The 72,089-nt window shown below is 37.0% G+C and overlaps 2 protein-coding genes across 2 annotated transcripts; both read left to right on the top strand.

Annotated features, from left to right (window-relative positions):
- The first annotated feature begins 12,147 nt into the window (after positions 1 to 12,147).
- ESP (separase) lies at positions 12,148 to 64,567 on the top strand. Its single transcript, XM_089981437.1, has 33 exons — positions 12,148 to 12,818; positions 17,148 to 17,225; positions 20,010 to 20,187; positions 20,312 to 20,419; positions 24,580 to 24,691; positions 24,779 to 24,874; positions 24,935 to 25,055; positions 25,211 to 25,310; positions 25,394 to 25,519; positions 37,069 to 37,126; positions 38,245 to 38,400; positions 38,764 to 38,841; positions 39,882 to 40,660; positions 44,464 to 44,748; positions 44,856 to 44,975; positions 45,096 to 45,317; positions 45,437 to 45,550; positions 46,086 to 46,232; positions 46,393 to 46,767; positions 46,848 to 46,937; positions 47,084 to 47,164; positions 47,611 to 47,874; positions 47,977 to 48,100; positions 48,683 to 49,562; positions 49,943 to 50,045; positions 50,279 to 50,479; positions 59,327 to 59,382; positions 59,495 to 59,727; positions 59,837 to 60,080; positions 60,935 to 61,337; positions 61,433 to 61,684; positions 62,181 to 62,265; positions 64,068 to 64,567. The coding sequence occupies exons 1-33, from the start codon at positions 12,148 to 12,150 to the stop codon at positions 64,565 to 64,567; spliced, it is 7,440 nt and encodes a 2,479-aa protein (XP_089837563.1).
- A 2,623-nt stretch (positions 64,568 to 67,190) lies between these two features.
- On the top strand, positions 67,191 to 71,633 carry LOC149821788 (uncharacterized). Its single transcript, XM_089981436.1, has 2 exons — positions 67,191 to 70,378; positions 71,248 to 71,633. The coding sequence occupies exons 1-2, from the start codon at positions 67,738 to 67,740 to the stop codon at positions 71,631 to 71,633; spliced, it is 3,027 nt and encodes a 1,008-aa protein (XP_089837562.1). The 5' UTR covers positions 67,191 to 67,737.
- Positions 71,634 to 72,089: the final 456 nt, after the last annotated feature.

Here is a 72,089-nt window from a genome sequence, read left to right as displayed (position 1 = left end):
ACGGGGATCTGAATGAAGAGGTATACATGGAACAACCTCTTGGTTTCTCTGAAAATGATTGTTTGGTTTGTAAGCTTAACAAATCAATATATGGACTTAAACAGGCCTCCCGACAATGGTATATTAAATTTTCTCAAGTCATTGTGACTTTCGGGTTTACAGAAAATATTATTGATCAATGTATATACCTTAAGGAAAGTGGGAGTAAGTTCATTATATTGATGTTGTATATGGATGACATCTTACTTGCAACCAACGATATTAAGTTACTTTCAGAGACAAAACAGTTTCTTGCATCACATTTTGATATGAAAGATATGGGTGAGGCTGCTTATGTTCTTGGCATTGAGATTCGTCGAGACCGAGCAAAAGGGTTACTAGGCCTCTCCCAAAGATCCTATATAGAAAAGGTGTTAAAGAGATATGGGATGGAGAATTGTTCTCCTACTTCTACACCCATATCAAAAGGTGACAAGCTGAGCCTAAAGGATTGTCCACAGAACGATATTGACAAAGCACAGATGAGTGCTTATCCATATGCATCAGTTGTTGGCAGCTTGCAGTACGCGCAGACATGTTCTCGACCAGATATTTCTTTTGCAGTAGGGGTACTTGGCAGATTTCAGTCTAATCCAGGTTTACCCCATTGGAAGGCTGCCAAGAAAGTCTTGCGGTACTTGCAAGGGACAAAAGACTATATGTTAACATATCATAAAGTTGACCACCTCGAGGTCATTGGCTACTCAGATGCGGATTTAGGAGGATGCCTTGATAGTAGAAAGTCTACTACTGGGTACGTCTTCTTACTTGTTGGGGGAGCAATCTCTTGGAGGAGTGGAAAGCAGACGACCACTGCTGCCCACACCATGGAGGCAGAATTCATTGCATTGTACGAGACTACTTCGCAGGCTATATGGTTAAAGAACTTCATATCACAGTTAATGGTGGTCGATTTCATTGGGAAGCCACTGAAGGTCTACTGTGATAATGAAGCTGCAGTGTCCTTTTTCGAACAACAACAAAAGTACTACGTCATGCAAGCATATGGAATTGAAGTATTTTGTTGTTAAAGAAAGGACGGAGAATCATTTAGTGCATACTATCAATATTGGTACAAAAGAGATGATCGCTGATCCTCTTACTAAAGGGCTAGCACCGGGATTATATTCCGAACATGTAATGAGGATGGGATTGTTAAACTCTTTTTGACATATGCATATAAATAAAGTGATCACTTTCAGTTTTTTTATTCTCATTTTGGTTGTTGTTAATCTCATAAGGATTAGAGATTCAACTAAGGACCTTAAGAATAGAATATAAAGGCCATTCTATTCATCAAGTTATTCCCATAAGGTTTTCTGGTTAAAAGGTTTATCGTCGGAACAAGTGGGAGAATGTTGGGTTAAACCACTACGTTGGTGGTGGTTACCCACGATGTGGGTAACGCTTCCCACATAAACTGTTCCTTCCGTTAAACCTGAAAAACAGAGGGAACGGTTACTCAACCGTTCCCATCTCGTGGCTTATAAAAGGGTCTCATAAGCAACCCTTTCAGTAAGCAAAAGCAAAAATACAGAAATTTGAGAGGGGAAAAGGTCGACTCACCGTCTGCATAAGGAGGCATGCGCTTGTGGTGGCTGCGGACAGGCTGAGTTGAAGATTCCTTTTCTCCGGCGACCTCCAACCTCCGTAAATGGCAGCATCAGGTACGCTGTCTTTTTCATGTGTTTCTGTTTTTGTTTTGCAGGGCCACTGTCATACAGTGACACCGTCGGTTTTGCCGCCTCGTCGGAATATCCTTGCCGGAACCCGACAAGTCTTTCTGACTTTGGTTAACATGCTTTTTTTTTTAGTCTGGATAGGGTGCAATCACATGGCACAAATTTTGTGCATTAAGCACTTGATTGCCCTCCATCGGGCCATGGGCCCCACAGGCCATCTCTCCAAGATGGAGGGTGATCAGGTGCTTATTGCACAAATATTTGTGAAATCATATTGCACCTGATCTTTTCACCTTTTTTTTAGTTCCTTTGTATTAATAGCTTTGATCATTTGTCTATTATCTCCTGCACCATGCACCTGGTTTGACTCGGGTACTATATCAATTATCAAGTTATATCAACTAGGATGGTCTAACCTGGTTTCAGCCAAAGGCAAAAAGAGAAAATGTTTTTTTTTTGTGAAATAGTCTCTGGCTGCCGGCAAAGATTTTGCAAATTGGTCCCCGTCTTTTGCACCGTTAGTGCAAAATAGTCCTTCCATTGTGTTGGCGTCAAGCTAACCACGGTTAGGAATTGATCACGGTTACATATTAACAAAAATGACCATTATACCCTCTCAAATGTGTTCTTTTATTGTGCAAATTAGTCCTTGTTATTTTTCTGCAAAATGGTCCTTGATGAGGGTAGAACAATATTTTTACTCACTTCTTGCAAATTAATTTTTGTCTTATTCGGTTTTTGCAAAATGGTCCTCGCATGAGAGCAGAACCATCAATTTGCTTGCCCTTAAATGGCTGTTAACCTCAAGAACTAATTTGCAAGGGTTAATGAAAAGGAGGGGACCAATTTGTAAAATCTCATTAAGTAGGGACTATTTGCAAATATCGTAAGATTTTGAACAATAACTTTTTTTCTAGGAAAAAAAAACAAGGAAATCTTGCTACATAAAATGAAGAACAAATAAATACATATTCACCAAAGATGAGAATCAATAAATTTCAAGTTTAGAGAGAGAGAGAGGAAATCGTTGAAGTATATATTGTTTATTTTAATGATTGAATACATCTATTTGGTTTGGTTTAGTCCAGAGAAGGAGAGGCCCACCCAACGCTAGAAATGGGTATTCCCTCTCACACTATCCTAAAGCCTCTTACATACGTTTAATAAAAAAAAAATCTGTAAAATTACAGTTTTAATAATTATGAGAAAGGGCATAAATCTTATGTTACTATTTTCTGAATTTTATCATGTCTGTTCGAAAAAATCCTTTGAGATCGCCATAAAGTCTCTCTTTAATGATATTTTTTAATGTCTTGATTTAATGCTTATACTTCGGTTAATGGTTTTATATATATATATATATACCCAAAAAATAGACTCATAGGCAGGCTATTTTAGCTCAATTTTCTGATGGTAAAGTTTGTTGTGCTCTTTATCTTTGAAGGTTCTGCATTTTCGGAACCGGGGGGCGCTCAGAGGCCGTTCCGAAGATGAACTGATATCAGATTCAAGCAAACCAAGCTTCAAATATGATGTTGGTCGTTCTGCTTCATCTGCATGTTCTCCCCTTTCAACCAGGAGTGATCGTCTGATCACAAGACACTCATCCCTTGCCTCAGCCAAAGTTTCAATCTCTGCATGCAGTGTCAACGAGTACTGCATGAAGAGAGAGAACTGGATCACAACAGATTCTGACTGTAAGCTTTTCCTAATCCAACTAATTCATCTCATGTTTCAACCTTGAAAAAATGCTCAGCATAACAAGTTTGCTACTCTCTTTTTAATGGGCAGTCGTGGTGCTAGAATTGTGAAAAAAAAGTAAAAGGGTTCCATTACTTCAAACAACCTACAAGATAGTGAATGAAGCACCAAATGCTGGACAGGTTACGTTACAAAGATTCTACCCCTTGGCTTCAAAGCGAAAGTTGAACATACAAGTATTAGAAATCATGTCATCTGCTTTCAGGCAATGAACATTAGTGTTTCACATTATAACAAGTTGGCCGTGATTATATATATATATATATATATATATATATATATATATATATATATATATATGCACGTCTAATACTGTAGCATAGTGAATGCTGCTTTCATCTTTCAGCTTTTACTATTTTATTTTTTTATGTCAGGTGTTTTTGAGTTAAAATGAGTCAAGTGAACAAACTCTGCTGGAAACGGCAAACTTTGGGGAGATTTGTACCAAAACTTTATGAATTGTACAGTTTATTTGCGATAAAAAACTATTGCAATTTTCCTATCATAAAACTTCTTTAATAGCAAAGCACAACTGTGACTAAAACATTTCAGATATCAAAGACATGATGCAAACGAGAGAATGAATCTCATTGACACAGCAAGAAAACATCAGAAAATAAGTGGCGAGAAACTGACTCTCATTTAGTTTTCTTATTTATATGAGAATCAGAATCACAAGGGGCCTCCTGCAACTCCTATTCATATGAATCCAGATTTGATTTGGAGTCACATGTGGTGCAGCAAACCAAATGTGCACTTAGCGTGTAATGTTGACATTTCTGATCTTGTCAGCGCCATGTATACGGGAAAATGCAACATCTCGCATTAGTCCATGTTTGTGAGTGGTAAAACGGACTGAAATATGGAATTGGCAGTTACATTCAGTATGGTGGTTGGTCTGGCTAGAGAGAAATAGTAAAATTTTCAAAGAATCTGCCTTTCAGTTTTGCTGTTATTCATAAAAGAATTCTTCATCTTTGTGCACACGGCTTGGGCAGACTCAGACTTGTCTTCAATTTGAATGGCTAGAATAGGAATTCTCTGATGTAAATGCAATTTTCTGGCTTTGCTTCTTTATTTACCTTGTGACTACCCTACTGCAAATGAAATTCATAATTTTCTCCTTGAAAATTCTTGATATTCATATGGGTGTACGGCTATGAAATTTTCACCACTATTTCTCACCTCTCACGGTAGAGAAAACTTCCCAACCGCCAACATTACACTTGTAAGCAAATGCAGATACGACCCAAACATTCATACTCAGATTTCCCTTTGAAACAGAAAACAGTTTTATTTGCAGCTCCTATGGGAGTGGAATAAAGGGTTACAGGAAAACAACGTCTAGTTTTCAATTTTTATTTTTTTATTTTTTATAGATTGTCCCTCAAAAGTCTTGCAAAATTCACCCAAAAGTTAGATGACAATACCAAACCTTTCTTTTCTCTTATAGGTGTGCTTGGATAAATTGGAAAGATGTAACACCTGGATTTGGGACCTCGAGAGTCCAAGTTCGGTTGATATTATTTCTCAAAAGAAAAACATATAAAGTTGACACATAGAAAACATGTCTTTTTTTTTCTAATAAACTCGATTTCTTTAACAAAGTTCATCATTCATAACATATGAAAATAATAACTACGTGAGTGTGAGTGTTCAATGACAAGAAAATAAAACTAACAAATACTTTGTTGCATAGTTAGAATAGTTGATCACGTCATGCCTGGAACCTACAGTTGTAATTATACAGTAGGTGAGTATACAACTCAGTAAAAATTATTTATAAGCAATGAATGACTTTACTTATAATTATAGTAAGCTCTAAGTCCCTAATCTGAGTTTAGTTTTTGATACGCCACACATGATTTGTATGTTTTAAATTTTCTCTTTAATTTTTACAATGAAACACTCACTCACAATAGGCTATAACACTAGATCGGCTATACTGATCATAATCGTCCGTAGGCGTAGCAACCTGCGTAGAACACCCTTATTATACATTGCTGGTTAAACTATGAACCATACACTTCCAGTGATCCCCTAATCACCAGGCACTACAGTTAAACAACAAGTGGGACCCCACCGGTAGCTAACCAGAAGGTCAGGCTCAAACTTGATATAGTGCATGCTACATCTTAACTATAATAGCTTTTGTGAGAATATTGTGAGAATATAAACCTATATTATATTTTAAGTTCATTATATTAAGCCTTACTCTCAAGCATGTGTTTCACTCATTCTCCTACGAGTGTTATTGTAAAATAATAACGACGGATCTTACTCTCAATCTCAAAATGATATTAGGGTTCACATTTTGTATCATATTAATCATACAATGAGGTAAAGTCTCTATATCATTAAGTCACTGGCGACCCACTCTCTATGGTGGTTGCACATTAGTCACAAACCAGGTAACCATTTCCATAGGTTGCCACCTCTGAGATTTAAGGGGTTAAGCATGTTAATCTCAATATAACATTTAAATGACACAACCAGATTCAAGAGACTCCAGGATAATTAGAATCTCATCACAATATTCGCATATTATAACATAGATATGTTATCATAAAATAATCTCTTTTTAATATGCATGATATATCATGACTGGCGTATGCATATAATCATCTCATTATAATAAACTCATGCATGATCATTCTATACATATCAAGTTCACATTCAAGAGCTACATTTCTAAACATGCTAATATACAACAACAATAATAACATGCAACACAATATGATTTATTCACAACTCAGATTACTTATAATATCTCTTACATCGAATATGAATGTTGTACTCTAGTCGCAATCGAGTCTCAAGTGGATCTAACAATAGAATTTGATTATCACACAAATATTTTCATATTAATACACATACCTATTTTATATTTTGACAAAATTACTAAAATATCTCTCTCAAATTGACTCGTTAGACCTTGATTTTTATATCCCTAATTTAACCAAAACCATAGAACAAAAAGATTCTCTTCTACGAAACAAGTCCAACACATCAAATCTCACTCAATTTTGAGTTTGAAGTGTAAAGTTATGCATGTTTTACTTAATTAGATATTGGGTATACCTAATGGTAATTTGGTCATTTCAACTCTTATGATTTGACCTAACTCATCCAAGGTCAAAACAAGTTTCGGTCTGAGTTTAGAGTATTAGGTTTACTGAACCTACTCTCGACCCATCTCAGTTTGGTTCAAAAACTAATTGGATTCTCAAAATTCAAAATTCATAATAAACTTTATCCATATCCAGTTTTGATTAGGATCTAAAACTATCAGACTGGATCCAAAACCAGTTCTAATCTGAATTCATAACTGATCCATTCAACTATAAGTTGGATCAAAATCCAACTCTGATATGGATTCAGAACTGTCAGACTGTATCTAGACCCAATAAAAAAAGTCTTAAATTTGATCCATATCCAGTATTGTTCCATCTACTCCACACCAGATCCCTACCCAATTTTTGTCTGAATCTGGTTCAACTTGGATCGGTCCAGACTGTCTGGATCAAACTGGACCCAAATTTGGTTTGGTCAAAATCAAATTAGATCTAAACAAGAAGCTGAGACCCTTTCAAACTTGTCTCGGTCTGATTTGGTAAGAACTGGATTGGTCATTCGAGTCTAGTACTAAACCGTTGACCACACTTAGTCTGGACTGAATCGGAATGAGTCAGTCTTGGTCAGACCCGACCCGATCTGGGTTCACACCTAGATTGGTTCGATCTAATTCAGTACGATCGAGTTAGACTGGTTCAGTCCAGACCAGTTCGATCGACTTTTTTTTTTACTTAGCTTTGTCAGGGTCGCACCCAAACCGACTTAGGGTTCGGCAGTTGGGTATAAGGTAGAAGGGGCATAGCTCCTTCCCGACCTTTCCCTGTCTTTGCTACAGAGGTTGCTGGCAAGCTTTGGTAGTCGACCCTCTGCCTCTCTCTCTCTTGACAACAAGGTCGGCCGACAACCATAGTTGTCGATTTTGTTGAGTGTGTTTTTTTTTTCTGCAACATGCCGACAGTCATGTCTGCAGGCCTTCTAAACGAACCAAAAGGGGAGGGAATGAATAGGAAAAAAAATGTACCTGTGGTGGTCGCCAGTGTCGTGCTCTTGTAATTAACCCTCTTCCACTTCCTTTGCAACTCACTTTCTCATACTCTATCTTTCTTATTTTTTTCTTCTTAAACTCTCTCTCTCTCTCTCAGTATCTGTATATCGAGGGGGTGGGTAGGCAGAAGGGCACACCGTGTAGAGGACCCCCCTCCCCCATTCACGACGATTAAGGGAGATGGTTGGGGAACCATCTTCCTCTTTCGCAGGCCACCTTTTTTTTTACCTTCTCCATCAGACAAATTTGTTGGATGGTTTTACAAAAGAATTATCGAAATTGAGATATTTAATACTCCTTGGATTTTCTTAGCTTTCTATAATTGCATTTCACGATCACAACACTTTTTAAAGTTCAATGGAACATGAGAAAGTTGTGATTCTCACTGAAGAATATTTCTCTCTTGAATCTTATAAAAAATAGTTACAGTACAGACCTTACCGTGAATCACTAGGAAATCCATGACCATCATCCAAGGTTCCGACCCTTTTAGGAGGACACTATAAAAAAAAATCATTACACGGTTTGGTCTCTTTTACCATTCTTAATCAATTTAGGGTTTTTTACAAAATAGCTGTTATGCAAATCCTCATGCAATAACAATTTTGGGTCCTTGCTCTGTCGCATCAATAGTGTAATTATATAAAAAAAAACAAATTTTCAACAAATCATTTTGCAATGCAAATCACAGTTTAACATTTCATGAGCAACATATGCTCATGGCCTCAAAAGGCTCATCAATGGTTACTACATTACCACAATAAGATACATTGTAAAAGTCTCAATGAACATGAAGCACACATAGATATTCAGATTTTCATGTTCACAGTACAACTCATGGTACAATCACAGAAATTTGTTGTATGCATATGAAATCATGTACATGAGTCTTACTGTACTGATAGAGAAGTCAAAACATTTAAAAATCCTCGAATTCATTAACTGACCGCAACAAAACTTCTTTCTTTTCAAGAACACAAACATATATATATTTCTGCTGCAAACATTGTCTAGATTGCTGACATATATATTTTTGTTGTAAACACTATCAAGATCGCAGGCAACTATATATATTTCTACTGTGAGCACTATGAAGACCACAAACAGCTATATATATTTCTGATGTGAACATTGTCAAGATTGCAAACAACTATATATACTTTTGTTGTGAACATTATCAAGATCACAAACATATATATAATCTATGTTGCAAACATTGTTCAGATCACAAACAAATATATATGTTTTTGCTGTGAACATTATCAAGATCACAGACATATATATATATATATATATATGTGTGTGTGTGTGTTGTGAACATTATCAAGATTGCAGACAAATGTATGCATCTATGTTGCGATCACTAACAAGATCACATACTGCAAAATATAATCAAGGTTTTATATATATATATATATATATAAAGCTACAAACCAAGTCAAGATCACAGAAAATCACAGATTTATGTATGCAAAAAATCACAGACAAACATCAGAAAATCACAAGCTTACATGCAGAAAATCACATATATGCATATAGAAAATCGTAGGTATGTTCATGATCAAGAACGCTGAAAATAACAGGTTTATACAGGCAGAAAATCACAGTCATGAACGCAAAAAATTACAAGTTTATACATGCAAAAAAATACAGACATGCATACAAAAAATCACAGATATGTTCATAATCAAGAACACATAAAACAACAGGTTTATGCATACATAAAATCAAAGACATGATCAAGAACGCACAAAATCACAGGTTTATGCATGCAAATAATCACAGACATGCATAAAGAAAATCATAGGCATGTTCATGGTCAAGAACACAAAAAATTGCAGAAAGACTACGAAGGTTATATATATATATATGCCTGCTGTATTTTCTGTTCAAGAACATAAAAATGCAGATTTGAGTTTCTCTTACCCCCATGTGATTTAGCTCATGCTACACCCTCATTCTATTGGAAGAAGAGAAGAAGCTGTACCTTTTTTATGCAAATACGCAAAAAATAGAAAGAAAGAAAAAGAAGATGGATGAGACATCGGAGAGGCCTTTTACTCTCTCTCTATATTTTTTTTCCACTCTCCCTCTTTCTCTTCCTTTCTTTCCCTGGCTCTTTCTTTCCTCTTGTCCAGCCCTCTCCTTTCTTTTAAAAATCTGATTTTGAGAGAGGGGTTGATGAGATTATATAACACACAGGTACTCCCATGGGGGGAAACTTCCCTTATGTGTTTTAGAAGTAAAGAAATTATTTTGAAATAGAAATTTGTCTAATTCTAATCTCTTTATACATATATATTGTAATATATCTTGATCTTAGTATATAATTTTAAAATCGTTATTTATTTTAAACACTTATTTATCCACATCCATATGGATTATGGATTTCAACAATGGATCATAGATCCATATATGTGTCCCCACACAACGTAGCCTCTATATATGTATATATATAGGCCTCGTTCAATGGATCTTGGACCATGTCCAAATACATTTGACATCAGCCCCTATATATATATATATATATATATATATATATATATATATATATATATATATATATATATATAGGTCTCAGTCAATGGATCCTAGACCATGTCTAGATTCAATTTACATCAGCACATATATATGTATATTATACCGATTTCAATAAAAATACCTTCATTTTATAAATTTTACATTTATTAAAATTTTAAAATTGAGAAAAATTTGCACGATATTACATGTGTCCCCATGTAGACACGTCATCACCTCGACATGCCATTTTACCCTCTATAGATACATGTTTGTAATTAATTTATAATTATATTTTCAATTTATAACTTTATATTTTCAATATATAATATATATTTTAGGTATCTTATATATATTTAGATTATATTAAATTTATTTTGAATTTATTTTATATTTATGTGATATTTAATATATATAATTGTGCCCCCGTACTCACTTTTTTGGAATTATCGTGTCGTACCCTCCGTACCCATACCCATGTGAGATAGTTTGTTAACAAAGCAGACGTTATTTGAGTTTTTCTCTACGAGATGTCGGTTTGTTTGTTACACCTTTGCTTGTCACTGTAGGCGCCGCTGAAACACATCAATGGGCATGCATTTTTGTGGAAAGCCTTAGCTTTTCGTGACAAGCAAACGCCCCCTCCAAGAGATTCCCATAAGGAAAAGTGATTCCCCATGAAAAAGGAAGTGTAACCGCATTTTGATAGGAAAGACAACTTTTTGTATTTACTATGCGTTATTTCTTATGAATAAGTTTGTTTTACTCTACTTTGGAAAGATGCCCTCTTTCATATAAGAAAGGCTTCTTTTGTAGAAAAGGGCCCCTTGGCCTTTTGAAAAAGGTCAGACATGGCTTTCTCCCATTGTAGTTCAAAACCATGATTTCTTAAAACATTTGGCCCATGATAAGAAAAGGTCATTGGGTGTGAGCCTATGATTTTTGAAAAGATTTTCAAAGGATTTTTATTTCTGTCTTTTTAGTGAAAAAATATGGCAAAAATAATTTAAATGCAGTAAATGTACATGGAAGCAAAATAAAATGTCACCACAGCCCCTAGGCATAAAATAAGAACCAACGAAAATTCGATAAAAATTCATCCTAAAAAAGGAAAAGTATATAAAAATTCCACTTCAAATCAAAACTGCCGATGTAAATGTGATCCAAGTCGGGACCAACGGGTGCTCTGAGTGGTTGGTAGGAGCTGTCAGTGCAGGTCTCCTTGTGGTTGGTACGTTGCAGGTTCAAACCCCAGCTTGCCTTTCAAAAAACATTTATGCATCTCTAAATAGTTGACCATTGTCACAAAGACACGGACATGAGAATGTGGTTTGATACGGAATTACGGATTTGCAAATCATTTGAAAAAAAACAAGGACAGGGAGATTATTTTTTTTCTCGTTATTCAATCGATTATTTTTTTCATAATTTAATTTTTTTTTATTATTGAATCTTATTAAGAAATATGAAAAAGTAACAAAATATTCTCCAGTGTCATGGGCTGTGTCCTCGCGTTGTGTCGTGTCCCTGAACACAGGGCCGAAAATAGCGTTTGCTTGTAAGATAACAATTTGCCAGTCATACCGATATCTCGAACCTCACTGTAATGAAAACCTTGTTGAGCAAAATCTCACGATAAATTAAAATTTCACCCTGTAGGTAAAACCCCCAAGAAAACGTTTGGCATATATCAAAAGGTAAAACATCGACAATAAGAACGTTCATTTTTCACTTTAGCATCACGATAAAAACGCAATATGTTGACAGAAGGGGCATTTTTAAATATCTTGCTTTGGCATTATATCGGCATTTTTAAATATCTTGCTTTTGGCATTATATCGGCATTTTTAAATATAGCTTTATATGTGTGTTTCTAAAACGCACATCGTCAAATTCGGTCCGAAACAAATTCCCGCCCAAACCTCCCTTTCTTCCCCTGCAAGCTTCTCTCTCTCTCTCTCTCTGGTTCTCATTCCGATCGTCGATTCAATCTATCGTTCTTGCCCTAATTCGCGTCTCCGATCAACGATGGACGCCGCTTCCTTGCTCTCCCGCTTGGAAAATCTCGAAATCAAAGGCCTCCGTCGGGACTTCACGGCCTTCTTTCAGCCTCTCCTGCAACACCAGAAGGAGAAGCAGAAGAAGAAGAAGACGAAGGGGAAGGTGACCGGTTCTGAGACCGAGGATATGCAACTCCGCGCGTTCGCGAAGCAATTCCTCCTTGTCATCTCCCGCCTCCTGAAGATTTGCCCTAACCTCCTCTTGAACCCTTCATCAGACGGAGATGATCGTCGCCGTGCCCTAGAACTCTTTGAGATCTTCAAGATGGCGCTCGACTGCTTCGGTTGTATCTCCCCCTGCCTTAATGCGAAATCTTTTGAGGCTGAGCTGCAGAGGTATCGTCTCGTCCGCCGGTTGGAAGCATGGAAGCTCCACGATGATGCGTGGGAGCAGTGCTACGTGATCCTTGCAAATCTACGGTCTAACGTTTTCGGCGTGGAGGCCGGGCCTGGTGACGCTGAAGAAGGTGGCCCTTGTCTTTTTCCGGATAGGGCTGTGAACTGCGATCCGGAGCTTGCTTTGCTTGTGGTGGAGACAGTTAGTAACATCGTGAAATGTGCGTACAACAGAAAGTGTATGGAAATCAGCGAATATCGCAAAATTCTGGTGATGATGGAGCAAGTCGGGCCATGGTTGAGGTATGAAAGGTTTTAGAAATCACTTTAGTCCGTCTTTGCCTGCTAAGAAACTCGTGAATTGTTCTTTGTTCTCTGGGTTCTGTTTCTTGGTGCTTCGCGTATGTTGCTCTATTTCTAAACTCATAATTGCACGATTGATGAATTTGGATATGAATTTGTCCAGAATCTCTTGCTTGTATTTATTTGTTTTTTCAGATATTTTGTGAAGTTTTACCCTACTGTCGTATTGTTGGCAAACAATGTTCGTTTCTGTTAGTCTCGTTTCATGGGGGAACAATTTTTATTGCTGCATAGGAGTGACACATTATTATCAATTTCCACCATTTGATCATTTCTCCACTTTCTTTTCAATCTTATGATTGAGAACATTTTATTCTCTTTCTATTGTTTATGAGTTCCAAGAGCTGAACTGCCAGTAGTTTCTTTTTCCTTCTTCATTGACTTATTTTGGTATCTATGTTTCCTTTGTTTTCTTGCGAATCCAGAGAAAAATGGTCTCTATTGTCATTTATGTGATAATATGTTCAACATCTTGGGATCAATGGTGAGCCAATTGGATATAACCATTCTGCTACCTGCTGATGTGCTTTTGTCTCCCTCTTTTTATGCATATTCTGTGAAGGCATTGATGCTTGTTTGATGTAGGATGTTATTGCAAGGAGGTTAGGAAATGCAGGGAATTGTATATTTCCTGCATTGTGGATTTTTCAAATGCATTGTTATATTTGAGATAGTGCAACTTATATCAACTGTGAAGGAAAGAATGTAAATGAAAAGAAACAGGTCAGGGCATTATATCTTCTATTAGAAACCCATGACTGACACAATGGATGGGTTGGATTTAGAAATTGGAAGATTCCAACACGTTCAAAAGGAGTTTCATAATCATCTCTCAGTTTCTGATATCTGCAGCAATATAATGGGTTCTTGATGCACACGATATATAGTTCTAGTCAGGTCTATAAAATGTTTTGTTTTTCAATTATCTGCACAAATACCTTGGTTGAATGTTATCACATTGATATCCATAAGGTCTTTGTTCTTCTCCAGAACACCCATTTTCTGGCAACATAATCCATGTATTTTTTATATGAGCCTATGTTTTTTTATTGGCACCACGTTATGTAAAACAGAAAGTTTTGAGTCATTATACAGAATGAATAACCCTTGGAGGCACATCTTACCCATAATGTGTTGTACTGGGGCATGCATCATAGTTCATAGTGTCAATAAATTTGAAATATCCTTTCATCAAATATCAAGTTCCTGAGCCCAAAGATTCAATGAAAATACTAATTTTCGAAGTACTTTAACCTACGCAAGGCTTGCTTAAAATTTTTATACAACTATCTTTTTTAAAATTTCAAACAAAAATGAATTAGATAACGTCAATTATTGAGTATCATCAACATCAACATCATATTCTTTTTTTTTCTTTTTTGGAAAAAATCTCTCTAAATCACTCTTAAGCTCTTTAGGGATGAATATGAACTAGCCCCAAGGGGCCTTTTATGTTTTCGGGAAAAAGTTTGAAATAAGTGCATTTGTAGCATAGACACGCCCCATATCGGAGTGTATTGTAAGATATAATACGGGGGCGTATCGTAAGATCTTAGTTGTCAAAGGTGTTAGATGGTGAGCCCCTAAAACGACTAGGCGGACTAGACGGTACCCCCCAAAAAAATTTAAAACACACACAAAATATGTAAACAAACTGCTAAAATTAATAACAAACATGTATACAACATGTATATGCGGCAAGCCCATTTATAAGCTCGATCTCATGCTCTTTGGTCCACCTTCGGTGAGCACCTTTCTTTTGATAGTCGCCTTGAGAGGTGGAGGTATTCTTCTCGGCAGCCTCCACCACACCATTCTCCCATCCTCCCTCTTTTTCTTCCACTGCCAATCATTATTTCACAAGCGAGAGAGAGGGCTTTAGGGAAAGAATGGGAGAGAGATGAAGGGTTTTTGGGTGGAGAGGAGAACGATGCATCTAAGGCATTAGGAAATGAGAGAGGACCCCACCGTCTTTTGAGGTTTCAGAATTAAAAAAACATTTTTTTAAAACTTTTGAAGTTAATGGCGGCGACGTTTCTTTGTTAATGCTTTTGGGTGGGACACACAACACACATAGGGACATTCATACCAATGGTCACGGTGCTTGGATGGCTTATCTCCTCATTTTCGAAATGACCTGATATGCTTATGGCAATCCATGCTCGTCGTGTTGTGATAGAGTTAGAACCCTACAATATCTGAATTAAGGGGGCGTTTGAATGTCGTGGATTTCTATGACAAACTGATGTAAGTCTGATATGATTTACAAGAATTTTTTACCAAACTATAGTTATCTAAGAAAAACCAAAAATAACAAAGAATGCAAAAAATAACAAAAAAATGCAATAAATAAGAAAAACTAAAAATTAAATGACATAAAATAACTGAATTTCATATCCCATTCAACTGAACTGCTTAGCTACAAAGATAATTCATCTATAAATAGATGAAATTTTTCGTAATTCAAAATCAAGCCAACTATCTATTTTGATAACTTTCTAAAAAGATAAAACATATCCTAAATATATGGGTCAAGCACAATGATCTAGTATCCAAACACAAAATATCAAAATACAAATATCCGAATAATAAAAAATGCAAAATCTAAGATGGATCCGAATGAACCCTAATAGACTTAGACCTCATTGTTGCGCTCCTGCATCATTCTCTTCGGATTGGAGAAGACTCGCCCTCAAATTTGGATATCGTTTGCACTTCTTTCAGTTTCGCTTTGCTTTTCGGGTCACATACTCACAATATGCAATTTGAACATGACCATGCTTATTAAACTCGAGATATTGAGCATGACCCATTCTGAGAAGTGTAAAAAAATCAGGTACCATCCATAGTCTTCTATTATACCTCTATGTAGTATATATCAAATGGATCAATCAAATCCAATACAAGTATGCTCTAATCTGAAGTTGTCATGAACATGGATTGAATCTATTGCACCAAAATATCTATCTCTCCATGCTCCACATGTTGTCGTTAGTCCCTAATGAAATCCACCTCTCATATTAGGTCTGGATTGGGGAAAACATGTATGAGAGGATTTTGGATCCAAACACAAGGTTTAGTTTGGGATGATTCACCAAAAGGTATATCCAATTGGTTTTGTGTATTGGAAAGGTTTGGAATAGGTTCTAGCGAAGGTTCATTTGGGCTAGGTTCTTACAAGATATTATCTAACCGAGTTTGTGTATGTTTTAGATCAAATGTAAATGGTGGTTTCTCCGCAAATCGGACTTGCATCATTTGCTTCATCTCATTCCAAGTATGCACTTGCTCCATCCCTTGGTTCTCATGATTTTTTTGTACATCAGACCACCATGTTGTCCAATGAACTTAGGAAGCTCTATCTTGATTGACTTGGGCTCGAGAACTTGTACTGGTTTTAAGTGTTTGGGCAAGGTCCGGGTCTAGTTATGGCATGGATTGGATGGAGTTAGGTTGAGTTTAGATCAAGAGTTGGTTTAGGTTTATTGGTTTCTGGGTTGTATCCAGGTGTAAGGGATTGGGTTTGGATGAAGAAGATATTACCTTATCTTTGTTGATAGCTATTCACGTTATACTTGGATATTCTTCATGAAGCATAAATCAGAAGTCTTTGGATTATTTCGAAAGTTCTATTCCTTTATCAAAAACCTTTTCTCTGAAAACATTCTACATTTTCAATGTGATGGAGGGGGAGAGTTCTTCTCTAGTGATTTTATTGAATTTCTCCAGCATAATGGAATAAGGAGGAGAGTGTCTTGCCCACACACACCTCAACAAAATGAGATTGTTGAGAGGAAGCATCGACATATTGTTGAGAATGCAATGAGCATGATGCATGATAGTAATCTCCCTATCACTTTATGGACAAAGGTTTTTCACTCTACAGTGCATGCGATAAACCGCCTGCCTACTGTTGGAAAACAGATCACCATACTTTGCACTTTTTGGCATTCATCCTGATTACCATGAATTACGTGTTTTTGGATATGTTTGTTATGTGCACATTGATAGCTCATTGAGGCATAAGTTTTAATACAAAGCCTTGAAGTGTATATTTGTGGGGTATGCAGATGAATATAAGGGGTACATGTGTTATGATCCTTCGAGTAAACACATCAAAGTGTCGAGAAACGTTATTTTTGATGAGATGAACTTTGATAATCAACCAACTAACTCCTCCAGCTCAGGATCCAATGTTGAGGTATATTATCCATGGCTAAGCTCCGAACTCTTTTCCCACATTAATAATGAATGCCCTCCGGACTGCAGTCAGAAGGAAGCATATGAGGAGTCAGAAGATGCATCACAATCAGAAGAGGTTGCTGGACAACCCTTGGAAACAGGAAGGTATAAGGGCATCGTCTACACTCGACGTGAAAAGGAACTTCCACCTGTCTCTACTTCCTATCTGGACCTTAATATGCCTTCTACTTCCTCATAGATGTTGGCTGTCAGGAGGTCTACTCGGGCTCGACACCCACTTGACAAATGGGTCAGCTACAAAATTTTTTCACTGGATTTTCAATTGTTTTTGACAGCCATAAACAAAGAAGATGAACCTCTCACTTTTTATCAAGCTGCCAACTCAAAGAAGTGGATTGAAGCGATGAATGAAGAAATGGAAGCCCTACATGAATGTGGTACTTGGGAGGTTGTTCCCAGACCACCCAATAGAAATGTAGTTGGATCGAAATGGGTGTACAAGATTAAATATAAATCTGATGGGAGTATTGAAAGGTACAAAGCTCGACTTGTTGCCAAAGGATTCACACAAGAACAAGGGCAGGATTTTGATGAAACTTTTAGTCTTGTGGTGAAAATGGGGACTATTCAAATTGTGTTGGGTTTAGTTGTTGAACATGGATGAATATTAAGTCATCTAGATGCTAAAAATGCGTTTCTGCATGGAGATCTAAAAGCGGAAGTTTATATGGAGCAATCTGCAGGATATACAGAACAAGATACTAAATGTGTAAATTTAAATGAGCAATATATGGTTTGAAACAAGCATCTTCTTCTTGGTTTGCGAGTTTTTTGCTTGAAATACAAAGACATGACTTCTCTGGGTTTCTCCTTGATCATTCATTATTCATCTACAAGAAGCAGAGTGTGACCACACTCCTATTGATATATGTAGATGACATCATCATTACAGGTAACTGCGAAACTCATATTGAGGAAGTAAAGAAATCGTTGAATACGAGATTTAAAATGAAGGATCTGGGAGATCTACGATATTTCCTTAGGGTGGAAGTTGACAAGACATGCAATACTCTTACTCTCACTCAACACCTATATCACATGGGTGCGGGTGCAGGTGCGGGGATGTGGCACTTCCAAAAAACCCGAGTGCAGGGGTACGACAAAAATATAAAAACTTATATATATATATATAGTCCAAAAGTTGGACATAAATGACCCTGAGTGCATTGATTGCACCCAGGGTCAGGTTGACCGCATCGGGTGCGGGTGCGACACCTAGTTGGAGAATCCCTGTGACATATAGGGCAAAAAAAAATTCTTGGCAATTTTTTTTAAGTTCAAAAAATTGGACCAAAATGACCCTGGGTGCGTTGACCACACCCAGGGTTGGGTTAACCACACCCGGTGTCACACCCGCACCACACCCTACTAGTCGAATCCTTGTGACATAGCTCAACACAAGTACACAGTGGATATTCTCAGTAGAGCGGGTATGATGAATTGCAAACCCTTGGCAACCCCAAGTGTCATACATCAGAAACTGAGCTCTAAAGATAGAGACTTATATGAAGATCCTACTAGATACCGCAGCATAATAGGTATGTTACAATACCTAACATTTATTCAACCCGACATAGTGTATTCTGTCAATCAGGTATCTCAATTTATGCATGAACCTCGTACATCACATATGAAGGCAGTTAAGAGAATATACTAAGATATCTCAAAGGCACTGTCGGCAATGGACTTGTGTACAAAAAAGTGGGCTGAATCAAGGCACACATGAGATCATTGTTTATGTTAATGCTGATTGGGCAGGGGATCCAGATGAACGCCGATCAGTATCTGATTATTGCAGTTTTCTTGGGTCAAACCTAGTTTCTTGGAACAGTAAAAAGCAGAAAGCTATGGTTAGATCGAGCACAAAGGCCGAATACAGATCGATGGCTTCCGCGACTGCAAAGGCTACATAGATAAGACATCTCCTCACATAGATAGGAGAATTGATTGCTCGATCACTCTTACTATGTGATAACCAAAGTGCCATCAATATGTCCTTCAATCCTATTTATCATAGTCGAGCAAAATACATTGAGATAGATCAACACTTTGTAAGGCAAAAGGTCGAAGGAAAAGAAATTGAGCCCAATTTTGTCTGAACAGAAGAACAAGTTGCATATATATTCACAAAAGGATTAACAAAGGACATGTTTTGGATGTTAAAAGGCAAGTTGTTCATGATCCAAGATCATGTACAACTTGAGGGACGGTGAAAAGAATTGTTTATGGATCCGGATCCAATCCAAACCCGTATCCATATAAGAGCTGTGTTATGTTGTAATTATAAATATTCATTAAAGGGTATTTCTGTACCCTAATTTTTGTAATATCTTATATACGTATTACTGAATAGATCAGTCACGTATGCTCGATTCAGCCGTGACCTTCTGCAGCCCTCTTTCTCTTTCACTTGTTTTCCTCCTTGCGCAGGTAAAACTGGAGTTCACCTCTTAACAAACACCCCATAGCTACAATACATATCATAGCGTATCATACGATACACTACGATACTTACAACATTGGTTAATACCACTTCCAGTTGTTTGTAGCGCCTTGGAAGTTGGTTATGATGCATAAGATCTCATCACATAATAGCAATTGTCATTTATCACTCTTGTATTGTAATCTTGTCTCTAAACATTAAAAAGAAGATAATTTTCAAGGTCCGTGGAATTGCTTTATTATTGTATTTGTCTTTTTAGTTTTTATGGATGAACAAAATTGATTCATAATCATGAGTATTATATGAATAAAAATTTGGGTTGAATGTTGAGATGCAATTTTTTAGCTCAGTCTACTAACATGTTTCTTTCTTAATACTTCTTTATTATTTATGTTGTTGATAAGATGCTTCTTTTTGAATTTCAGTGCTATTGATCCCAAAACCTTTGAAAAGTTTCATGGCATTCTTGTAGATGCTGTCTATAATTGTACGAAATACATTGTTGGAGAATCTTTGTTTTTTCAAGGAGATATAGTAAGCCATTTTTGCACACTAACAATTGCCATGTGCCTGAGATTGCATTCCAAGGATGCGTTCACCACGGTTAGATTTTATTATGCCCTTCTTTTAAGAAATTGTTCATTCTTTTAAATTTGAGCTGAAATTTATGTGATCATATTTATTTTATGATGAAGATATGCTGATGCCCAATCATTGTCATTTGCAGATAGTGCGTGGACTTTCATTTGCCTTGGATTCACATTGTGTTTGCATGCCATCAGTCTTTTTTGACATAATTAAATATGCTTTGGAAGCCATTGTTTGCAAATGCAAGGTTTGTGATCATGAACTAACATATGGTTATTATTGCTATAATCCATTTAGTATTTTATTTAGCAATTGTTAGTGAACACATCCCCAAAAATTGTTTTCATCTTTTAAAAAAAAAAAATAATTTATTGCTATTTTTGGTAATTGTTCTTATCAAATGGGCTGAATTCTGACCATGAATAGAGGAGTCTAAGGTTGCAATTATAATGAAACCAAATGTGCACAAATATATGTCACACGGACTCGGCTAGGGGTGGCAATTTCTGACCCGACCCGCCAACCCGCCTCTTAGGCGGGTTCGGGTTGGGCTTAAGCCAACCCGTTTAATAAACGGATCGACCTGCGTAACCCGTTTATTAAACAGGTCGGGTTCGGGTTGGGGGTATGCCAACCCGCCAACCCGGCTGACCCGTTTAATAAACGGGTTAGGCGGGTGGGTCAACCCGCCAACCCCTCTGCCCGACCCATCAACCCGACCCGCCAACCCGACCCGCCAACCTGACCCGCGTACCTGAAAACCCGTTTACCCGACCCAACCCATTTATTAAATGGGTTGGCGGGTCGTGTCGGGTTACCCGTTTATTAAACGGGTCGGGTTCGTGTTTGCCACAGCCGACCCGTTTAATAAACGGGTCGGGTTCGGGTTGAGGTATGCTGACACGCCAACCCGACCCGCCAACCCGACCCGATTGCCACCCCTAGACTCGGCTAGGGGGTCGACGCACCCGCGTCGACACGCCTCGACATGGGTGCGGTTTCGGACACGGGCCGCACTCGGTCAACGAAGAGTCAGACTTGGTCAACGCACCGGGGCCGAGTCCGTCCATGTTTTGGACTTGGTCAATGTTGATCGAGTCTATTTTTGTCCATTTTTTTGCAAAAAAAAATGATATTTTTATCAGTGTTTTAAAACTCGCCGAGTCAACTCGTTGACTCGGCTCGGCTCGCCCCTCCAGCGAGTCAACCCGGCAAGGCAAACTCGGTTTGCCAAAACTCGGGCTGACTCGGCTTGACTCGGCCTGACTCGGGCGAGTTTTGTGATGTTTGAAATTTGTTTTTTGAGTTTCAAATTACAGTTTTTTAAGTTTTGGATGCCTATGGGAAGTCACATTTAGGTTTCATCATCCATTTGTTATGTGAACAAGCATTGTACATATTCAAATATTAGTAGTCTTTTTATAGTTGTGCCATTAATATATTTTCTGCATAGTTTTATACATGAGAAAGTTGCTTATTTATGTTGATATTGGGCATTCTGTAAACTTTCAATATGCACATATATCCCTGTTTTACATTTATGGATTTGTTAGAGAGGGAATTAAAACTTTTAAAACAAGCTAGCATATATGATTGGCCATTTTAGGAACCTTAGGTAGTAGCAGACTGAACTCATGGTGACCAAATCCTCTAATTCAAGTCATGAATTAGTCAAAGTGCTTGTATAGATATCAAATTCAATTATTCAAGCAAACCTCTATAGCTCTTTGCAGTTGTTTTTATATTCTTATAGACATTTGGAGACTATGTTTACTCAAAAACATAGTTTCAGACAAATTATATATTGTTTTTCTTTTAAAATCAAAAGTTAACAAAACCCGGTCCGAGCCACCGAGTTGACCCGCCGAGTCACGAGTCAATAAAGAACGAGTCGAGTTCCGAGTCACCGGTTTTAAAACCTTGATTTTTATAAATATATTTTAAAAAAATCTATAGCATAAGTCTCAAAGATGCCTCTTTAAATCGGCCACAAGTAGGCTCTTAGAGCCGTTGGGGAGCTCCCAACGACTCTATGATCCTTTTACAATAAAGCCCTTTCACATTTGTGAAAGGGACAAAAAGGAAAAAAAAAGAAAAATAAGAATTACAATGCTGCCCTAATGGGCAGTTCCTATTACATAGAATGAAAAAGACAAATATGCCCCTAGAGGGCAGTATTAATTGCATCATTATATATATATATATATATAAATATATATATATATATATATTTTAAAAGCGACAATTATAGAAATGCCGGTTATTCTAATTAGTTTAGCATTTTCTTATTTGTATTTTTTTAATTTGAAGAGAGCACATTGTTCTATATATGTCTTTTCTTATTTTCAATATGTAGGTCAGTTACCCTCTTTCTTTTATTCAGAATTATTATGTGTGTTGCTTGATATTCTTATTTTAACGTGAAATCCATTTAGTTTTTCCTATCAGTTTGTAAAAACATAATTTTCAAATTCTGAACATGTTTACTTGTATGTGATTTTTTAAATAATCGTACATTTCCTAGTCTACTATTACAAATGTTGTTTAAAATTATGCAATCCGTCAAGTTGCTCCTTGTGGGATTTGAATTCAAGAACTGTCTGTTAAAGATGGTGTGATATTCCAGTCCGACTATATAATTTCACAGTATTTGGTTCAGTTATATTATAACTTCGTGATAAGGGCATGCTTGCGATTCCCCATGATACTTCAATTTTTGTCAATATCCTGTGATTGTCAATCACAATCACAACACTTTCTCAAGGTTAGTTAAACATGAGAAAGTACAAGTGATTGTGATTGCAAGATGTTATTTGTTCCTGCCTCGAGTCTTGTGAAAGTTGGTCACAGGATTGATCTTGTGACCAAAAATCACAGCTTGAGCTTTCTCGGTTGTGATTGTTCATCTCACTTGTAACTAAAGCAAACACCCCTAAGTTGTCTGTGTTTTCATCTTTTCATTCTTTTCAGTTTTGTGTTGTTTGTTTTCTCAGTCACTTTATTGTAGGAATTCTGTGTTGATTGTGTTCATTATCATGAGAATCATCAGATGTTATTGGCTTTGGTAATCTAATGTTTCTCAGTAGGATTAGATTTTTTTGCGCATTGTGCTTAGGCAAGGGTTATATGCTTTTATATGCCTCAAGGACTTTGGATGTAATGCTATTTACTAATAACTGCCTCAATGTGTTTTATCCATTAAACTTTGCTTGCATGTAAACTTTTTCATGGTGGAAAGAAGATGATTTTATTATTCGATAAGGAAGCCACCATATGTATGCAGCCACCATATGTATGCATGGAAATTCAACAAGTGGGTGTAAGACTTTAGTGCACTACAAATATGCAAATGCAATCCATTGGATTGGTTCGTCTTGGGTTCGTGTTTTTGTGGGTCTGAACAAAAAATAATTGTGTTTATGCTTTTTGTTCCATTCTATTTTTGCTTTTATCCTTGTACTAGCTACTTGTTTCTCCTTTTTATGTGATTCTTATAAAAGTTTCCTTGTTAAAAAAAGCAATCTGTTGGAATCAACACAATGTGACATGATATTTTATTTTTTAATGAACTTCCTGGTCTTATTATTTGGTAGATCTTGCCATCAGTTCTGGTTTTTCTTCTCCTTAGTAATTTGTTCTGTTTTCTTGTACTTTAACAGCGTGGTGTAATTTACTTTACAAACCAAATTCTCGATTTTGTTAGTTTTTGCATGGTCTGTCTGCAAAATGCAACCAAGGCTGTTAAAAAAGATGTTGCTCTCCTTGTAAATGATGCTTCCAGATGCTCTTTCCAGGTATTTTAATTTTTTCATATGATATTTTCTGTACTGCTGGTTTACTTGAGTTTTTGTTGTTGACTGGTGCACTATGTCACATGGGTGCGGGTGTGACACGGGTGTGGCTCAATTTCAAAATTTTTGGACACAGGGACACGTGTGTGTGTATATATATATATATATATATATATATATATATTTTTTTTTAAAATATATCTAAAGACTGTGCTGTTGCACAGTCTTTAGTGCTAAAGACTGTGCAGCAGTCTTGCTAAAGACTGCTGAGCAGAGTATGGTAAAGACTGTGCAACACAGTCTTGCTAAAGACTGTGCTCTGCACAGTTTGGGTAAAGACTGCAGAAGTATATATATTTTTAAAAAAAGATATTTTTTTAGTTTTTATACATTTTTATCCTAAAAATGGACAAAAATAGACTCGGTCAATGTTGACGGAGTCCAAAACATGGACGGACTAGACCCCGGTGTGTTGACCAAGTCCGACTCTTTGTTGACCGAGTCCGGCCCGTGTCCGAATCCGCACCCGTGTCCGGGCGTGGCCTCCCAAGCCGAGTCCGTGTGACATAGCTGGTGCATGGTTGGTCTAATATGTGATTGGTTCAAATTTTATCAGGTTGTATCACCATCTATAGCAGCAATTTTAAATGTGTATTCTGCTGGTTTGTTTATCCGGGTCAGTGATGTATTGGAGAGTCAAGAAGAATCTGTCTCTGGAAGTCCACTGGGTGAATCCAATTGCAATGAAGAGCATCAGAAATATTTCAATGGCTTGTGTATGTCAATAAGTTTGATTCATAGCAACATTACTGCAGGCCGCCTAAATGAATCCGAGAAGGATACATCTATCAGATCACATGTTGGTTCCGAATCACATCCGAGGGATAATGGTATTTGCACCGTTGTTCATGGTAAATTATCCTTGATGTCTTGCTTAGATGGATTAGCATTTTTTTGCAAGCCATTTGCAGACTATATGCAAACAGAATCAAAACATATGAGTGTGAAGAAAGAAATGCTGAGTTCTGGAAACATCAATCATATCCTTGATGCACTCTGTCTGTTTTGCAATGCCTTTGTGACTAGATTCAGGTAAATTTGGATCATGTTGGGTTGACAATTTTTCTTTCCAGATTTCCCTTCTCTCTAAAGCAGCTTTGTTGCAAACTCGCAACTGCAAAATTTTGCATGTGCATGGTGGGTTCAGTGTGTCTTGGTGCTTATAGAATTGAATGATGTTATTGCAGTGACATATCTATAAAACAGAGGGAGAGAATGCGTAACAGATTTTTGCTTGTGGCAAAGGCTGCTTTAAAAATCTCATTTATGACAAATGGAAATTCAGAGGTCTGAAGTAATTTGTGTCACGAAGCCTTTCCAATTAACTTAGTTTTTAATATTCTGAACACGAGCTGGTTTACTTGTTTCAGGAAATTTTGAATTGTATTAAATGTATTGTTTCAAGAGACTGGATCCAGCCACAGGAACTGAAATTTCTTAGCTCAGCTCTCTATAATGCTGGGCTTTCAAAGTATAAAGATAATCAGTTGGGCAAGGTATTTATCTTCATGATTATCTTGAACCTGTTGGTGCCTCTGTATGAGTACTATTTCTTGCAATAAGACTTGGAAATACTTTCTGTTGCCTGTATTTTTCAAATTTGTTCTCTTGGGTGCAAAAAAGTGAAATGCACTCATTATTGTTGGCTCCACAACATTGAAGAATTGCTTGATTGTTCTTTTCATGCAAGTTAGAATCATAGTCACAAATATTGGCGATATTTTGAAAATATGGCGATATTATCATGATATGATGGAAAAAATATTAAAGGTAAAATATTATGATATTTTCAAAATATCAGAAATTTATATATTGATTATCGTGATATTATCACGATATTATCTATTAGTTTTACTTTTTATTTATTTTTTACATTTTAAATATGATTTTCTTCTTTCTTTTACATATTTTACTTATTTCTTTTATTATTTATGTACTTTTTTTGTCTAAACATGAAATTTTCTTACTTATTTTTCTTATTTTTTATAAAATTTTTAAGTCCCAAGGTTTTCCCAAGATTTATCACCAAACCGATAATATCGCGAGAAATAGCCTCGCCGAGATATAGCTGATGCCGATATTTATGACTATTGTTAGAATCCCTTTTGTGTGGCCACTACATGACTATTGATTTCTTTTTGCATATAATGGCTGAAATGTGATAGGGCCTTTGGCCTATGTGATCAGTAGCTTTTTCTTCTTCATGGATCAATTGAGAGTGACATTTTGTTTATGTCTTCCTTTCTATCCACCGTTTATGTTTTCTAAATGTATTATTTAATGGCAGCTTTCAGTAGAAGCCTTTGTTGGAAATTAATGCATCTATTTGTAGAAAGGAGCAGTCATACGTTGGTCTTTGAAAAAAAAAATTTAAGCTCATTGAAAAAAGGAAAGGGGCTAGTCCTCCAGACCTTGGTCTGTAAACAAATTACTGGTCACAATTACCAAGGTACTCTTTCTGTGAGATATATCATGTCATACACGGCTTGGCTTAGGATGCCATCTGCATTTGAATAGGTGCCTCTGTATGTCTGCACATGTGCTCCTGTAAAGAGAAACCCCGTATACATGAATATATGACTCCACATTATACTCTGCCAGCTTCGAGCAACAGCAAAGCTACGTAGTCTTTGAAATGAATCTAGATGCAGTATGTGCATCTGTGTCCATTGGTGGGTGACAAAAGTGTTTCTATGTTTTCAAATGTTATAGTTGTAATGAAATATGCGAAAATATAAAACGAGGGTCTCTAAGGGTTTATAAGATCATAAACACAAAGTGCACACACACATACACAAGTCCAATTAAGGGACAATACGAGAGCACAAAGGCACTAGACAAGTACTAAGTGCATTCAAGACATCAAAGAACTAAAGAAAGAAAAACACAAAAATATAAAAATTATTCATCTTATTTGAGCATGAATGCCTAAGAGAAGCATTATCTTACAAAGAGGAGAAAGGCACTATATATAGAGCCAAGATGGACATTTAAGAGAGACATTCACTGTTTCAACAACTAGTTGGACTGTTCCAAAAGTCATGTAGACCGCGAGAGTGGATCCTGTAATACACTGTGTTTACAACCACAAACCCCACTACTTTGTGGGTCCCACTTGTACTGAGCTACAGTACAAGTGGTCAGGTTTGTGGTTGTAAATGCTGGGTGAGATTGCTAATCTCACCCAACATTTTACAGGATCCGCTCTCTATGTACCCCCTACACTGTACAATAAAGACAAATAAATTAAAGAACAAAAATACAATATTGTTCCTAGTGAACAATCAATATTTGCATGAAAATAACAAGACCAAAATGCTCTTAGAGAGCATTACCTATCATATATATTAACACCCTCCCTCAAACTTACGGTGTGATAACCAAAAGTTTGAAACTACAAGTCCTCGAAGGTCTTAATTAAATACAAGTCTTCAAAAATCTTCAAAATATTTTCATTGGTAGTCTCCATCTTTATGACGCATCGGAGAATTTTGTAAATATAAGTCTCCGACTGTCTTCATTGGTGATCGTGTCAAATGCCTTCATCGTCTATTTCCATCTTCATGATATAAAGCAAGGTTGTAAGTAGTGTATTGTTACCCATATCGGTTGGACCAATAGTAACACCGTATTGTATTGTATCATAAACGTAATTTTTTATTAAAAAATTTCAAAAAAATCAAGAAAAAAATAAAAAAAATTAGTCAAAATTCTAAAAAATCATATCATAGCAAATAATGATTAATTGCACAAAATACAACCATAAAATCACATATGAAGCATTTATGTCTCTATAAATTGCATAAGACATCATCAAACATCAACTATTTGATAAGAATAATGCAAAATATTAAATATCTTGCAATTAAGAACGTGCCACAAGACTCATACTTTCATACTACATAAACAAAAATATTATGACAATAGTTGTACTCGATTTTCAATCAGTTTCCACTCATTACTCGATTTTCAATCAGTGCCCCATTGCTATGCCGAATCATTTGATGCCATCTTGTTGGATGTGTGTGGAGCTTTATTTCTACCTTGATATAAATTTTTAATTTACGTGGATCTATTGGTGGAAATGCATTTTTTTTTATCTTAAATCACTTCTTTGGGTGAAAAGACAGTGAGTATGTTCTTCTAATGGCCTCTAGACAAATGGAGAAGTTGGCTCTCCAAAGTTATTTAAAACCCAAAATGAAAATAAATAAATAAATAAATAAATTTTGGCCTTTTTAAAGTGCATCGAAAGTGTGTCGTACAATATGCCTTGTATCGTACGATACAACACAATACACAGGTGTATCGTACAATACTCGATACGGGTACAATACAGACTCGTATCGCGATACAAGTGTGTATCGTATCATGCCATATCTTATACGGCACAATACAAACAATCTTGCATCATAGATATTCCTTTCTCAATCCACCGCATCTTTAAGAACATGTATAGAGAACGAAACAAATGTTCTAGCTAAACAAAGGAAAATATCCTAACCTAGTAGTTTTAAAACAAATATATCTTTGAACAAGAGAAACATTAGATAATCATTAAAAAAGATAAGAGGAGTATACCTCAAGGCTAATTTTTTGTGAAGTCAAATCATAAACCCACAATCAACATATTTTCAAGAAAACAAAAATATTGATCATTAGAGAATTTGATCACTAAAGGACATATAAATCATCAAGAATAGATAAACAATTATGTATAAATAATATCCCAAGGATTTTTAGAAAAACATTTTAAATGAAATAACAAATCATCAATGACAACATGCAAATATAAAATACAACAATTCAGAAAAGCCCTCAAGATAAGTTAAGATAATTAAATTCATGCATACAACACTGTGAACAAGATAATCAATATGAAACACATATATCCAACATGCAATTAAAGCATATTTAATTCACGTAATGAAAGAGAGCAATATCACAAATCACAACCCATTAGAATTTATTCACACAACCTAGAATGGGTTTAAGCACAAAGGACCAAACATCAATCTTAATATATATATATATATATATATATATATATATATATATATATATCATGAAATTTTATCAATAAACATTTTTTAATTCAAGTAGAAAAGTTTAGAAATTTGTTGGAGAGATTTTAAAAACTCGCACATAACAAAATGAATAATATTTGCAAATCTCAACAATAGTTCAACCACCTCAAGCAATCACCTTACTAGGCTTCAAAACCTCAAAATTCAAGGGTATCTGCTACTAGAACAAGAGCACAATCACAATGCCGCTTATGGGCTTAACAAACTCACAAAAAGTGTGAAAAACCAATGGTTGCACATAACTCACCATATTGAAAAACATCTCTTGTCTACATAAAATGACACTTAAATAAGAGGCAAAGCTCAATATTCAAGTGTATTGGCTTCTAAAACAAGAGTATAATACAAACAGACAAAAAGTGTGAATAACCATTGAGTGCACATAACTCACCACTTTAAAATAACATCTCTTGTCTGCATAAAATGACACTTAAATAAGAAGCATAAGAGTAGGAAAAAGTGAGGTAACCATATTGTAATGAAGACAAACTGATGTCAATAAGTAAGAAGATTTGTAAAACAATATTCAAATCAAAATAATAACTTTTGCAATAATATGAGATTTATTACATAAGGACCAAAATGGTCACAATCAAATAGAGCCATCACTTAGCAAAAAATGATACGATCATCAAATAAACAATAAAGTCCAAGTAAACAATTGAGTGATACAACTCACTTACAAGAATTGATAAGACAAACATTTTCAAGTCAAGGAAATCCTCAACTTATGCAATTATAGAGCCTTCAATCATGAACCGAAATGCCCGACAATAGTAAGTGGATAAACACGGAAAATGTTCTCTAAGGAACATTCTCACAAAACCTACAAAGGGGTACACAAGAAGGCTCACAATATAATAAATGATATTTTATTGAATATCATAAGTATGGAATATAAACATAACACTTAAAATTCATGTGAGGTATCATGATGCAAATAAGTTTTAGTAAAAACATGCAATCATTGTAATGAAGTGCCAAATGAAAAGAGCAACGTCTCCAAGCGAAAGCACGGAAGCACGCACATACACAAGATGCCACTAAAGGGCAAAATAAACCACAAAAGTGGTCAAGCACAAAAAGAAGATAAAAAATATATCTCACTTCATAGAATGCTTCAAAAGAAGCTTAAGGAATACATGGGGCTGAGCCCCTTATTTATACACAGCAAGGGACCCAAGGAGGGGCTCCCATAGAGTCGTTGGAGCCCCTCCAACGGTCATATTTATGACCGTTGGAGGGGTCCAACGACTCTATGTGGACCCCTCTCAAATGTAAAAAAGAAAAAGTAAAAAATACAAAAAAGGAAAAAGAATAAAGGAAAAAAGAAAGAAAAGAAAAAGCATATCAAGGATATGCGTGTACAGGTGAAATGACAGAAATACCCCTGTGGGGTTTTACAATATATATATATTTATATATATAGATAGACACGTAGACATATATATATCATATATATGTATATGTGTCGTAATCGATATATATAGATATATATATAAATATACATCATATTTTAACACCCTCCCTCAAACACACGGTGAAATCACCGAGAGTTTGCTAAGGAGGAAATAGAAGCGAGGCGAAGACAAGGCTTTGGTGAAGAAGTCCGCCAACTGATATTCGGTAGGAACATATGAGAGTTGAATGGTGCCACGTAGGAACTCATCTCGAACATAATGACAGTCCATCTCAATATGCTTCGTTCGTTCGTGAAAAGTGTGATTGCTAGCGATATAAATGGAGCTCTTGTTGTCACAGCATAGCTTTGAGGGAGTTGAGAATGAGACACCCATATCTTTAAGTAAGCTTCTTAACCATATAATCTCAGTTGTAGTAGTGGCCATCGCACGATATTCGGCTTCAGTAGATGAGAGAGAAACTTTACGTTGCTTTTTACACCTCCAGGAGATAAGTGACTCCCCAAGAAACACACAATAACCTGTGGTAGAAATACGATCATCGGGGTTACCCCCCCAATCAGAGTCAGTATACGCAAGTAAAGTAAGAGGTGAAGAAGAGGATAAGAATACTCCCTTAGTTATGGAATCTTTTAGATATCTGATAATCCTCATTACTGCTGCCATGTGAGTGGTGGTAGGAGCAGTCTGAAATTGGCTTGCACTATGAATTGCATGGGAAATGTCAGGCCTGGTAATAGATAAATATGTTAATGATCCAATCAATTGACGATAAGGCGTGGGATCTGCTAAAGGAGTGCCATCATTGGCTCTCATCTTGGCATTGATCACTTCTGGAGTCTCCACCCTTTTGTCATCTGTTAGCCCAGACCTAGCAATAATATCAGAGGCAAGCTTCATCTGAGATAGGACATACCCCTTGGGGGAGTATGCAACTTCAATTCCTAAGAAATACCTCAAAAAACCCAGATCAGACATATCAAAATTTTTCTTAAGAATATTGTTAATAAGATCAATACCTTTCTTATCATTACCTGTGATAATCCTATCATCAACATATAATAACAAAATGGTTATGTATTCATTAGAGGATTTAACAAACAAAGCAGTATCAGTGTAACATGAGGAGAAACCATTATTAAGAACTACTTTGCTAAAAAGATCATACCACGCTTTTGGCGCTTGTTTTAACCCATAAAGAGCTTTGTTTAATTTTAGAATATTGCCTTTCCCAATTTCAAGACCCGGCGGAGGATCCATAAGAACTTCTTCACATAAAGTTCCATTTAAGAAAGCATTTTTAACATCAAGTTGTTATATAGGCCATTGTTTGATGGATGCTAAAGCAATTAAGGTTCGTACACTAGTCATTCTGGCCACGGGAGCAAAAGTTTCTTCATAATCAATCCCATATTCTTGGGCATAGCCTTTTGCTACCAAACGAGCTTTGTATCTTTCAAGAGACCCATCACATTTAGTTTTGACTTTATATACCCATCTACACCCAATTGCCTTCTTCCCTAAAGGTTGAGGAATAATGCTTCAGGTTTGGGCCTTGTTAAGAGCCTCTAGTTCGATTTTCATGGCTTCAATCCAATGTGGGTGATCTTTAGCTTCCTTAAAAGATGTAGGTTCGTGATACGAATGTATTAACATAAGACATGCCCTATAATTCGGAGAAAAAGATTCATAGGACACAAACTTTTGTGGTGGCCTACTGGTACGAGAAGATCTCCTAGGTAGATTGTTGTCAGTAGATTCTTCTAAAGAGAAGTCTTGAGAGTATCTGTCAATAGCAGGTTGATGTTCATTTCCTATCCGTCGGGTATAGACATTTATATCATTAAGGTTTTCATTTTGGGAGGTATTATCATGTTGTTGTATATCATTATAATGTGAAATTCCATCACAACTAGTATCACAAGAAATAGCCTCAGGAGACTCAATTCTAGGAGCTAAGTCAAATAGAAAAGAATAATCGATGTCTTCCTTAGATGTGTGGATATCGAAACCATTTTGTTCTTCAATAAAGTTTACATTTCTCGACACATATAATTTATTGTTTCGAATATCAAAACATCTATAGCCTTTTTGATTCTCACCATAGCCAATGAACACACATTCAATAGCTTTAGGTGACAACTTATCTTGTCCTAAACTAAGTACAAAACATTTGCATCCAAAGATTCTTAATCTATTAAAATCGGGAGTAATTTTAAATAATTTTTCAAAGGGCGAAACATTTTTCAAAGAGGAAGAGGGCATACGATTCACAAGATATGTTGCGGTAAGAAGAGCTTCGGCCCAAAAGTTTTTAGGAACACATTTAGACACAAGAAGAGTTCTTGTGGTTTCAATTAAATGCCTATGTTTCCTTTCCGCAAGACCATTTTGTTGGGGAGTTTTAGGACAAGATCTTTGGTGCAAAATTCCATTTGTTTTAAAATAATTTTGGAAGTCTTTAGACATGTATTCTCCTCCTGAGTCGAATCTAAAAATGGCTATATTGTGTTGGAATTGATTTTGAACAAGAGCGTGAAACTCTTTAAAATTAGTGAAGACATCAGATTTATTCTTGATAATATAAACCCATGTGTATCTAGTAAAATCATCAATAAAAGAAACATAGTAAGAGAAGCCTCCTTTGGACATAACGGGTGCCGGTCCCCATACATTGGAATGCACAAGTTCAAAAGGCCTTTTTGACACAAAATTGCTATGAGAATATGGAAGAGAGTGAATTTTCCCAAGAATACAATCATTGCATGTAAATGTATTTGTATTACAAAATTTTTCCAAAAATGGAAAAAGGTACAATTTGGAAATACTAGGGTGCCCAAGTCTCTTATGCCAAGTCTCAATATCTTTGGATTGAACATGATTACAAAATGATTTGGATGGCAAAGACAAAAAATCCATATAGTAAAGGTCCCCTCTTCTATGGCCTTGCCCAATCCGCTTCTCGGACCGGAGATCCTGCACATAGCAATGGGTTGGTGAAAAAGAAACATTACACTCAAAATCGGTGATTTGAGAGACGGAGAAAAGATTTAGATTAAGTTTTGGGATGATTCGGATTTTGGGAACAAAAAATTCTTTGTTTTGGTCATAAATTTTCTCAAGGTTTCCAATACCCTCAACATTTAAAGAAGTTCCATCGGCGGTGGATACATATGATTTAAACTTATTGAGACTTGGTTTTGACAAAAGTGATGCATTTGGAGTCATATGGAAAGAGGCACCCGAATCAAGAATCCAAGAAGACATAGCTGGGAATGAAGAAATGGCGGCACCGGAAGTGGAAGGTGAGGATGATGATGTAGAGGCGTTCATCTTCATAAATTGTTGGAGAGTTTCGGTTAGATGAGCGATGGAATCCTTTATGTCACCATCCTTCTTTGAATCTTCATTGATGATTGGAGGAGTTTCTCTCACGGAAGCTACCTTCTTCTTGAATTTAGGGCAATCGGGACGAATATGGCCCGGTTCATTACAATTATGACAAATGATTTTCCTTCCTCCACCATTATTCTTCCAAAAATGTGGTGGTTTATATGATCTTACATTGTTGCCGGGTCTAGACACGGCATGTACTTCATCAACATCCCTTTTCAAGGCCAAACGGGTTTCTTCTTGACATAAATCGGCCAAAATATCGCTTAGAGGAGTAGAGGCTCTATGAAGTAGAGATCCTCTAAGTTGTTAAAATTCGGGACGAAGCCCATGAATAAATTGAAAGAACCTCTCTTTTTCCATTTGCTCTTGTCTCATAGCAATAGCATATCCTTCCCATTGCGGTTCGAGAAGGACAAGTTCATCCCATAAAGAGGATAGGGCACTATAGTAGTCCCTAATGCTCATATCACCTTGCTTGGTAGCTCTTACCTTTTCTTGAAGAAAAAAATGCCTAGCAAGGTCTCTTTGAGTGTACATACCTTTCATGAAAAACCATGCTTCATTAGCTTTCTTGAATTTAGCAAGATTTGCACAAATCTTCAATTCGACGTTATTCATGAACCATGCTAAGATTTTAGCATGTTCACTTTCCCAATCTTCCATTTTAGAAGAGTAATCAAGAATAGCCTTTTCTTTTTCTTCTTTATTCAAGGTTTTTTCTTCACCTCCTTCAAATTTAGTTAACTTAAGTTGTGGTTCCGGAATGGTTCCACATACATAACCCCAAAGCCTTTTACCTTTGAGATTATTCTCCATAGCGGCCGACCACATGCAATAATTGGTCCCATCCAATTTGAATGAGAGATCGATTTTTGCATCTTTGCTGGCCATTAGAAGAAAAATTTATAAGACAAGAGAGAGGAGAGGTATTACTTGTCAATGGAGGATCCAATGAAGCCTTCTTAGCCAAGGCTCTGATACCATGTAATGAAGTGCCAAATGAAAAGAGCAACGTCTCCAAGCGAAAGCACGGAAGCACGCACATACACAAGATGCCACTAAAGGGCAAAATAAACCACAAAAGTGGTCAAGCACAAAAAGAAGATAAAAAATATATCTCACTTCATAGAATGCTTCAAAAGAAGAAGGAATACATGGGGCTGAGCCCCTTATTTATACACAGCAAGGGACCCAAGGAGGGGCTCCCATAGAGTCGTTGGAGCCCCTCCAACGGTCATATTTATGACCGTTGGAGGGGTCCAACGACTCTATGTGGACCCCTCTCAAATGTAAAAAAGAAAAAGTAAAAAATACAAAAAAGGAAAAAGAATAAAGGAAAAAAGAAAGAAAAGAAAAAGCATATCAAGGATATGCGTGTACAGGTGAAATGACAGAAATACCCCTGTGGGGTTTTACAAAATATATATATATATATATATATATTTATATATATAGATAGACACGTAGACATATATATATCATATATATGTATATGTGTCGTAATCGATATATATATATATATATATACATATATATAAATATACATCATATTTTAACAATCATATGTTCAACAATGAGAGTCTTCAATTACGAACAAGCATGTCCTCAATAATGGACAATTACTAAAGTGAACTGTGAGGAAAACACTTATGACACCCACAAAGGGCAAATACAAAGAAGTTTATCATAATTCTCAAATTAATATTTTATCAAAATTAAGTATGCAAAAAAACAATATTTAAATCCCATGCAAAACATGCAAGATAATGTTCATTAAAGAGTCATGGGACTAAAAAATTAACACAATCACAAGGATCACAAAAGGGCCAACAAGAGAAACACCCAATAACATAATTATTTTTAATAATTTTTAAAAAGGAACATATTTAAAAGACATTCATAAAAGTAAATGATTCCCATAAGAAATCATACTCAATACCTTATGCACAAATAGATAATCTCATTCGTCATGTAAGACAATCACAAGTGCACAAGGATCATATATAAATATAAAAATAATTTATTCAAAATTCAAAAATATCAAGGTATCCATGATCATTAAGATCCTAACCACATATAATTTTTAATACTTCATAATCTGTTTTTTGTTTTATATAAGAATACATCAAGAGTAAAGAAACAAAAATTCAAACACAAGTTAAGCAAAATCTCATAAGATCATACTTATGTATGACACACAACACTATTTTAAATTATTTTAAAATATTTGACAATTTTTCAAATAGAAACAAACAAAATTTAATAATAAATACGAACATGGTTTGACACTTATAACCATGAAGTGTTCAAATAAAGCATCTAAATGCCAACAATACATGCACAAGAATACTATATCATATATGTTCATATTAAATAAAGCGACTTCGAAAAACTAGATTTATACTAGATCTCTTAAAGCATGCACATATATAATTTCACAAGATCAAACAAATATTATAAACCTTATAAAACATTTAGTAAACTAAATCCAACAATAATTAAAAAAACATTTAAAGTTTTTAGTTTTTAACAAAAATAACAAATAATTTTTCAAAGATAAGAAAAATGAGTATTTTCTCATGTATAATGCATGAGATAGATAACTTAAGTAACACTAACGATATAAGATAATTACAATGTCAAGATTTTCCTTGAATCCAAGCCACACAATGATCACAAATTCTTCACGAAGTATGAACTCGAACCAAAGAATCCAAAGACTTGAAAAGAGTAAAATACCAAGAAAGATTTTTGGCTTTGATACCTTGTAATGAAATATGCGAAAATACAAAACACGAGCCTTTATGGGCTTATTATTGAGTCTGTATGTTGTTTGTTCATGGGTCTGGTTTTGTACCCCTGGACCCGATGACCTTATGCAACATTTATGTAACGTCTTTTGTATTACTGTCATTATTGGGCCTGTCAGACCCGATTCGGGTCCGTCAGACCCGATCTGGGTCCGACAGACCCGATCCAAATTGTAACATATATAATATGAAATATAGGGCACAACTGTATGGAGGATTATTTTTCAGCAGCTGCCGCCCCTTGCTCAACGCATCTTCTCCTTCTTTGTTGACAATAAGTTGAAACACACATTCTCACATGGTATCAGAGCGGGATCACATCTGACTTCAGTTCAAGGGCGTGAAACAAATTGCAGAAAGTGTCTCGAGAGATTCGTCTCCTGTTCCAGGTTAGTAAAAAAATCGCTCTTCTTCTTTCTTTATCTTTTTGTCTTATCTTTTCTCTCTGTTTGCTCCATCTGTTTCTTTCAAAACTATCGATCTTTAATTTCAAAATCAAACTTCCGATTTTGTTATTTCGATTCAATCTTTGGTTTTCAAAATCAAACTTCTGATTTTATTTTGATTTAATCTTTGGATTTGAGATCTGGTTTTCATTCCAGATCTGTTCCTCTTCTTATTCTCGACGTCAAACTTCATTTTTTTTTACCCATCTATCTCGTTGATTCCAGATATGATTAGTGCATCAGATCTGTTTCTCTTCTTATTGCTGACTTCAAATTCATTTTTTACTCATCAGATCTGTTCCTCCAGATCTGTTTCTCCTTGCATGAGTTCCTGTCTTGCATTAGCATCAGATCTGACTATTCACGTCAGAATACTCATCTTATAGACTTTATTGGGTTTCAAATCTGCATACCCAATTTTCGTCAGACTTGACTTTATGTCTTTGGAGTCTGCGAAAAGTCTGATCAGACTCTGACCAGTACAGATCGTGCAGTCCACTAAAGGTATTAGAGAAGCAGTGAGTCAGACCTAAAAAAAAAAGGTGTGAACTCAGATTGTTGGGCCGATTGTTTCGATTGTTTTTCTGACTTGATGTATTTCTCGTTCTTCTCTTCAACATCATTTATTCTTATTCTCTTCATGGCTTCTCTCCCATCGAGCTTCCTTGGCCAACTTATTTTCGAGAAATTCATCAACTCGAATTACTTAACTTGAAAAAGGCAAATATTGCCTTTTATTAGGAGTTTGGATCTCTCTGGATATCTTGATGGATCTGTCCATGCACCACCATAGTTTGTCTTGCAAGAGGAGAGAGATGATACATGGGGGGTTTCCAACAAATTGGTTCGTAATCCAGAATTCACTGCATGGAGGAGCAAAGATCAGGCGGTTGTGGCATACATTACCTCTACCCTTTCCCAAGAGGTATTAGTGGCCATTCCAGATGAATGTTCGGCTCTGCATTTAAAGAGAGAGTTTCAACTATTGAAGAAAGAAAATTTATCAGTCACAGAGTACATGAACAAAACCAAGACTATGAGAGATCAATTGGCAATGATAGGTTGCGAGATCCCTGATAAGGACAAAGTTCAACAAATACTGAATGGTCTTGGGCCGGACTATGACATGCTGGTCACTTCCCTCCTATGTCTCCCTTCATTGCTTAATTTTGAAGATCTTCGTGCAAAGCTACTACAATATGAAGTTACCATTAGAGGTGAGGAGATGACTATGAATTACAACAATCAGGATGTGTTAGTCACATGAATGGTGCTAGGAAGGGGACGCAGTGGTTTTAGAGGAGGACGAGGACAAGTAAGAAATGGTCAAGGAGGTCGTGGATTACTGCCCACACCCAACATGTCGACTAACACCTTCTCAGGGAACCAAAACTTCCGAAATGTACCAACATGTTATCAATCTAACAAAAAGGGGCACATTAAACCAAATTGTTGGTATAATCCACAAAACAAAGGCAAGAATAATGGTGCTGGATCTTTCACCAAAGGAAACACAAGAGAAGAATCTAAGGATGATGGGAGGGATAATGTGAACAACCTTTTGATTTATGCTCTTTCAGGGTTGAGCTTCAAACAAAGTGAACAAGGGACTTGGTACATTGACTCCGGGGCTGCACTACATGTGACAGGTGATATCGGTAAGATTTCAAGGCCTGTTTCTTATCATGGAAAATTTAGTATTAAAACTGGAGATGGTACTCTTCATCCCTCTCTCATACTAGAAATGTCTCTCTTCAACTTACTTCTTTACAATTGTCCGTTGTTTATCATTCTCTCAACATCGTTAAAAATATTGTTTTTGTTTCTAAACTTGTTGATGATACTAATTCTCCTCTCGAATTTACTCCTTCTATATGTATCAAGGATCTTCTCATAAAGAAGACGCTCGTTGAAGGAGAACGGCAGGGGCATATGTATGTCATCAAGGAGTCTTCATCTGTTCGTGATGTTTCTCCAAATCACAGGTTGTCCAGGCATTGTCATCCGAAAATTGTTTTTGTTTTATCTCAGTGTAATAAGCTAAGAATCTGGCATCGTCGTTTGGGTCATTGTAATCACTCATCTGATGAGAAACTTGCGTTTGGTGGACTTGTTCCACGATCTAGTTTGAGTGTTGAGTCTGATTTGTCACTTTGTTCCAGTTGTCAATTATGTAAGAGCCATGTTCTTCCTTTCAATTCAATAAATCAACGAGCTTCTGTGCCTTTTGAGATTGTTTATTTTGATGTCTGGGGACCTGTCCCACAACCCTCCTTATCAAGTAATGGCTATTATGTTACGTTTATCGATAGTTATTCCAGATACACTTGGATTTACTTTATGAAGCATAAACATGAGGTATTTAAGCTCTTTTGTTCATTTCCTGCACTAGTCTGTAATCAGTTCTCGTCTAAAATTCAACATTTGTAATGTGATGGTGGGGGAGAGTATTTATCAAAGGAATTTACTGAATTTCTCCAAGATAACAGAATAAGTTGTTGAATTTCTTGTCCTTATACATCACAACAAAATGGTGTGGCGAAAAGAAAACATCGACACATTGTGGAAAGCCCATTGAGCATGTTACGTGATACTCACATCTCCTTAAGTTTGTGGACTGAAGCCTTTCGTTCCGCTGTGCACATTATAAATCGACTGCCAATGAAGTTGCTAGATAATCAATCTCCTTATTTTACAGTCTTTGGTGTTCACTCTAACTATAATGAATTGCGAGTGTTTGACTGTGTATGTTATGTTCATATTGATAGTTCTCAACGTAACAAGTTCCAGGACAAAGCGTACATGTGCAAGTTCGTTGGTTATGCTGATCAGTACAGAGGATATCGTTGCTATGATCCTACCACTAATCAAATCAGAATATCACAGAACGTTGTATTTGATGAGACCAATATCGAGGATTTAGTGAAGGTAAATGGGCACAACAAAGATGTTGAGAGCTATCAACCATGGCTTGCGGCTAAGCTATTTGATCAGATGGAGAGACATGGCTCTTCACCACATCATTCATTACCTGTTGAACCAAATGGGCCAAATGCACATATGCAAAGGGAAGAGTCATCAGATGCACATAACATTGCAATACCTGTCCCAGATATCACAAAGTATCAAGGGTCTGTGTACGTGCGGCGGAATAAGAATAATGCTCAGTGTCTTGAGGTGCAGCCCAGGAAGTCTGATAGGATTCGTCATCCCATTGTGAGATGGTTAAGTTATGACAACTTTTTCACAGAATTACAATTGTTCATTTCTCAGATTGAAAAACAGGATGGTCCCATTAGTTTTGTACAAGCTTCTATGTCAATCAAGTGGGTTGAGGCTATGAATGAGGAGGTGGTGGCTCTACATGAGTGTGGGACTTGGGAGATTGCCTCTAGACCATCAGACAAAAATGTTGTAGGGTCTAAATGGGTTTATAAGATAAAATACAAACCTGATGGATCCATTGAGCGCTACAAGGCGAGACTAGTAGCAAAGGGGTTTACTCAAGAATATGGGGGCAAGACTATGATGAGACTTTTAGCCCTATTGTAAAGATGGGAACCATTCAATTAATCTTGTCTTTATCGGTTCAGTATGGATGGAATCTGAGTTAGCTTGATGTTAAAAATATTTTTTTTGCATGGCACCCTGAAAGAAGAAGTGTATATGGAGCAACCTCCTGGTTATGCAGAACACAGTCCCAGTACACATGTTTGTAAACTTCGAAGAGCCATCTATGGGTTAAAGCAGGCTTCTCGTTCGTGGTTTGATAGCTTCTCACTCGAAATTCAATGCATGGGTTCCTTGGGTCTCATCTCGATCATTCACTGTTCATTTTCCAAAATCATCAGGTGAACACTTTACTTCTCATATATGTGGATGCTATTATTATTACTGGGAACTCTACTGAACGTATAGAAGCTACAAAAGACTTGTTGAGTCGGCAATTTAAGATGAAAGATTTGGGTGTTTTGTGTTATTTCTTGGGGGTTGAGGTTGATCGGTATGACATATATCTTTTGTTAACTCAACACAAATATACATTAGACCTATTGGATAAGGCAGGTATGAAGGACTGAAAACCGTTGTCTACTTCTAGCGTACTTAATCACAAGCTTAGCTCACAGGATGGGGAGACATATGGAGATCCTAGGCAATATTGAAGTCATGTGGGTATGCTTTAAAATCTCACCTTCACTCGACCAGACATTGTGTATGCAGTGAATCAAGTCTCACAATTCATGCATGACCCACGCACATGACATATGAATGCAATTAAGAGAATTCTTCGATATTTAAAGGGAACTCTTGGAGATGGCGTAGTCTATCATCTGTCTAAATCTAAGGGTGAGAGACATCGACTTGTTGTATATACAGACGCCGATTGGGCTAGAGATCCAGATGATAGATTGTCGGTTTCTGGGTACTGTGTTTTCATTAATGAAAACTTAATAGCACGGGGTAGCAAGAAACAACGTGCAGTTACATGATCCAACACTGAGGCTGAGTATCGATCTATGGCAGCAACTACAACAAAGGTTACATGGTTGAGGCATCTCTTGACTGAAATAGGAGAAAATATTCTGCCCACTACCCTTTTATGCGATAATCTGAGTGCCATACAGATTGCCTTCAATCCTATTCACCATAGTCGCACAAAGCATATAGAAATTGATCAGCACTTCATTCGGCAAAAGGTAGAGGATAGAGAAGTGGAACCAACTTACATTTCGACGACTGATCAGGTGGCTGATTTGTTCACTAAGGGGCTTACGAGCATACTGTTTTGTCTCTTGAAGAACAAGATGTCCATGGTGCAAGACCATGCACAACTTGAGGGAGGATATTGAGTTTGTACGTTGTTTGTTCACGGGTCTGGATCTGTACCCTTGGACCCGATGACCTTATGCAACATTTATGTAACATCTTTTGTATTACTGTCATTATTGAGTCTGTCAGACCCGATCCGAGTCCGACAGACCCGCTCCAAATTGTAACATATATAATATGAAATATAGGGCACGACTGTGTGTAGAGGATTATTTTTCAGCAGCTGCCGCCCCTTGCTCAACACATCTTCTCCTTCTTCTTTGTTGACAATAAGTTGAAACACATTCTCACACTTATAAGATCATAAACACAAACATAGTTGTCAAACTCGTGACTCAGGCTTGGATCGGACCTCTACTGGGTCACCGAGTCAGCAGGTTAACTCAGACGAGTCAGGACTATATTTTATAGTGTGAGCACATGAATACGACATGAAAATAACTAAACTTCAAGCTAATATGTCAACAACTAAGTTACAAAAACATATAGTTATACATGATTATTAACTTATTTATTTGAACAATATTAGATTCTTCATAACAAGGTCGACTCGGGCGATTCTCGAGTCGACTCACCGGGTTTGCCAACTATGAACACAAAGTGAACATTCCTATACACAAGTCTAACTAACGAACAATACAAGAGTACAAAGGCACTACACAAGCACTAAGTGAATTCATAACATCAAAGAATTAAAGAAAAAAACACAAACATATAAAAGAAATATTTATCTTATTGAGCATGAATGCTTAAGAGAACCGTTATCTTACAAAGAGGAGAAAGCCACTATATATAGAGCCAAGACGGCCATTTAAGAGAGACATTCACTAACAATCCCGTAGGCTTCCAACTAGTCTTATAGACCCCATACACTATACATTAAAGACAAAAATAAAATAAAGAACAAAAATTACTGTCCATAGTGAACAATCACTATTTACATAAAAATATTATGACCAAAATGCCCCTAGAGAGCATTACCTATTGCATAACATACTTAAACAAAAAAGTATCATAAAGTGTTTTTTTCAGTACTTAAAAATTTTACATAACCAAATTTATTTAAAATAAAAAAAAAAATGAATGCGATAATGTCAAGTATCATCATCATCACTCTTTTTTTTTTTACCAAAAATCTCCCTAAATCACTCTTAAGCTCTTTAGGGGATCTTATATGTTTTTTGAAAAAAATTGAAATGAGTGCATTTGATATGCATTTATAGCATATCTTATCTTAAGATACACCTCGTATCGGAGTGTATCGTAAGATGCAAGGGTGCATGGTAAGATATAGAGGCGTATCAGAAGCATAGTCACCTGTATCTTGAAAGGTAATTTCTCGGCGAGGGTATTTCTCAGAGAGATTTTCAAAAGTTGATAAATCTCAGGAAAATCTCGGTAGTTTAAAACATTGAAAAAATATAGACAACGATGAAAAAGCTAAGAAAATAATAATTTTTGCATTATTTTTCTTTCAAAAATATAAAGACACATGTTTTAAAGGTTTTAAAATATAAAAGAAACAAAAAAAAATTAAGAAATGCAAACTTAAAATAAAAAAAGAAATTTTCTCAAAATATATCGTGATATTTTGTTTCTGGCGATATTTTGAAAATATCGTGATATATTCTCAATATTATTGGCTACCTTGAAATAGCCGATAATATCATTATATTTTCAAAATATCGGCGATATCAGTGACAATGATCGTAAGTTACTCACCCGTATCGAGATATTGGTGTGTATCATATCGGCAAACCCCGTATATATGATATGTACGATATGCTACGATACTTACAACACTTGTTTATATGTCAACTGTTTTGAGCTTTTCGTCTGAGGATGTAATTATGTTGAATTCTTACATTACCAGCTTTTATCATGACATGTAAATGGAACCATGGCTTTCTTGACTTTTCAAAGTTACTTCTTGACTTGCATGTTTCAGATTCTGGCTCCACTTCCTAACCCCACCTTGCCAATCTAAGAAAAGATGGGTTTGTATAATTGAATCTTGGATCTTGAATCAGCCCAAATCCCTATCCAAATCGAATTTTGTTTTAAAAGTCATTCCCAAAACAATTGTTATGGCTAACCGTATTTGTTGTCAAACAAACTTATGTTATTTACATACCTGTCCTTATAAAGATGGAATATACTCTTGCATATCACAGGTTATTTTTTTATTCTCACAGTTCTTTTTGTTATGGTATTTTGGACTTCCTCATGGGTGATATTTCACTATTCACTCACTTTTTTTCTAATGGAACTTTTTAGTTTCTTTTTCCTTAAAGATGTGCAATGCTTGCCTGCATCAGCATCACCTAGCACTGCATTTTCTTTTGTCTTGCATTCTCTTAACCTGTTCTTGTTTTTCTTTACATAGTATGCTTGAATGTTTAACTTTTTGCCTTGAATTCTTACTGTTAACATTCTATTTTCTTTTTAAGGCATCAGCGGCACTGGAAGTATGTTATCATGCATCATGGGCTCGTGTCTCACTTGTTTGTGAGAGGTTTGCTGGGAATGCAGAGGAGATTCGTGATAATGGGTTGTCAGTGTCTGAACCAGAAGGTGCAGATTCTATTGCTGATGCATGCTCAAAAACTGCTCTCTTCTTAGATGTTCTCAATCAATGTGGTGCCCCATCTAGAAAGAAAATCATTACTGAAAGCCTCTTAAGATGGTCTAATGCATGTGTAAAGTTCGGAGGAATAAATAGCCCTAAGGCTTTGGTAAAGCAATGGGCCAAGGTATCAATGCTAAAATTTTTGTGCCTTGTCAATTTTGTTGTCCTTTTCTTTTCTTCTTTTTTGTGATCTAACTGTTACCTTGATTTCAGACAGTTTGTGAAGAATTTAAGGATGTTGGCCTAGTTGAGAATCCTCCAACACTCTATTCTATTCTAAAGTATCCCAGTACAAATTTGTCGAACAAGACATTGGGCATGATTTTGGAGGAGGTATGTTTTATGTTCTGACATTCTACTGTTCATTTAGTTTTGAACCATATTGTTCTTTCTGACAGCAAGCTTTATGATCCTATCATTTTCTTGGATTTTTTGGATGTTGTCAACTGGCAGGAGATTTTAGCTTATGTGGAATTGCACCCTCGCTACCCATCTTTTTGTAGAACTATGCAGGAGAGGATCATAAATATTCTCCTAACAGATGTTTATGTCACCACTGAATCTTACGTCCAAAGAGCCAGGGCTCTTATCGGTAGGTGCCGGACTGCTAGGGAAGGTGCATTGGAGGGCCTTAAACATAGTATAGAGTCTTTGTCTGAGGCAATTTCTATACTCGTGAGTTATTTGTTCTTTGTTTCTTTTGTAGTAAATCTTCTTTTTATGGTTTTCTCAAAGTTTCCCTCATTATGATTTCCATTTATTTTTGTACTGAGATGAATTATTGTGTTAAATAGAACCATAAATGTGATGAGGCACAGCTAAGTGGTGATGGTTCGGTTAATCATCTATTGGCTTTAGCATATTGCTTGCATGCACTTCTTTCAAATGAAGCAGATCAGAACATAGAGGTAGCGCACTGTACTACTGTCTTTGTATAGAATTGATATTTTATTAAATGCTTTATTCCTTATGTCACAAAGGTTCTGGTGCTGGTGTGAAGGATGCAAAATGGTCATTTCAAAAAACTTGGGTGCAGGGTTGCAAATATGTGTGTCTGTACATTATATATATATATATATATATATATATATATATATATATATATATATATATATATATATATATATATAATATGTTTGCAGTTATACTTTGGGACTTGGTCAATGTTGAATGAGTCCAAATTGCACCAAAATGGTCGGGTGCAGGATTGACTTTACCAGCCACTTGTTGACCTGCACACATGTTGGGTGTCTCAGCTGCATCCACACCCACATGCGTGTCACACTGTGTTGACATGGGTGCTTTGGGGATGCAGAAGCACCCATGTTGCATAGTTTACACCTTTCCTTTACTTCATAACTGCTTGGAGTGTATCTAAGACTCAATTGTTCCTTTTATTTCTTTTGTTTACTTTTTCTCTTATTTGCTTCCTTTTCAAAACAGGTTATATTGCATGATATTTGTTCTGCTGTAAAGTTATGGTCAACCGTGAAGGCTTCAGACCTGACTTTTTCTGATAACCAACTTCAGTCAGTGATTGGTAGTGAACTGGCTTTGTTGTATCATACAGCTGATTTACTAGCACTGAAGGTGAAATATGGCTGTGACTGAGGACAGTAATCTCTGCTTTTTCATGTTTTGACAAAAGTATCTGTATCACTTTTTCTAAGTACATGCATGTGTGTTTTGTTTATATTCTCCACCCCAAAAATCCATATTTGTGAGCTAATTTTTAATGCATGTACGTCAGGGTCTTTGGCATTTGCAGTATGAAGTCTTGATGCTTATTATAACGGTGTCCAAAAGGAAGGAAATCCCTTTAGAAGAGAGTTTGGGTGTGTTTTGCAGAGATAGAAGGCTTAGCCACACATTTTGTATGTCACCTGTGGATAAAGCATTTTTGTTGAAACTGCAGCAGCAGTTTGATGTGTCTTCCCATTCTGTTGATTTCTGGATGAGTTGTGCAAAAGGGGATGTCCTATCACTGCATGGGCTTTGCCAGAAGTTTTTTCTATCAGATTTTATCATTAGTCAAGCTTGTCTTAATCCTTTAGAAGGATCTATATTGGGATCTCTTAAAACTATCGAAGAAATAAAAGCAAGTGCATCTGCTCTAACCTCAAATGTAAGATCCATTTGAATTTTATTATTGAGATAAAGTAAATTGCAATCTTGGTTAATTCATTTTACTATTTGTTTTTGTAGGATCATATGGACAGTCATTCAGTTTTTATGGCTGGATTTTTGTATTATGATCTGTGTGATAAACTTTCATCAATTGGGAAGTTGATTGAGGTATGATACACTCTAGTTAGTGAAATTCTGATTGTTTGCTAAAACTTATTAACAGGAAAGTTGCTTGAATTGATATATGAATCATATGTTGAAATTAGTGTTTTCACAGTGTTAGAAGCTATTATCTGGACTAATTATTGTTGTAGCTCCTTAGTGAAAAGTATTCTTTCCCTTTAGAGGGCCAAATGCTGGTTTATCTTGATGCACCTTGCGATGTGCTTTCTATGGTACTTATACTACGTGTAGAGAGGTTGTTTTGATGCTCTCTCTCTTGTAAATTTAGTTGTCACTCAGTTATTTAGTTCACATGGTTTTATTTTATTTTTCTTTATGAGGGTGTGATTCCTATCTGTGCAAATGCTTTATGATTTCTTACGTTCATTATCACATTTACATCTTTTTGATTTGAACATTCCTAATAAATCTACACATACAATGTTTAAATCACTAATTATGTAAATATGACCTTATAGAAATTCTATTCTAGCCTTGAAAGTTGAAGCTTCCATAACCTGTAGTTTATAGTGTTTTTGCTAAAGCTGTCCTTTTCTCTATGGTCAGTTTTCAGAGTTTTATTATGGTTAAGTTTTCTTGATAATTCCCAACATTTTTGTTTCTTTTTAGTGTGCTCTTTTAGTTTTGCTTCACTTTATTGGCTTTTATTTGTTTTCAGGCCCTTTTATGCTCAAGAATGGCTTTGCGGTTGAGGAAGAGTCTTTTAGAAAGGTCTTTCAATTTTTCCATTGAGAAGCAGACTTCAAATGGCATTGAGGTGCCTGAAAGTACTTTAGAGAATGAAACCTACCACGTTCATCTTGAGGTACGGGAAACTGCACTGAAGGAAATCTGGCCAAATATTTCTACGTCTGGCAGTGGCAGAGGCTCCTTTCGTAGTCCTTGGTCTCTGCTTAAGTGTTATCTGGAGAGTTATCTACAGGTTTGCTTTATCATGTAAATGAGTATTCAAGGTTGCTTTTGACCTTTTTTTTAGACATTTTAAAATTTTGATGACTTTTTTATCCTTGTTCATGCTGTTTAGGTTGGTTCTGTTTACGACTTGATTGGAAATGGTGATGATGCTGAGGAAATATTCATAATTGGGAAAAAGATATCTTGCTTGCAAGGATTGAAACTTTTTGAGGCCTCATTCTCTTCATGGTTAGGTAATATGCAACTACTTCCTTGATTATGTATTTTTTCCGGCCACCTGTATCGTTCAAGGTAATTTCTTGGTGAGGCTTTTCTTGGATTTTTCTTCAATAAGTGGTTTTTCTCGGAAAATCTTAGGAGTTTGAAGAATTAAAAAATAAAAAAATAATAATGAGAAAGATAAGAAAATAATAGGTTTATATGATTTTTCTTGCACAAATATAAGGAAATAGTTTTAAAAGTGTTTAAAATACAGAAGAAACAAATAATACAAAAACTGGGCTTAAAATATATAAAAATATGAACTTTTAAAAAAACATAGTGATAATATCGGGATATTATCACGATATTTTGCTGATATTATTGGCTTACCTTAAGTTGCCTATAGTATCACGATAATTTCAAAATGCCAGTGCTATCAGTGACTGGTTTTTCTTGATCTATATTATTTAGAGTTTTGGTATGGTCACTTTATTCTCTCTTCTCCCGGCAAACAACACCCCCACCCACGCCCGCCTTTTAAAATAATCAGTTTAAGCAACGTTATTAAAAAGTTGTACTTTCTAAGGCTGCTTGCTGATGGAGATGCTTTTCAGGACACATATATCGCAAGAAGCACCTGTGGGATATATCAGAAAAGGAACTTTTTTATGGGAAGAAAGTTCTTATGGAGTGTACTGATGCAAAGTTTTGCCACTTGTGCAAACTGACGTTGGAAGCAACTCTGGAAATGCGACTTGCTGATTTAATAAGGAGCCGCTCCGAGTGGACTAGGCAAGCATCATTAGTTCCTGCTCTGGAGCATTACACATCAGCCCAAAAACTTTTGGAAAATTTTAGATTGGAAATAACTTGTTTCCATTATAGAGCACCAGATCCTGGGATTGATGGTCTGTGTGAAATTTGTGCTTCATGGAATAATTACTTAAAGCATCCTGCAAGTGTACGGAATCAATCAGAAACTAAAAGCTTAGATGTGAAGATGGAGAGTGAAAGATTATACCCAAACACCAGATCTAGAAAATGCAGGTCCACAAAAACTAGGTGTTCAAAGACCTTGGTTGCTGATGAGCATGTGTTTGCTGATACATCAAAAACATTGCCCAAGGGAAAGCACATAGGAGCAGCAAGGAGTTCAAAAAGCAATTCCAATTCTATATTTGTTGACCATCAGAAGAAAGTTGAAGATACAAGTCTGCTTTTATCTGAAAAGCAAAATCTTGCTTGCCGCTGCATTCCAAAGAAAACACCACCACAAGGGGAACATTATGCTGACATCAACACTGAATTTGGTTGTGATGGGGCAATATTACATGCCCAAGCAGATTGTTGGAGATGTTTCGTCATGGAAGTGACAAAATCTGGCTGCATGATGGATGTTATTTTATTAAAATTGGAGCACTATCGTCGAAATCTCCTGCTTCGATTGTTGATTCAGATTGGTACGGTGCAAGAAAAATTTAAAGCCTTCTTTAGGTGTTGCATATGCTTGAAGAAATAATTTTCATTGTGTTTATTTTGTGGTCAGGTAAATGTAAAAGGATGTTGATGAAAATTCATGAGGCACATGATATATTTTGTCAGAGTGTTTGTCTTTTACTCCATCGAACCACATATTTTAAGGCTTCTTCTGGTCCCCTACATCATCTCATTGTTTGCATCACAAAAGAGAGCAAGGGTGACATGTTCGCTATTGAGCATGCACTGCTTTTGTACCAGATCAGTTGGTTCTATTTGGACCATCGTCTATCCGACCAGCTTAAGTGAGTTGTGTGCCACTCTTTCTGCAGTTTCCAAACAAATGCAACTTACATTCTTGCATTGCTTGGTTTCTTCACACTTGTCAATACCTGCAGGATATGTGGTTGTGGACTTCAAAACGTTCAATTAGAAACAGTTGTAACTTTACTATTGCATGCCTTCATTATTTGCCGTGAGGTGCCCTTACTTTTTCGGAAGGTTATTTTTTCCTCGCCCTCTTTTGTTTAATTATTTATTTTGCTTTATAGCGTTCTATCCATAGCTTTTTTAGCATATGTTTAGCAAAAATTGCTGTTGTATGTTGCAACCCTGGTATAACATGCACGTTTGTTTGTGCATGCCTATAACGGAATTGTTTTCTTTGTTGGAATTGTGTTGATCCCGTAGATTTTAGCTGCATTACTTATACATGGACATTCTTTGTTATGTAGGTGTCTAGATTGCTTGCTGTGATACATTTAGTTTCTCTACCAGGAGGGCCTTTTTCTTTACCAGTGGATGGAGACAGTTCTCTTTCTTTATTCCATTGGGCTGCTTACTTTCACCAGGCCTCCCTGGGCAGTTATCTTCATCACCAAAACCTCATTGTTCTGGGCAAAAAGCAGGAACATACAATTTCATCTTATTTTGAGGTTTGGGCTTGCCTTTTCAGACTTCCTATTTCACATGCTTATTATGCATCATGCATATCACTTAAGACGGATAGAATTGTTTTATGAGATCCTTTTTGTTGTTTATGATGGCTCTTGAAATTTTACTAAACTTGCTTGGTGATAAGACACCACTATGAAGGAATCTATTAGGATAAAAATGGCAGGGCTTGGCAATGGCCTGGCCCATGGCTTGCTTGTCAGGTCCATGGGCCTAAATCAGGTTGGGTTGTCTCATGGCTACACGCACCAGAGTTACCAAAAGCTTCTTAGGTAGGTGGGAAGCGCGCTTCCCAGAAGCTCGTTTCGGAAGTGTGATATTCTTCGCTTTCAAAACTTCATGGAAATCTCGATTCCCCAACACTTCTTCTATGAGTCCCATACACATTTTCCATGCTTCTTATATGCTTTTCTCACGTTTCTTTTCATGTTTTCCATGTACTTCATCTCATGCTTCCACTCACTTCACATGTGCTTTCTCTAAATTGGTAACCATTATTGCTAGATTTTAACAAAAAGTTAATTATTTTACTAAAAAATCATGAAATATAAGAATAATCAATCTTATTTTACTTTTTATTTGTTTCTTGTTCATTTCCTATTGAATTCCCATATTGCTTCCTTTTTTATTCTTGTTTTGATTTCAAATTGATATTTCACTTCTTGCTTCCTTTAAATTTTAGAATGCCTTACTTCTCACTTTTGCTTCCCTTATCATTTCACGCTTTCGCTTTTGCTTACTGTATCGTAAAAATACATAATTTTTTTCTAAAAAAATTTAAAACTGAAGAAATTAACAAAATTTCTAAAAAAATCAGGACACATGAAACAATGACGAATTGCATAAAATACAACCATAAAATCACATCTAAAACATTTATGTATCTATGAGCTGCATAAGACATTATCAAAGATCAACTATCTCAAAAGAATTATGCAAAATATTAAATATCTTGCAATTAAGAACATGCCAAAAGACTCATACTTTCATATTACATAAACAAAAACAAAATAACCAAGTTTATGAATACTTAAGTGTTAAATAACCTAGTTTTTGAAAAATATAACCTCAATCATTATCATCATTAACTTCTTCACCTAATTCGGTATTCACATTGTCTCCAATATACATGGGTTCTTCATAATCTACCTCTTGTACTCTGTCTACATTGATCCACTGAATGCCTTCTTCATTCAAAATGCATGCTTCTTCTTCAACCCATGCATCCAATACATCAAAATTTTCCAAACTGATGGAATAACTTACCCTTTGTGCCTCCTTGATGATAACTTTTCTATTTGCTTAAAAAGATGACATGAAAAAAATTAAAATTAGTTGGGTTTTGTATGAGATAATTTTTTTTAAATAAACACATGAAAATGATAAATAAACTTTATAATTTTATATACCTCTGCATCAGTCGTAAGTTGTAGCTAACATAGACGAGGTTATTGAGCCTTTTATGTTCAGAGCTAATTTTTTTTGTATGAATTTGCTCAAAGACGCTGTAGTTTCTCTCGCATCCACTTTCACTACATGTTTGACTAAGAATGCAAATGTCAAAAGCTCTCAAATTTGAAACATTACTTTCAAACTTGATCCACCACATGTTTGAAAAAAAACTTGAAAATGAGAAATGAACTAAGTCATTAATAAATAAATCATACAAAACATCATAACTAAATAACAATATAAAATTTATATTAAAATAGATAAATAAATTACCTGGACACATTTTGTTACGACTTCACATTGTTCTAGGTCTCCTCATATCATACAAGGCATTATCATAAATTTTTATTTCTTTATGAATTTGATCTTGAATGCCATAATCAAGGTTCAACCTTTTGATGCAATTCAAAAGTCCTCTGTTGACTTTCCTGTGTATTTTAAACATAAGAGAGTATTTAAATACAAAATGTAAATAATATGCTGCAACATGAAAAGGTTGATGAAATTGTCTAGTCCATCTACGACCTCTTTTGCTTTATCCATGGCCTCGTAAAGATAACCCATGGCAGGGATGTCTTCACGGTCAACCAATCGAAATACCTTTAACAAAGGTATAGTGATTCTCAACAACTTCATGCATGAACCCCAAAATTCACTTATGTATACAATATTTACAATTTCTCTTGTTTTTTTTTGTGCATGGGGATATGCATTCCATTCATTTGATAAAAATATTTTTTAGTACAATTATATTCTTTACAAGACTTTGCAATGTCAAAATTCGTAGCAAATCTAGTAATTGCACTACAATGAACTCAATATCATTAGTGTACTTTCTTATTAGGCTCAAAATCCATGCATGATTGTAAATAAATTTACTAATTTATTGGCAACATTCAGCTGTGTGCTTTATCTCATCGATGCTGCGAATGTCATCAAGCATGAGGTCTATGCAATGGGCAACACATAGGGTTCAAAAGAATGACCCATAATTTTCTGTTAATTCTTTATTTGTTGCCCTATAATTTGTTGCATTATCAGTAATAAATTGAACAATATTGGGTGGTTGAACATTTTCCACAATTTGAGCAATACATCTGTTGTCGTGGGCATATCAAATAAATCTATTGACTTCAAAAACATAGTTCCTTTGAAGCAATAGACAAATATTTTTATCAAGGTCCTTGACTTTCTGTAGACACATCTACCGTGATGCTACATCGAGTTTATCTACATTACTGTCTCATCTAATTACAATATTTCTTTACTTCATTCATATTAGTATCTAAATTTTTTTCTCTCGAAGAATGATATGAAGACACTTTATATCTAGACCCGATACTTGTTATGACATTTGCCATGACTTGAAAATGAATGGAATTTGCAGCATTAAAAGAAATGCATGCATCATAGGACCTTCTCGCAATCACGAAATTTACCTCCTCATCTAAGTGCTGAGTCATAGCTGTGCAAATGTCGGGTTGCGCCTAGGGGCAATCCTAGGAGAGAAAAAACTCTTAATAGAGCTTTTATCTCTGCTTCCTCTCGAAGAACTCACTCCTCTTACTCTTCATTTTGTTTCTCGCGACACTACTACTACTAGCACCAACCACACCTTTCTCCTTCACTGCAGAACTTTCTACTTCTGATTCTATGCTTGGAGTTGTAGGGTCTGAAGTAGAGAACTCGTCTTCGTCCTCACAGGGCTGCCTATACACCATTTTTGCCATACTCATCTCTTTTTTTTTTTGTTTTTTTTTCACTCAGAACAATGAGTAATTGCTGGTATTGACATTTCAAGGGAATCAACGAATTCCTTGACATGCACCGGGCAACATTGAGATGTGTCTTGACTAAATGATGCTTCAACCGAGAGATACCACTTCAAAAATATTAAGGCAATAATTGCACTCGATTTTTAATTGGTTTTCACTCATTACTTGAGTGCTCCATTTCCATGCCAGATCATTTGATGCCATCTTCTAAAAAAACATCAATAAAAGCAAAAAATATGATTTTTTTACCTTAACCGACTTCCTTGAGTAGAAAAATGGTGTGAATGCACTCTTACTTGAGCAAACGGCAAAAACCCTTTCCGTTGCACACAGATCGACTCCCAAATCACTCTCAAGACTCCTTGGGTGCGTGGATGCCCCTCTAATGGCCTCTATGCAAATGAGGAAGTCAGCCCTCAAGAGGTCTTTAAAAAAAAATATGATTCAACCATTTTTAAAGTGCGACGAAGGTGTATATGCATCGTATGATACTGTACACTACAGGGTTGTATCGTACAATACATACCCGTATTGCGATTTGAATGTATATCATATCATTTTTTTCCATAGTAACAATACATATCGTACGATACAATACAATACTTACCAACTTCAAGATGCTCTCTGAAATGAAACTAAAAGACAACACACAGACTATGCTGCTGATACTACTCACACCGACACACATATGTGCTCAGCTGATATAAAGAACATCAACAAAGTATGCACCAAACAAGATGCACACACGACCAATCAAAGAACAAAGATGCTATTGATACTATCAACTCACACCGACATAGATATGTACATAGCTGATACTAATAACATCAACAAAAATGCCTCAAATGCCCCATAATATCTCAACATTCCAACACAGATCCAATATCAGAAACGATGAAATCTGATGTCAATAGAGGCTACAATAGTCTACTCATTAATAAGCAAAAACTGAACTACCGCCCCCAAATACACCAGTAAAATCACTTCAAAGGTTCACCAAAACACCAAATCTTGTCAAAACAACCCTTCTAAAAGCTTTCCCACATAAAAACGACCAGATTACATCAAACTTAGGCCACCAAAAATTGACGATATGATCAGAACAACCGGAAATCCAAATCTGGTCACTATTCATAAAATAAAAAAGAATTCATCTAAAATTGAACATATTAAAAATGAAAATTTGTGTGTCAATAATTGTATCCTTGTTGGAAAAGGAAAGTTTTTTTATTTTGAAAAAGCCAAGGAAGTAACTGGGTATTCTTTTCTGATAGATTTGACTTCAAAGTCGGATAGTTGTGACTATGAATGTGACCTTGATGATGGTCAAGATATTATAGATACCGAACATAATGTAATTAATGAAGAGCAAACCTATAGGGACACCAATTGTTTGCAGTACTCCAGACGCAGGGAATCCAATCTTTCATGTGCACCAGAAAAATATTAAGAAGTACAAAATAGGTCATCTAAAGTCACTAAAGCTCCCGGTAAATTTGTGTACTATGAATCTTTTTCTCCCAAATACAAGGCATTCATTGCATTAATACACTCGTATATCGAACCATCATCCTATGCTCAAGCCAAAGAACATATTGAATGGGTAGAAGCCATGAGGGCAAAATTAGAAGCCTTAGAAAAGGATAACACTTGGGCTATTCAAGATATTCCACAAGAAAATAAACCTATAGGTTGTAGGTGAGTTTATAAGATTAAAACCAAGAGTGATGAAACTCTTGAAAGATATAAGGCCAGATTAGTGGCCAAATGATATTCCCAAGAGTATGACATAGATTGCAATGAAACTTTTGCTCCAATTGCCAGGATGATCACAGTTCGGACCTTAATTGGCTTAATTTCTGTTAGAAAATGAAAAAATGTTTTCTCAATGGAAACTTAGTCGAAGAAGTATATATAAAGGCACCACCTGGTATAAATATTTCTAAGAGTAAAGCTCTTCATTTCGGAAAATCTCTTTATGGTTTTATTAGGGCAGCAAAAGCCTGTTATGACAGGTTTAGTCATGCTATGCTCGATATTGGATTCAAAACTTGCTTGACTGATACTGCTTTGTTTGTTAAGATTTCTGATGCAGAGATTATTATTTTTCTTTATGTGGATGACATGATCATCACCGGAAGACACAAACATGGTGTTAAAAACATTAAAAAACTTCTTGAAAATCATTTTGAAATTATTGATCTAGGTTTATTACAATATTTTTTAGGAATTGAAGTTACATATTCCCCTCGAGGTTACTTATTATCTCAATCTAAGTTTGCTTTTGATATTGTTTTCAGGTCCAGAATCACAGATAATAAGAGAGTTGATATTCAGAGGTTGTCAATACTAAAATGCGAATTGATGATGGAGAACCTCTTGAAGATCCCATTCCTTACAAATATCTTATTGGAGCACTTTCCTATCTCTCAATTACTGGACCTAATATATCCCACTCCGTATACACTGCTAGTCAATTCCATCACGCTCCCATTTTTGTTCACATGGGAACAATTTTGCGTATTATTAGATATATTAAGTCCTCTTTTTCTCAAGGCTTCTTCTTGTCTGCTTCATCTTCATTAGATTTGATTGCTTATATTGATGCTGAATGCAGTGGTGATCCCAATAACAAGCACTCAACCATTGGTTTTTGTGTTTTTTAGGTGAATCCTTGATTTCATGGCGGTGCAAGAAGTAGTAGAAGGCTTCTCTTTCGTCAACCAAAGCTAAATACTGAGCCATGACCACCACAACGATGGGGGTAGTCTGGCTCAGAAGACTGCTGACTGACATGCTTATTGAAGTGACAAAAGCCCACATGTAATGTGACAACAAGTGTGCAATCTACAAGTGTGCCATCAATCAAACATTTCATAAATGCACCAAACATATCGAAATCGATTGTCATTATGTCATAGAGGAGTATCTACATGGGATCATTGATTTGCCTTATGTTAAATATGAATACCAATTAACGGATTTCTTTACCAATCCTCTGGCCGCTCCTTGATTTTATTTTGTTTTAAACAAACTTTCGCTCATTATACCATAAGTTTGAGGGGGAGTGGTAAAAAATGTATATACATAAATGTATAGGTATATATAATTTATATTTTTTCTTTTCTTTATTTATTTTTTCTGTCTTTTTAGGATGTCTAGTTCTTTTTGAAATAGACTCAAACTAGTCAACATTTTCATATTGACTAGTTTAGAGAATCGTTGGAGATAGTCCAACGGCTACAAATAGAGCCCTTTGACTAGCTCCAATGACTCCTTTAGAGCCTCTTAAAGGCATTCCTCTCCCTCTCTTTTATGTGTATAAATAGGGGTAACTCCCCTCTCATTGTAAGAATGCTTTTTAAGCATGTTATGTGAATGAAATAAATTTATTATTTTTCTTCTTGAGTTCTCTCATTTGTGCCCTTTTGTGGGTTATGATTAAGGTGTCTTTAATAGACACTTGTTGTGAGCATTTGTGCTTTTGTGAAGATCTTCATTTCATTAAAATTGTAACCCATATCAGTCTGGCCCAAAGATATGTATTGTATCGTGTCATAGTGTACCATAAAAAATCATAAATTTCACTAAAAAATTCTTTAAAAATCTAAAAAAAATCTGAAAAACAAAAAAATCACAGAATATAAGAACACAATATATTTATGTAATAAGATTAACTAAACATAGGCGTGTCATTAAACATTTAATAATACACATTGCACAATACATTTAACAACACAAAGCATTTGACATATAACATTTAACAAAACAATATGTTTAACTAAACATACATTTCAAAAACATATGTTTATATATAAAGTCTTCTTTATCAAATTTCATTTCAATGATTTCCCCTTTTTTCGCATCATTCAGTGGCTTGAGATGATTTTGAGTCATCTTCATCTTCTAAATCAAGGACCACCTTTGACAATTTCTCTCCCACAAATGCTGTATACATCCATGCCTTTCTTTGTTTTTTTTTGAAGGGCATGCTGGGATTAGGTAGACCCCTACCAGATAACTCTTAAGCCCCATGTGGCAGAGAGATTCGAGCCTGGGCCTTCAACTTGGCACAAAACCCCGCTTACCACATGGGATACCACTTCGGTGGTTCTGATGCCTTTCTTTTATCATATATAAGACTAGTAAGACGCTCAACACGAATATCAGAAAGAATGCAATGTCTACATAATTTCACTGTGGAGTTGTTACACCCCACAACTTGATATATAAATCTATACAATCCTCCATACATTACAAAACCACAAAAGGTACACTTCACTATTCATTTCAAACCCATCTCAAAGTCAACTGGTGCACAATATTTTAATGCGGGATCCTTTGAGAGACATCCTCCAAGACCTTCACCCTCTATCGACTTCTTAGAGCACGTATTACTAAATCTAATCGTTACAAAGATGTAAAACAATGCTCAATAACACACTTAGGAACATATTTTGAGTTCTAAGGGCACAAAAAATAGGATTAAGGTTAAGAAAACTAAAATTAACATAATATCAACATAAAAAAGGAGCTTGCCCTCCAACTTTATTTATATACAAGTGAAGCAAAAAACGAGGATTGTTTTTTACTGTATCTCACTTTCTTGAGTGAAAATTGAGTAAAAATACACTCTTACACAAGAAAACCACAAAGGCCTCTTTCTTGCACAAGAATTAGACCCCAAAACGCTCTCAAGTTTCCTATGGGTGCATGGGTTTCTCTCTAATGGCCTCTATACAAATGGAAAAATTGGTCCTAGGAAGGTCTCTAAAACCCAAAATAAAAATAAATTTCGGCCTTTTGAAGTGCGCCTGAAGTGTATCTTATGATACGCCCTGTATCGTACGGCATGGTACGATACATGGGTGTATTGTGTGATGCACCCGATACGGATACGATACATGTATCTCAATATGAGTCTGTATCGTATCGTTAGAGTAAATAGTAATGATACATATTGTACCATATCATACTATGCAGTACAATACTTCAACATTACATAAGACTCAACAAGATTACCCAGAAAAGTGCTACATTGACTGAACATGTGGCCAATCACAGTGTGTGCTCGTCTGTGCGCACACAAACATATATCCAGTTGGGTTGGGCTGTCTGGTGCCAGCCCGCCAAAGTCCAGGTCTGTCAAGGCTCCAAATTCCTATCTCAGGCCCAGCCTAGTGTCGACCTTTTAAAAATGGTCCTTTTCTTCCCCATATGAATACACAAGTGGTGCAGTGAATGCCTTTGCTTTTCAAAATGAGCTCCAGAATGCCATGCTGCAACATGTGAAGCTGAACCTTTTTGTGTTTCTAAATAATGGGGTACATTTAGATATTTCTGTAATGATACTCTGTATGCTTAGCAGCAGTTTCACTTTTGCTTGACGTTTGGTTAAGTGACTTTTTGTCATTATCATTCATGTGCACACACACATAAAAAACATTGAATTTATTGAAGTCCATGGCTTATAATTGACTTTAACTGTTGGTTCCACATCATTAATTGAATTCCTGCTAAATTTTTGTTCTTGTTTCAAGTTTTAAACCTTTTACCATTTTGGTTATGACAACATCTTGTATTCTTGTTTTTCACTGCCAGGAATCACATTTTCTAGATTCGGATGATGTGCTAGTAGAAGCATGCAACTTCTTCAGGTTGTTTACAAAAAGCTTGCTTGAGTATATTAATATTCTTTGATAAATAAAGTGCATAATACCCTTTTATTCTTGTCAGATAAAGTGCATAATACCCTTTTATTCTTGTCAGATTTGCACCCAATAATGTTGGTGACCTTGAAGGATTTGTACTTGGATTTTTCCAACGTCTTCCATGTGTAACTGTAACATGTATGAGTTTACTTGGACGTGATTATGCTAATCTTCTCAGTGAAATGTCACTTCTACCTTGTGCTCCTTTCTCAGCATGGATATATTTATCACGCCTATCACAGAACCAACAACCTATTTCTTTTCTTTTACCTGTTGATGTGGTTTCTCAAGGTGATTCACATTCATTCCATAATATCATATCATGCCTTATAATCAAGTGGATTTTACATTTCAAACTAATAAATTTCTATGGTTCCTTTTTATTTTTCTTTTCAATCAGAAATTTGTCAGAACAATGCCGATTTTGGGATGTCATTGGACTCTAGTCCTGGGGATCATCGTAAAATGTGGAAATGCCCTTGGGGTCACACCATTCTCGATGATGTATCACCTGCATTCCGCCAGATTCTTGAGGAAAACTATATATCTGGATCTTCTCTTTTTCCGGCTGATACAAATCATAATCGATCTATGTGGTGGGACTGGAGAACACGACTAGATAAGCACCTTGTTGATTTATTGAGGCAAGCATCTCTGCTCTTTTGGTCTTATAATAGCATGATCTTACGAAATTGTTAAAAGTGGTTACTTGTTTTTGTTATATAGTGGTCTCTAATCTTTTGTTGATTGTTTCTAATTTTTCATTATGTTGTTATTAATTTAAATTGATGCCTTGGAAAATCATCATATGGATATCTTTTAATCTATGTCACATGGGTGCGGGTGCGACACGGGTGTGGCACAATTTCAAAAATTTTGGACAAGGGGACACGACTATATTATATATATATAATAATAATAATATATCCAGTGTGTGCATATATGTGGATATTGTCCTCTAAAGTTTGGCACCAGCATGAGTATTTTTACAAACTTTGCAAATTGTACTTTTGCCCTTGCAGAAAGGGGGGTCTGGGGGCTCCCCCCGGCACGGGTCCCGTTGTGCGGGGGGGGGGGGGGGGGGCATAGGGGGGAAGCGCCCCCCCCCCCCCCCCCCCCCCCCCCCCCCCCCCGGATTTTTTTCCTGAGGCTTATGTTTGAGACTCATACTATATATATATTAAAAAATATGTAAAAAGATCTTTTTTTTTGTTTTTTGCCCTAAAAATGGACATTTTTGGACTCGGTCAACATTGACCGAGTCCAAAACGAGGACGGACTCGGCCTCGATTTGTTGACCGAGTCCGACTCGTCGTTGATCGAGTCCGGGCCGTGTCCTAAGCCGCACCCGTGTCGGGGCGTGTCGACTAGGGTGCGGCGCCTCCCTAGCCGAGTCCGTGTGACTTAGCTTTTAATATAAGTATTGCGGTTCTTTTTTCTATTTAAAAAAAAGACAGTGGATTCAATGTTTTTTCACTTTAAATAATTTTGTGTCCAGGAATATTGAGGAATCTTGGTTCGGGCCATGGAAATGTTTGCTACTTGGTGACCCCATGGATTGTTCATCATTGGATAATGTGCTAAAAAAGTTGATAGATAACTTGAGGAACTTTGACATTGAAGCCAATGAGAGTTTGCTACGTGTGATTCTTAGTTCAGTTGGCTCTATTGTTGATTCAGAAGAATGTGTTTCTCAGTTGTTATCATATAAAGGTTGGTTGGGCTTTGGGGAATGTTGCAGTAGGACAAAAGGTAGGGTCCTTTTTCCTTCTACAAGTAATGAAGAAGAAGAATATCTTGACGCATCTTCCAAGTTGATTTTGAATGCCTTAAGCGAGCTTGCAAAACAGGATGTGGTTCTTAGGGAACCTCTAGTTCTAGTTCTGGATGTTGATGTGCAGGTTAGTGTACAATAAATTTATAAGTGTACAATGAATTTTTACTTAGTTTAGTTGTTCAATGAGGGATTAGGCTGACAACTTTTATTTATATGCAGATGCTTCCATGGGAGAGCCTACCTGTTCTACGCAATCAAGAAATATATCGTATGCCATCAGTAGGCAGTATATCTGCAACACTTAATAGATGGAGGAGAAATAACAATGATTTAAGGGATACAGGAGGCACTGATGGTGGTATTTTTCCATGTATTGATTTATTTGATGCATTTTATTTGTTGAATCCTGGTGGTGATCTGAGCAGTACTCAAGCAGAATTTGAGGAGTGGTTTAGAAGCCAGAATTGGGAGGTATATTTGTCTCACTTTCTATTGCCTATACCGAGCACAATCAACATGATTTTATAGGTCTACAAGCCTCTTTTTGCGTTACAGAAAATTTTCTATGGGCACATTCGAATCCCTCAGACAAGCGACCCAAGGATGGAATGTCCTTGTGGGGCCCACAATAAATATGAAGGGATTCAAAGTTGTAGATTAAATCCCTAAAAAACAGAGATTTGAGATCCCTTTTAGTTCAAAAAATCAGGTAACCTTGAGGGGGCGGGGAGGGTTGTAATTACATATATCTTGAAATCCTTTCGGGTTGAATTCCCGAGGATTAAAAAACTGAATGAATCAAACACGCCCATACATTATTAAGCTGAATTATTGAAGAATAAAAAAGGCTAAATCTGAGCACCATAAATTCCTAAATATCATATTATAATGAATGCAAAAAACTAGTTTCTAGTCATAGTTGACTTCCATTGATAAAAATATGATTTGCATTTTGGCATTTTGATAGGGAAAGATGGGCATTCCCACGGAGGATGAGTTGGCTATGGCATTGCAAAAGCATGATCTTTTCCTTTACTTTGGCCATGGAAGTGGTATGTTGAATTAATATTGGTGATTGCTATGCTTCTACTTTTAATATCTTCAGCATAATTAGCAGTAAACAAGCATGCATGCACACATATTTCTCTCTCTCTCTCTCTCTATATATATATATATATAGATATAGATATATATATATATATATATAGAGAGAGAGAGAGATGTAATGGAATATGAAAAATGTGTCTACATGCATACAAGTCCACTAAAGGGACAAACACAAAGGCCACTAAGGGCTAGAGAGAAACACTTGAGACCACACACAAGCCACTTAGAGGGCAAAACACAATATAAAAATATATTTTTATTAATACTCAAAAGTGCTCAAGAAAAGCTACATTGATTGAGGGGGAATAGCCCCCTATATATACAACATGAGAGTAGGGAGAGAGAGAGAGCTAGTGGTTGGGAAGGATCCCAATGGCTAGCTAGTTAGCCGTTGGGCTATTCCCAACGACTAACTATCTAGCTGATGGGTCTAGCCCAATGGCTGGCAAAAGTTGTCCTAAATGCCCTTATAAAAGGCGCAAAATACAAAATGTAAAACGTAAAAAATAAACCAAATTATAAATACATTAAATCCTAAAATACATTCTAATATATATATCATAGTCACCTGTATCGTTAAATGTAATTTCTTGGTGTGGGTTTCTCAAAGAGATTTTCAAAAGTTGATAAATCTCGGGAATATCTCTGCAAAATCTCAGGTTTTTAAAAAATTGAAAAATATAAATAACAACAAAAAACCTAAGAAAATCATAAGTTTTGTGTTATTTTTTCTTTAAAAAATATAAAGAAACAATATTTTAAAGGTTTTAAAATATAAAAGGAATAAAAAATAGGAAATGCAAAGTTAAAATTAAAAAGTAAAAAATATCGCAATAATATTGCAATATTTTTTATTTTCTGATATTTTGAAAATATTGTGATATATTCCGGATATTATCAGCAAGCTTGAAATTGCTGATAATATCGTGATATAATCAAAATATTGGCGCTATCACATATATACAATCTAGTATAAAACACCAGTTTTTCAGCTCATATTGCAATTTTGTGGATCTAACCTTACAAATGTGATCTAGATAGTTTCTTTAGTAGAAAATAGGTCTTAGATAATATATTTGCCAGTTTGCAACATATAAGCCGGTTTTAAGGTTTTGGCGGACTGTTCGCAGCACCTGTGTGCCTATGGCACCGGACTGCAGGCTCCTCATCCGGCCTGTCTTGAAACACGGACCAAGGAGTCTGACATGTCCTCACTTTTGAAACTTGATGGAAATCTCGATTCTCCCACACTTCTCCTATGCTTTCCACACACTTCATTTATTCTTCTTATATGTTTTCTCACTCTACTTTTCATGTGTTTCCTCTCACGCTTCTCACTCATTTCCATGTGCTTTCTCTAAATTGGCAATCATCATTTTTAAATTTTGTTAAAAATTTAATTCTTACACTAAAAAGTCATGAAATTTAAGAATAATCACTTTTATTTTGGTTTTTATTTGCGTTCCATTTTGATGCTAATTTTTTTTCTTCGCTTCCGCTTCCCATATTGTTTCTTCCTAGTCCGGCAACCTTGGGCCAGATTGAGTGGATAGAACTTGCATCTATGATCTTCCAACTAGATTGTACGTACTGTAGACAGTGGCAAATGCTGAGAGAGAGAGAGAGAGAGAGAGAGAGAGAGAGAGAGAGAGAGAGAGAGAGAGCATACCGTGTGCTAAATGATATGACCATTGTCATTTTCAAATGTGTTATATATGTCATGTCTTTTTTGTTTTTTTGCTTGCAGGAGAGCAATACCTTTCTAGGCATAAGATTGAGATGTTGGACCGCTGTGCTTCTTCTCTCCTAATGGGTTGTAGCAGTGGTTGTTTATCTTACAAGGGATGTTACTTGCCCAAGGGTATGCCATTATCCTACCTTCTTGCTGGTTGTCCTGCTGTTATTGCCAATTTGTGGGATGTTACTGACAAAGATATTGATAAATTGAGCAAAGAGTTGTTAAAACATTGGCTTGAAACAGAACCAACAGTATCAATGGTTGAGGACAAGTTTCCAAATTTAGGAATAGGTCCAATAAAATCGAGAAGGAAAGCCCCTGGAGGTAGTAGAAAACATATGAAGTCTCAAGAAGAAAGTCATAAATTGAGATCTATGGATAGTGGAGAAGGATTCAGAGTTGCTTCTTTCATGGGTAAAGCTCGAGATGCTTGTAGACTACCGTTCTTGATTGGAGCATCTAGTGTGTGTTATGGTGTGCCCACTTTTATAAGGAGAAAGGGCAAATAATATGACCATTTTTATTGAGCACATCCGGATCGTTCTTTAGGCTGTTATTCTACCAGGTCTAGCATCATATATTGGTAGAGATGGTAACTTGAGTTCCTTGGTTGTGGTTGACCTTTTTTGAGTCACATGATGTGAGCCTATTCAGTTGCCTGACTGTATATCAACTTGTCATCCATTGGTCCATATAGACCTCGTCCAGCTTGGGATATGATCAAGTTGAGTGGGAGAATTGCAGCTGTTCCAATGGGGTTCATTCCTGAAGGTAAGCTGGATGACAGAACTATCCTTTGCCATCTTTTGCCTTCTTTTTATGGGAGATCAGCCATCATCGGAAAAACAGTCGAGCAATTCATTAGTTTGAGAATCTCAGTACAGAGTCCCATACAGGGCTTGAGCTCGGATAATTCTACCTTATGATTATTTCTTTCCTAGTCAGGGCCAAGAAGAGAACACAACAAATGTTCGACGCTGCTCTTAGCAGCAGCAATTGTAAATTTTTTATCACTATTGGGTTGTAATGCTTTTGCTTAATTGAGCAGCCATTCTATTTAGTTTGGGAAATACTTTTGTTTCTCATGGATTTGATTACTTATTGGCGGTAGTGCTGAATTAGCCAATTAGCATCTTGGTTCGTATCACACTGTCCAGCCGTTTTTATGTTATCTTATTTTGAAGATTTCTTTGTCTGCGAAAACTGGACTTTGGAAGTATGATTGTAGTAAAAAATACAAGAAACAGTAAAAATTCACAGATGTGCATGATTAGAAAAGCTTTGTATTCAAATGGATGGATGAAAAAGCATAATAAGGAACGAGTTACAAAAGACAAATCAACATATGATGTATAAGTTTCAACACAAGTTTTAAACTAAACTTATACCGACGGTCGTCATTCCAGAGGCATGCAACTCTGAGGCTAGGACCCTCGCCCCCAGGGCCTATGCAGGATGTGAGCTTGTGCAAGGGACTGACAGCCTCAGGAATAGAGCCTCGTCAGCACGTCTAGCAGCCTAAGTCCCACCCCACTACGTCAAACTCACTTGGGGCTAGCAGGTTCAGATTTGACTTTATTGTTTTACATTTGATTTCGAATTTGAACAAGACTTCAAATTTTAATAAATGCATGTAAGGTCAGATCTGATTAGCCCGGATTTGGTGGTTTGCTCTGATTATGTTGGATTCATTAATTCTCACATTGGAACTGGGTCTGTCCTGTTTACATCTTACCTATAGGACTTCTGTAATCTGTATTGCATGGAGATTCGTTGGCCCTTGATTCCCTGTGTTCTTTGGATGCCACGCTCACTTGTCCAGAAAAACAAGTTTGGAAATCATATTGCTTTTAAGCAGTACAAATTTCCAGCTTCGTCTGCTATTCTGGATAATTGGTTGCATCCAACCCCTAAAGGTGGAAGCTTGGGAACGAGTTGTACGATATTCATAATAATTCTCTTGATTCAAGCCCTGATGCATGATGTTGAATCTACTGTGGGATATCAGGGCTATAGCCACTAAGTACAGACTCTTATCTTACAGGGTCAAGCTGACAAGGTCCAGGTCCTCGAAATACTTTTAAGAATCTGAAATATTTAAACTTTTTGATGTCTATAAGTGAAGGATCTGGATTTCATGTGCTTCACTCAGCACTGAACGTGGTGTTCCCAACTGCCCCAACCTAGAAACCGGATCTTATATTACAATGATAAGGCTGTTCACTCACAATACAAGCAGCATCTCACCAACGTGCCACCCATACCGTGGAGAGATGTTATGAAGTCAATCAGGCCGGGTACCCAGCATGCCCGAACTGGGCCGAGTCTGGGTTGCTATGTGCAGCCCGTGCCGGATAAGAATTGGGCCTGACCCAGCCCAACTAGTAAACAGGCCGGATCAGGTAGAGCAAAAACATGACTGCAATGTAGCGCAGCCCGGCCCAATCTGGTACATTAACTTGTCAGACTTAAAGGGCTTGACCTGACTCACTTAGACTAGGGCCCGATAAGTCTGGAGCCTGCCCCAAACCAACAAGATTTGGGTGGGGCTTCAGCTCGCTGTATCTGTGCCGGGCCCTGAGTTGTGGCGGTTCGACCTGATACCACCCTTAAATCCAAAGGAACCGATGTCCTCCCAACATGAAATAATCTTAATGGGAGAAATAAGCAGAGTTGAGACAATGGTATTTGGCTAGAAAACCATGGTCGATTTCAAGAGATGGACGGTTTTGGAGGTGCATCTTACTGTACAACCCTTGGCCTGCACCCCACTTAATCATGGCTAAACAATGCAACATAAACAAAACAAACCACGATTCAACCACTCCCTAATTGCACCTTCTCCTTGCATGTGTGTGTGCGTGTCAGTTTCCACACACTGAATAATATGAGAGAGAGAGAGAGAGAGAGAGAGAGAGAGAGAGAGAGAGAGAGAGATGTGTGTGCAGGCGTCACATGGAAACTATGTTGTTTAATAGAAAATGAGGCAATTTTTAAATGAGTGTGCTCATGTGCGCATGTGGAAAGGGACAGGAGTGGGAAGAGAATTGCGGTTGGTGGGCTTACAACCCATGATGTGCAAATTTTCTTTTTTCTCTAACCTCCACCATCATCACCATTATCATACGCCCACACACCTTCACTACATGCATTATTTTTGGCCTTTGCTTAAACCTCCCTAACATGCAAAGATTCCTCCACTTTTCCTTCCCCCTCAACCAACCGAATAACTTTTCTGCAACTTATTAAAGCCAAATATTTCTACAACAAAACTGCCTTTCTGATCAAATAATAACAAAGCCCAGTTGGTAATTCTTCTAGTGAGCACCATAGAAGTTTGTTTCGTAGGGAAATGGTTTACAAGAGGATGATTATTACATTAGAAAGAGTAACCTCTAAGATAATTCTTCTAAGATGAACACATTCTATCTTGTTCTAGTGTCGGATGAGTTCCTCATCTGATCAAAATTATAAAAATATCCCCAATAATGAACTAATAAACAGCTGTCCCATCTTCCTAGGCTTCACGAGAGTACAAAACTTTCCCAATAAAAGATACCAAGAGGCTTCATCACCTTCTTAAAGTATATATCTCCTGGTAGTCTTCCACTTCTTCCTTCTCTCTCAGTTTTGCAGAGCAAAAAAATGCTGGAAAATTAAGACTGAAGGAAAGGCACAAATGCATCCCGTTGTGCTCCTAGTGCTTGCTGTCATCTTTATTTCTGGAGCGGAGAGCACCAATTTTGATGATGAGGGTGCAGCCTTGTTGTCCATGAAGTCGAGCCTAGTGGACCCACTTGGCTACTTGAAGAGTTGGAGGCCTGAGAACAGCTTTGCTCACTGCAACTGGACCGGAATTACATGCGATTCCGATGGGCTCATCACCAAAATCGACCTGTCTAACATGAATCTCACCGGCAACGTGTCCGATTCGATCCAGTCGTTCCGCAGGCTCTCCTTCCTCAACCTGTGCTGCAATTCATTGTCTGCTTCATTGCCAAGATCACTGTCTAACTTGACAGTGCTGACATACCTGGATATCAGCTCGAACCAATTTGAGGGAGATTTTCCTTCTGGATTGGATGGAGCCACTGGATTGATCAACTTCAATGCTTCGAGCAACGATTTCTCTGGATTTCTGCCTGAAGAAATTGGAAATCTCAGCAGACTCGAGTGGCTGGATCTGAGAGGAAGTTATTTTCAAGGTGAGATTCCTGTATCTTACAAGAACATGAGAAGTCTCAAGTTTCTTGGATTGTCGGGGAACAATCTCACCGGCCGGATTCCGGCAGAATTAGGCCAAATTGTGTCACTGGAGACGTTGATCATCGGTTACAACCGATTCGAGGGCCTGATCCCGCCAGAATTCGGCAACTTAACCAATCTGCGGTATCTAGATCTTGCTATTGGCAACCTCAGCGGTGCGATTCCGGCAGAGTTAGGCAGACTACCCCATCTTGATACTGTCTTCCTCTACAAGAACAACCTCAAGGGTCAGATCCCGCCGGAACTCGGCAACATAACATCTTTGGTGCTGCTCGATCTCTCAGACAACCTTCTAACTGGTGAGGCTCCGATTGAATTGTCGAACCTCAAGAACTTGCAGCTGCTGAACCTGATGCGCAACCACCTGTCAGGATCGATACCGGCAGGAATTGGCAAGCTGGTCAATCTGGAAGTGCTGGAGCTGTGGAACAACTCGTTCACTGGGTCCTTGCCGCAGGAGCTCGGCCGGAATTCGGCTCTTCAGTGGCTCGATGCCTCGTCAAATTTCTTCTCCGGTGACATCCCTCCGGCATTGTGCAATGGAGGTAACCTTACCAAGCTCATTCTCTTCAACAATGGCTTCTCAGGCACCATACCTGTTAGTCTCTCCAAGTGTGTTTCTCTAGTCAGAGTGAGAATTCAAAACAACCGTTTGGTGGGTACCATCCCTACTGGCTTTGGGACACTCCCTAGGCTCCAAAGGTTAGAGTTAGCCAACAACAGCTTATCTGGTAAGATACCAAACGACCTGTCTCTCTCTCCTTCTCTTTCATTCCTTGATCTCTCAAGAAACGTGCTGCAGTCATCACTTCCATCAAACATAGTCTCCATACCTAACCTTCAGAGCTTCCTAGCATCCAACAACAATCTCACCGGCCCAATTCTGGATCAATTCCATGACTGCTCATCTCTTTCTGTCATCGACTTGTCGAACAATCGCCTATCCGGTGAGATTCCGGCGAGCCTCGGCTCCTGCGAGAAGCTGGTGAACCTCAACCTCATAAACAACCTGCTCACCGGCGAGATACCTCCGGTGCTTGCGACGATGCCGGCACTGGCAATCTTAGACCTCTCCGGCAACTTCCTCACAGGCCGCATCCCGGAAAACTTTGGCAGCTCGCCGGCATTGGAATCCTTTAACGTCTCCTACAACCGCCTCTCCGGTCCGGTGCCGACCAATGGCATGCTTCGGACGGTGAACCCCGACGACCTCGCCGGCAACGACGGCCTGTGCGGCGGTGTCCTCCCACCTTGCACCGACACCTACTCCGCCACCCACTCGGCGGCGCAACGCGGGCACGTCCGGAACGTGCTCGTGGGGTGGCTGATCGGAATGTGCACGGTGGCGGCGCTCGGGCTCACCATCGCCGGAGGGAGCTGGGCATACAACCGCAATCTCAACGACGAATGCGGCCTCTCCCTCCTCCCGTTCTTCTGCAGGAACCGCACAGACGGCAACGGGGAGTGGCCTTGGAGGCTAACTGCATTCCAGAGGCTGAACTTCACGAGCAGTGAGGTGGTAGCATGCATCAAGGAGGCGAACGTGATCGGGATGGGCGCGACCGGGATCGTCTACCGGGCTGAAATCCCGCAGGCAAGGGCGGTGGTGGCCGTGAAGAAGCTGTGGAGGATGGAAACAGCAGAAGACGAGTTGGGTGGCAATGGAGAATTGATAGGAGAAGTGAATCTCCTGGGGAGGCTTCGCCACCGGAACGTGCTGCGGTTGTTGGGCTACCTCCACAACCATGTTAGCACCATGCTTATATGTGAGTACATGCCGAATGGAAGCTTGGGGGAGGCCCTGCATGGTGGAGGAGGTCTGCTCATGGACTGGGTGTCCAGGTATAACGTGGCCATAGGGGTGGCTCAGGGGCTCTGCTACCTACACCACGACTGCTTCCCTCCTGTGATCCACAGGGACGTCAAGTCCAACAACATACTTCTTGATTCGAACCTAGAGCCCAGGATAGCTGACTTTGGGCTGGCGAGGTTGATGGTGAGGAAGTATGAGACTATCTCCAGGGTTGCAGGCTCCTGCGGCTACATTGCTCCTGGTGACTACCCTAGCTCTCTTCTTCTTCCTTGTGATGAGAGCACATCTTATCTTATCCTCCGCAGATCCCTTCTTTGATTTTCTTAGCATACCATGGCATCAGTGTGATGGCCATCGGTTGTTTTGGTCCGTATAGTCTGTCCAATTGGATTCTAACATCAAGGCCTACAATGAGATGCTGCCATGCGGCAGGGGGTGCCTTGCCTTTGGTCACGTGAACGTGACTGAAAAAGTTTTGGATTTTTTTGTTACATGTCAAAAGGGTAGACACGGACTCACGTGGTGGTTTTCCTTTTTTTTCCTTTCTTTTTGGCCCTTTTTAGTTTTTTCTTTTAGTGTCCTTTTGCCTTTAATAAATTTCTTTGGTTTTGGAATGCCAAGAGAAATCCAGAAGTTCTCGGAATCTTTTTTGGAAAGGCAAGTTCTTGAAAATTTGGTATTTATTGAAGTATTAGGCATCTTAAACCCTAAATGCTTTTTTCTAGAGAGAGTTACATCCTAGATCAGATGTTATTGACCGTTGGTGCATCATAATACACTCCCAATTTTTGGATCCATTATTTGAATTTCGTAATTCTAGTTAGAACATCAGACATATGAAGAGGCATCTAGACCCTTTTCTTTCTTGCGACTTACACTTGCATACCAGGTTAGGTTTCTACCTCACAGTAATTCGAGATTTTTTTTTGGATTTGCAAAGTTTCTATTATTTCAGTGCAACAAATATGGTGATATTTTCAAAAATATCGCAAGAATGTCATGATATTTATCAGTTTTTTTTACAATCATAATATTTATGCCTCCTTTTCATGTTGCTGACTTCACCAGAAATAGTTGAGATGCTTATAATGAAGTAATGGTTTGCTGCAGAATGTGGGTACACATCAAAGGTAGATCAGAGGATTGATATATACAGCTTTGGGGTTGTCTTAATGGAGCTTGTAACGGGGAAGAAGCCTCTAGAACCAGAATTCGGAGAGGGTGTGGATATAGTTGAGTGGATCATCCGAATGGTCAGAAACAAAGTGGGAATAGAACAAGCTCTAGACCCAATTGTGGGTGGTCAGTGCAGCCATGTCCAAGAAGAGATGCTTCTGGTCCTTAGGATTGCACTCTTGTGTACATCCAGGCAGCCTAAGGACAGGCCTTCTATGAGAGATGTGGTCACTATGTTGGGAGAGGCTAAGCCAAGGAGAAAGAGTAGTGATGACAAAGAGAGGCCAATCTTCAACCCACCTCCCATTTCCAGTAGATAACAAATAAGTGTACATCTAGTTGTCTGTTTATTTATTGAGATTATTTCCTTCTTTGGAATCAAATGTATCTTTGTTAGAAAAAATAAAGAAAGTAATGGAGAACTGAGGCGTTGTATTATTCTTGTTTGTATTTAATGTTTGTCCTTATAATGTCTGTAAACAAAATGTCTCCAATGGTGCATTTTAGACTTAGTTTTATGTGGTACTCAAATTTAATGAGAAACAGTAGGTGTACGTTCTCTCGGCATAGGTCAGGAATTGAGTTTAGTTGATCTTCAATATATATATACATATATATTCTGCTGTATTGTCATGAACAGCATCACATGATTAAATTGTTAACCTTTTTATTGTATAACTAAACCTTTTCTTTTTATCAAGAAGCAACTCAAATGGAGTTTGGGTGTTTGTTGCACATGCCTCATGGGGTTTGGTGTAAGTGGGATGGGCCTAGGC

Source organism: Nuphar pumila, chromosome 11, assembly GCF_984573655.1.
Source record: "Nuphar pumila chromosome 11, dmNupPumi1.hap1.1, whole genome shotgun sequence".
Classification (NCBI taxonomy): Eukaryota; Viridiplantae; Streptophyta; class Magnoliopsida; order Nymphaeales; family Nymphaeaceae; genus Nuphar; species Nuphar pumila.
Note: the sequence above shows the minus strand (reverse complement) of the source record. Positions and strands in the feature narration are given on the sequence as shown.

Coding starts and splice junctions, on each gene's coding strand:
- ESP (XM_089981437.1), top strand. CDS start 12,148: ATGGACGCCGCTTCCTTGCTCTCCCGCTTGGAAAATCTCGAAATCAAA. Junction 40,661..44,463: donor GATCCATTGAGCGCTACAAG/GCGAGACTAGTA, acceptor TTTCTTTTTAAG/GCATCAGCGGCACTGGAAGT. Junction 45,318..45,436: donor CTGAGGCAATTTCTATACTC/GTGAGTTATTTG, acceptor TGTGTTAAATAG/AACCATAAATGTGATGAGGC.
- LOC149821788 (XM_089981436.1), top strand. CDS start 67,738: ATGCATCCCGTTGTGCTCCTAGTGCTTGCTGTCATCTTTATTTCTGGA. Junction 70,379..71,247: donor CTGCGGCTACATTGCTCCTG/GTGACTACCCTA, acceptor GGTTTGCTGCAG/AATGTGGGTACACATCAAAG.